Below are 72,089 nucleotides of genomic sequence, written 5' to 3'. Positions count from 1 at the left end.
GCTCAAGCAGAGGTTTGTTGCATATATTAAGTGGCTTTCCATTCCACATGAAACGTATAAGGTGCTTTCAGGAGGGACAGGATCCTTCCAGGAGAGAGGAGCCAGGCCCCCGGCCCAGCTTCTCACTCCCACCACAAGGTTGGCTTCAGCAGCTGGCTTCTTTCTGTTTTCCATATTGGATTTCTTCTGAATAGCTCTTTGAAGAAGGGATACTAAGTATTTTTTTAGGTGCTTGTAAATAATTGGGCTAAGCCCAACATGCCCCATCTGTATCTGGCTATAGATACTTCGGGGAGGAAAACAGCCATTCTAAGTGAGGAAGTGGTGGTTTTGATTATTAGGACTCCATTCTTTGTCATTATTTAAACCTGTGGTAGTCAACCTGGTCCCTACCGCCCAGTAGGGGGAGTTCCAGCTTTCATGGTGGGCGGTAGTGGAGCAACCAAAGTATAAATAAAAAGATAGATTTAACTATAGTAAGTTGTTTTATAAAGATTTATTCTGCCAAACTTAGCAAAAATCCGACAGAAAGTACTTGGTAAGTAATTATTATTATATGCTTTAACTTGCTGTAACTCTGCTTTATAAATTTTATAAAGTTACTTCCCTACTTTATAAATCACCATTACTGTGGAACTGGTGGGCGGTTAGAAAATTTTACTACTAACAGAGACACAAAAGTAGGTGGTAGGTATAAAAAGGTTTACTACCCCTGATTTAAACTAATAACTCCTACACTGCAAAGCTTTCCTTCAAATTATCTATAGATAGAGGAATGGGAAACCTAGAAAAATCCACTTACAAACACACCACCACTCCTCTCTAAATAATTTAGTGCCTGCCACACTTTCTAAAGCATTCCTACAGCCTTGTTTTCACCTAGTAGCTTGTCTACCTCTGGTCTGTCATGTTTCTAAGACAAAGTTTAGCTCAGATATTCACTTTAAATGCCAAAAGTGTCAGTTTCTTTTTGTTAACATATAGCTATTTTAGTTGCAGGTGTACAACAGAATGATGCGATATTTGTATATATTACAGAATGCTCAGCACAATAAGTCTAATTAACACCTATCGCCACACTTTACCAGGGAGGTATGTGAACACTTACTAGCAAGTATTCTACAGGGGAAGACACTGTGTCAAGCTTTATTTCTTTAGTTAGTTCTAATTGAGGTGAAATGTACAGAATAAAATGAACCATGTTAAAGTGAGCAGTTCAGCGACATTCTGTGCTTTCAGTGTTGTGTCACCATCACACTAGGTCATTCCCAAGCATTGCCAGCATGCCACAAGGTAACCCTGTGCACACTGAGCAGTCACTCTGCCTTCCCTCACCCGCCACCCCAGCCGCTGGCAACTACCAGCCTGCTTTCTGTCTCTACCGATTTACCTATTCAAGATACGTCATGCCAATGAAATCATGCAACAGGTGACCTTGAATGTCTGGTTCCTTTCATCTACTATAATGATTCTGGGTTTCATCTACTATCTGGTTCAGCACTGCATTTGAAGCTTTGGACAATAAAAACACTGAATGAAGATCAAAATGTATGCTCTCAGAAGTTTGCAACATAGTAGCCAGAGAAAGTCAAGAACAATAAATACACCATACAATAATTTGACATTTATAGTAGGTTAGGAGATGATGATTGATAGGTGGATACAAAAAAAGCATAGCCAGATAAGAGAGGGTGTGGTTGGTTGCAGGGGAGATAGTACAAAAGAAGTAACTGGCCACATCAGGGTATAAAGATCGTAGAATTCTACTAAAAAAAACCAACAACAACAAAACAATAGAAGTCCCTGGCCAGTTGGCTCAGTGGTAGAGCGTTGGCTGGGCATGTTGAAGTCCTAGGTTCGATTCCGGGTCAGGGCACACAGGAGAGTGCCCTTCTACTTCTCCACCCCTTCCCCTCTCACTTCTCTCTCTTTCTCCTTCTTTCTCTCTCTTCCCCTCCCGCAGCCAAGGAAGGTGAGGCTGTTGGTTAAGTGTGAGTGTTTGGGAGGAATATTAGATTCTAAAAAATTATGTTCAGGCAATGCTTTAGCTGGGAACACTCCCAGGGACGTCAAGAAATAGCAAGGAGGCTCCTAGGTGGCCGGCTCCCAGAGAGCTGGTGAGCAGGGTGCAGTTCCGGGCTTGTCGGTGGGGGAGGCGGCACAGACCACGGACAGGGGCCAGGCGTGCTCCAGCCAGGACCGTGCTTTTCACGCGGGTGGGAATGAAGGCTCATGGGAAGATTTTGACACGATCAATCTTATGTTCTCTTTATTAAAAATAGATTTGGGTGAGATGGTAGATTTGAAATCCAAAGAGGAGACGACAAGGTTGCCCAAGGATGAGGAGGAGGGCGTGCATTTTCAAGGAACGTTCACAGGGTTTGCTGACAAATCGGATGTAGTGGGATGTGACTGAAAAACGAGTCTGGTCTTTCTGGGCTGCGCGACTGAGAAATGGAAGTTATGAAGAGAGGCTGGATCTCCGATCACCGGAGATGGAACTGGGATGAGCACTCAGCCTCCTGGGGAGACTCGTGGTGGGAGCGCTTAGGTGACGCTCTGGACCCTGAGGAATGAGTGAGAGGTCTCCCAGGCCGACTGTTAGGTGGGGACCGCTCCTGGGCCCTGAGGTTGGGGCCCGCGTTAGCCAGGCTTCCCAGGGAAACTGTCAGCTGCCAGCTCAGGCCCCGGCTCAGCGCGGGAGGAAATGCACACTCTTGTAGATTTGGAGTTGACTTCTGTCCCCCGGGGGGGGGGGGATTAGTCCCTCTCAGAGTCCCCACAGGGCAGAGGATTCTGAGGGTGTGGGAGCAAGACACTGGGCAGGCATCCCCAGCTCTTGGTACTGAAGGGGACCCGTGTTTTACCTCCCCAAAACTGTGCCTTCGGGCATATTGACTGTCAGCTGGTTCTTAGGATACAAAGGCCGGAAAGAACATGGGACCTTCCCTGAGTCTGCCTCGGAGATTCCGAAGGAAAGTCCCGGTCCAGGAAGGGAACCGGAACTCCTTCCCTTTCATGTGGGTGGTGGGAAGGCTTCAAGCAGGGCCTGTGGACCAGACAGTCCCCTAGATCCTTGCAAATCGCCACCCCAGTCGCCCTTTTTTTTCCTTTGTCCACATGCCCTGTATACCTTAAATGCCCAACGTGTTTCGGGTCTGTTATCTTATGACACCCACAGAAAGTATATCTGTAATAATCTCTGTGCATCTTCTCTGGTTAACCTGCCTGCCAATCGGAATATTAGCCCAGCGAGAGGAGCTTACAAGGTGGGACGAAGACTGTCTTTTTAGCCCCTACGGAACTCTCGGTCCTCAAACAGCAGTTAGTAAATTATGGTCAGTCTTCCTTGTGTGTCTGTCATGACATTTGATTGTGACACAGTTACATGCATTCGTGTACATGTTGCCTGTGACTACTGTAGTGGTGCCGTGGCAGAACTCAGTAACTACAACAGAGACGGGGTGTGCAAAACATAGAATATTTACTACCTGGCCCTTGACAGAAAATGTTTGCTGACTACTACCTCTGACTATGTTTGATGGATAAAAACATCAGTTCATCCTCTTAAATAGATGCTATACATAACCAAGTGTTAATGCTTATATTTTCATTTTTTTTTTGTTTTTATTATTTTTTTGTATTTTTCTAAAGTGAGTAGCAGGGAGGCAGAGAGACAGACTCTCGCATATGCCTCACCAGGATCCACCCGGCATGCCCACCAGGGGGCGATGCTCTGCCCATCTGGGGCATTGCTCCATTGCTGCCGGAGCCTTTCTAGCACCTGAGGCTGAGTCCATGTAGCCGTCCTCAGTGCCCAGGGCCAACTTTGCTCCAAAGGAGTTTTGGATGCAGGAGGGGAAGAAAGAGAAAGAGAGGAAGGAGAAGGAGAAGGTGGAGAAGCAGGTGGGCACTTCTCCTGTGTGCCTTGACCGGGAATCGAACCCAGGACTTCCACATGCCGGGTTGACACTCTACTGCTGAGTCAACTGGCCAGGGCCTTTTTTCCCTTTTTTTTTTTGAACTCCTTGTCTTATGAACACTTGCCAAACAAATCCAAGATACAGTTTATTTCAAAAACCAGTGCCAGTAACACTTACACAAATAGCAGTTGTAACCAAGCTCATAGATTATGGAGCTCCACGAATAACTCATAATCTATTATTAAAACAATAATCTATGTCAAGGTATTCCAGGCTCACAGATTAGTCTGATACTATCTTTTGTAAATGGAGTGGTTGTATGAAGTGATGCTTTTTGGTCATTTGCTTCACACCCCTTTATCTTCAGATGTGAAATGGACATTTTAACATGAGCATCTGCCTCACATTATAACTCGTGACACTGATAGCAACTTTTAAACAAATAAGAGGGCAATATATTGGAGTCACCTACAGCTATTGCTTTATTTCTCTTAGCTGTTCAGGCAATATGTTGTATAGAAAAATTTGAGCTTTACAAAAAGAGGAATATTTCAGAAATCAGGAAACAGGTAGAAACTCTTAAAAACATATCAAAGTATTAGACCTACAAAACGTTAGACAAAGGCAAAAGACATGTTCTAATTACTGCATCCTAGAATTGTAAATGTCCTCACACAGAAGGTATTGACCAGCTGTTCTTCATCTCTGCAGAGAGGAAAGCAACACTAATAGTGTTAGCAGTAAGGAGGTACTGCAGAAAAACAATAGTGAAACCATTATAGGGTGTATTAAGAAACCTTCTATGGAGATCTCTCGGACATGGATGGATTCTCATTTGTCTAATATGATAAACATGGGGCCCAGGAAAATATTGGAGAGAAAACTCAATGTATTTTCCTGCCACTGAAGTTCTGGAGGAGAATTTAACATTGACAATGCATTTCTTCACACTTGCAACATATAGCAGCTCCTTCATGTAAGACATTTCATAAATCATGAGTTTTAATTCAGAATGAAAAGGTACTTTCTGCTCTTCAGTAGTGACAGGGAAATTGAAAATATTTTAAAGGCACATTAGCAGATAGCTTCAAAATGCATTGTATGTAGTTTCTATTAAAGTAAAACTACACAGTGGTGAATAGGTATTGAAGGCAGCTTTCATGTTTGCAATTATTTGAGAAAATGGATTAAAATATTTTTAAGTTCCATTAAAAACTTTTTAAAAAATCTTAGTAAGAAAACTGAAATGTATGTCATTTTCTAGACATTATGTGCATGTGTGTGTGTGTGTGTGTATGGCACAAATTTTAAGAATAGTATAAAAATATTTGACTACCTGTGGAATAAAAGTTTAATTAGATAGGCTATTTGGATGAGCTACTTAAATAGGGTCCCAAATAAGAAAATAACTAAATACATTATGAAGGTTAAAGTAAAATATCAAAAGAAATACTTTCAAAATAGTTAACAAGATAGTTAACAAAAATTGTTCTGAGCCTCTAAAGTTTCATAGTATAATTATAAGAGTTAAAATAATCCTGGAGGGGTAGTTCCGTTAGTTAGAGCATTATTTCCATTTGCCAAGGTTACCAGTTCCATTCTTGGTCAGAGAGCTATCAAAAATCAGCCAATAAGCCTGACCAGGAGGTGGCACAGTGGATAGAGGTCGGATTGAGATGCAGAGGACTCAGGTTTGAAACCCCGAGGTCACCAGCTTGAGTGCTGGCTCATCTGGTTTGAGCAAGGCTCACAAGCTTGAGCCCAAGGTTGCTGGCTTGAGCAAGGGGTCACTCACTCTGCTGTAGCCCCCTGGTCAAGGCACATGTGAAAAAGCAATCAATGAACAACTAAGGTGCCGCAGTGAAGAATTGATGCTTCTCATCTCTCTCCCTTCCTGTCTGTCTGTCCCCATCTGTCCCTCTCTATCTCTCTCTTTCTCTCTCTCTCTGTCTTTCTCTGTCTCTGTCAGAAAAATAAAATAAAATAAATTCATCCATGAATGCATGAATAAGTGGAACAACAAATCAATGTTTATCTCTCTTTCTCTCTGCCTCTCTCTCTCTGTAAAATCAATTACAATCAAAACAGTTACTAAATATAAAGCACTTAGAATCGTGCTCATCACATAGAGAACACTCAGTAAATGTGGGCTGTTCAAAGTGTGAGTATAAGCACTAGTAGGTGATACTGGTAGTAGGTATAAGAGTAGTGTCAATAGCAGTAAGAGTAGTGTATTTTATTTATAATACAATATAGTAATATATGTAGCTCTATGTAATTGACTATGATTACTATTTTTAAAACTAAATAATAAATGAAATAGTACACCAAACATCATATAGTACATATCTGAGACAATAAAATGACAAACAATGGTGAATAAAAATATGAATCAGGAATGGCTAGATTACAGTGTTAATAGCAGGACTTTTCAGGATATGACCAGCATCTGTTATGACTAATACAATTATTGAGGAATTTCATTTTAATGTTCTATTTATCCACAAAAGCTAAAATAAAATGAAGCTAAAGATCACTTAAGGAATTTAAAAACATTATAATGGCATTTAGAACCTACTTTGTAAAGCAAAACAAAACAAAAGGCAGAAAATTACATGCCGATTATAATAAAAGCTTTTATATAATTAAAATGATCTAGTTAATTCTAGCCACCTAGTTAAGTGGTAGAGCCTGAATTTGGACCACAATAGTATAACTTCATAATACATATTATTACTTACTAAACTACAGTGGAAGACTACCACCTACACGTGCCGAAGAGTGGAACGGCATCGTTTCGGAAAAGTGATTTCTATGTCCTAAGACAGTGGAACACTACATGTACAAGAAGGCAAAACAGATTGCAGAATTTATATAAACTGCAATCGAGTTGTCTTGTAAATGCCTTTATTTTACATTAATATTAAAGTCAATGATTCTATTTTTATAAAGTAAAAATATACAGAGTGAGGCAAATATAGTTTTACAGTTGTGAGTATGCAAAAACATTGTTTATTCTTGTATTATTATTTATTAATTATTGTATTATTTTCCACATAAACAACTGCAAAACTACCTTTTCCTTAATCTGTATATATGAGTTCATTTATTCCTTACAAACTGAAACTGAAAAAAAAAATTATTTAATTAGATTATTGATCAAAGGAGTATGACTTGAGAACATGTTAGCATGATAAGGTCATCGTAATTTTCTTCAAAAATAGCATCATTAAATTTGCCATAAAATAAATAAATCTGAAATAGTGATAGATACATAATTATGAGAGAAATAGTCTTTGTGGCTTAGACGCCTGTGTTCTGTAATCAAATTTCCCTCCTGAGATCTGAAAAACTACCACATTAGTACCTGCAGCAGCAACTTACTCAGTGGTAGAGAAAACAAGTTCGAGAAATGCTGTAACTTGAGTCCACATTAATTTATTTTTAGCCCCTTTCTTTGTTTTTGTTTGTTTGTTTTTTTCCTTGACGATAGCTCTAAGTTACTGATTCACCCTGTGTTTCATTATGATTCTAGTTTCCAATTATTATTCCAACTTCACTGCAGAAATCAATGTGGTATTTTTCCTACTGTATGATGAGGATTTTCTTCATATTATTTTAAATCTGCCAAATGCTGAGCCATTGGACTTTCTCTAGTTTAAACTCTCACACATTCTGCCTGTAGTTTACTTGCTTTTCTTGATGATTCAGTTACTGAAATCAATTCTTATTCTAAGCTATCTGATGACTGGGTAATAATCACATTACCAACACAGGCGGAGGTTCAAGGTCCGCATCACTGCCAATCAGTCACAGAGATGGATGGGAGTGGTATAAGGTTGTCTTTTATTCAGATTGCCAGTGAAATGAGAGAGCAGGGGGTTTTGAAATGCATCATATGTGGCCCTAACACTCTCCTGGGACTGATTGTTTTTATGGGGTTCAGAGGCTGTTAGTAATGGTTCAAGGGACAAAGTCCAGGCAGTTATTCACATGACAATAAGCAGGTGGTCGGGGTTCGGTTGGCAGGAATGTCCCCAATGCTAGGTCTTCTGATGGTGAAACAGGCCTAATTATCATGGTCTTATTTGGTGTCCTTGGTAATTCCTCAAGACACCGAGGATTAGGTGACTTCCCAGAACAGCCGGGGACCTGGCACCTCTGAGACCATCTGCCTCTGGGAACCGTCTGTGAAAGAGACTTCCTATTCTGTTAGGAGACAAAGTAAAGATTGAAGACTGGTGAACTAAGTTCCTATTTAATTTATAGGGCCTTAACTTTTCACAGGAAATCCTGTGGCTAGGCTTTTACAAACAACTAGTGTGACTTAAACTCCCCTAATGGTCAGGTCCTTCCCCCATCTCAGCCTCTAAGGGGCTTCTCGGACCCTCCTGTGGAGGTGAACTCCTTCCTGCATTCCACAGGGGAAAGCCAGGAAGCCATTAAGAGAGAATAGCGAGATTAGTTCCTAACCCTTGTACAATCTCCTATTGATTACAACGAAAAGAGTCTTTTACTGAAGCCAAATTTCTAACTTTTGGGTTCTCGTATAAACCATAATTTATATGGTAAAAGCATTATAAACTGACTTCAAATAATTAATTTATTTTTACCTAAATCTTCAGGTAAACAAACAAACAAAACAAAACAGAAAGAAAACAGAAAGACACATGACCTTCCAGGTTGATAAGTCGCCTGGTCCACTCTACTTGCCCTTTTCGATCCAACAATTCTTTTCAAGTTCCCACTGTGACACCAGTGTTCATTAAAAAAAAATCATAGGCCCTGGCCGGTTGGCTCAGCGGTAGAGCGTCGGCCTAGCGTGCGGAGGACCCAGGTTCGATTCCCGGCCAGGGCACACAGGAGAAGCGCCCATTTGCTTCTCCACCCCTCCGCGCCTTCCTCTCTGTCTCTCTCTTCCCCTCCCACAGCCAAGGCTCCATTGGAGCAAAGATGGCCCTGGCGCTGGGGATGGCTCTGTGGCCTCTGCCTCAGGTGCTAGAGTGACTCTGGTCGCAACATGGAGACGCCCAGGATGGGCAGAGCATCGCCCCCTGGTGGGCAGAGCGTTGCCCCATAGTGGGCATGCCGGGTGGATCCCGGTCGGGCGCATACGGGAGTCTGTCTGACTGTCTCTCCCTGTTTCCAGCTTCAGAAAAATGCAAAAAAAAATATATATATATATATATATATATATATATATCATAATGTAAAGAAAGATTTCTCACTTGTGTCATGTCATTGAAACAATTCAAAATATTCTAGGATCTAAAATGACTGTCTTCCACGCACAGTCTTCACCTTGCCTTTTAGAAATCAGACAAGGGGGGCTCAGAGAAGGCGTCAAGTCTGACATAGCGTCCTGTGTTCTGCAGTTGCTTGTTGCAGAGGTCTACACATAATGTAGCAGTTGAAGTAAGTAATTTTCTTACGAATATATTTCCATATATACTTGGGCTTACAGATATGGGTGAGTGGGATTTTGTGATTGGGCAGCGATGTGTGAATATTTTATCGGTCTCTGAATTATCGCTGGACAGCTACAAGCAGCCACACCAGGGCCAGTGTTATTGTACAACCCGCAGATGTTTATGGAAGAGTCAGCCCGCGGGGCTGTGCAGCCCGTGAGCCCCTCAGCCCACCCTGCCTGCAGCAACTCCTCCGGCCATTTCAGACCCGGCAGTGATGGCTTTCTGCGGGAGCGACATCCACGTGCCCTTGGGCAAAAACACCTCAGCCGGTCTCGGATGTAAAGGCGGAGTGCTTTAAAGGCGAAACCTAAGATCTTCTAAAAAAAACCCACCGGTTTTCAAGTTTTTTCTTCCCCAAACTATTCATATAAAAATTGAGACAACTTTCCTTTAATCTGTACTGCATGTATTATCATGAAAGACATTTTTAATCTTGACTTTATTAATTCTCTAGCTAATAAGCACCTGATGTCAAAGTGAACTTTCTGAAGGTGTAATAGAGAATACATTACTCGACATTTCCCTTTCTCTTCCGTTGACTCCCATTTTCTAAAGAAGTCAGTAATACTACTATACTCCTTGTCCCCAGACTTGATGTTCACCCTTGAACATGCCACTGGGACCCATGTGCAATGTAAATTTATACTGAAAATTTTCTTAACCTGTGTGACACTTGTAGCTCTAGGAATTCAATCTTGAATACTTTCCATGAAATTTTGCTTATGAAAAAAATCTTTTTCATTCATGAAGAGAAAATACAAATAGTTAAATAAAGCTCAACTTCACTATATATATATATATATATGATATATATCATATATATATATAATATTAAAGATAAACAAAAGTAGTGATAGGTTATTTTCTATTAGTTTAGATGTAAAACATTCTATTCTGGCCAGGCATAGCCATTGGCATTTATTATGTATGTGAATATAATTTATCAAATCATTTTCAGAGACCATTTAGGAATTACAACCAAAATTGCAAAGTATTCTAAAATCCAACAGTTCTCCCTCAAATGAATAATTGCACTGGCTGTGAGTATTGTTCATTTAAACCTCTCTTATAATAAAAAACATAATAAATTTTTATAATTTTTGAAAAAATTCAAATGATCATATTTAGGGAAGTAAAAAAGAAACTATACTACTTCTATGCAGTAAACTACTCAGCATATATTTTTAAAGGACATGCTGTCTATATAGTCAGCATGAAAATCACCAATGAAAATTGCATAGTATTATTGTTATAATTATGATTATTACATATTTTACCCACACACTTTTATGATATTCTCAAATGTATACAGATAATATATTGAGGTAGAGAAAAGAAATTCTCATTTTTCATTTTTTCTGTTTTTGTAATTGTAAATTTTAATAATTATATGTCATTGTTCTAATCGAAGAAATATATGATATATAAATTTTTACAAAATAGTGATGATATGTTACAAGACAGCATTTTAATATTTTAAATACTCTGAATCTTGAGTAAATCATTTTAAAAGTAAATTTTTCAATTAACCATAAGACTGACCACATATTCTAACAGTCTAGGATTTCCTTATAAAAAGAAACACTATAAGTCAGATTCCATCCTAGATTTCTTGCATTGTCTATTTCATTTCTCAAAATAAACAGTGCAATATCTACATCTTTAATCCATTTTAAGTTTATTCTTGTGTATGGTGTAAGAAGGTACCCTAGCTTTATTTTTTTTTTGCACATACCAGTCCAATTTTCCCAACACATTTATTAAATAGACTTCCTTTCCCACATTGTGTGTTCATATCTCCGTTATCAAATATTAATTAGTGATATAGGAATGGGTTAATTTCTGGGTCTCTATTCTGTTTTATTGATCTATATATCTGTTTTTATGCCAATACCATGCTATTTTGATTACTATGGCCTTATATATATATATATATATTTATATATCATGTAGTATATAATACCTCTAACTCTATTCTTCTTTCTCAAGATTACTATGGCTGTTTAGGGTCTTTTGTGGTTCCATATAAATTTTTGAAATATTTGTTCCAGTTTTATGGAAAATACCATTGGTATCTTTTTTTTTTTTTTTTTTTTGTATTTTTCTGAAGCTGGAAACGGGGAGAGACAGTCAGACAGACTCCCGCATGCGCCCGACCGGGATCCACCCGGCACGCCCACCAGGGGTGACGCTCTGCCCACCAGGGAGCGATGCTCTGCCCATCCGGGGCGTCGCTCTGCCGTGACCAGAGCCACTCTAGCACCTGGGGCAGAGGCCAAGGAGCCATCCCCAGCACCCAGGCCATCTTTGCTCCAATGGAGCCTTGGCTGTGGGAGGGGAAGAGAGAGACAGAGAGGAAGGAGGGAGGGTGGAGAAGCAAATGGGCGCTTCTCCTATGTGCCCTGGCCGGGAATCAAACCTGGGTCCCTCACACGCCAGGCCGACGCTCTACCGCTGAGCCAACCGGCCAGGGTCAGTATCTTAATATTAATTATATTGAGTCTATTGTTTGTTTTGGGTTATATTGGACATTTTAATTTTGGTAATTTTTCTATTCATAAACATATTATATATGCTTCCACTTATTTATACATTTTTAAATTTCTTTCTTCACTGCCTTATAATTTTCCAAATGCAAGTCTTTTACATCCTTGTTAAACTTATTCCTATTTTATTCTTTTGGAAGCAACTATGAATGGTATTGCTTTTTTTAGTTTCCTTTTTGATAGCTCATTATTGGTATATAAAAGTGCAACTGATTTCTAGATATAGATATTTTGTATCCTGATACTTTATGAACTGCATATATCAGTCTAGCAGTTTTTTTGGTGGAATATTTAGGGTTCTTTATATAGTATCATGTCATCTGCAAATAATGACAGTTGTACTTATTTTCCAACGTGGATGATTTCTATTTTCTCTTTTTTTTTCTTTTTTTTCTTTTCTTTTTTTTTGTTAAGAACACATAGGCAGTAAAATCTCAGACATTTCTTATAGTAATATATTTTTATTCTGATATACTTCCTCAGGTAAGGGAAACAAAAGAAAAAAAATAAACAAATGAGATTACATCAAACTAAAAAGGTTTTGCCCAGTAAAGGAAATCATTAACAAAAAGAAAAAAACAACCCTCTGAATGGAAGAACATATTTGCCAATAGTATAGCTGGTAAGATGTTAATATCCAAAATTCATAAAGAACTTATAAAACTGAAAATAATCCAAATAAAAAATAAAAATGAGCAAAGAATCTGAATAGGCACTTTTCTAAAAAGGACATACTGATGGCCAATAAACATGAAAAGATGCTCAACATTACTAGTAATTAAAATTAAAACCAGTATGAGATATCACCTCACACCTGTAAAAATGACTACGATCAATAAATCAACAAACTAGTGTTGGTGAGGGTATGGAGAACAAGAACCCCTTGTGCATTGTTGGAAGGAATGCAGACTGGTGCAACCCCTGTGGAAAGCTGTATGGAATTACCTCAAAAAATTAAAAATGAAACTGTCTGATGACCCAATGACTCTACTTCTTAGAATTTATCCAAAGAAACCCAAAACTCTAATTCTAAAGACTATATGCAACCCTGTGTTCACTGCAGCATCATTTACAATAGATAAGATCTTAAAACCATTTGTGTTGCTCAGTAGGTGAATGGACAAAACAGTTGCAGCACATTTACACCATGGAATACTATGCAGCCATAAAAAAGAAGGAAATCTTACTTTTTGCAACAGCATGGATCAATCTGGAGAGCATTATGCTAAGTGAAATAAGCCAGTCAGAGACAGACAAGTACTACATGATTTTACTCGATTGTGGACTCTAATGAACAAAATGAACTAACAGGCAAAATAGAGGCAGACTCATAGAGAACAGGGTGACAGCTGTGAGAGTGGGAGGAGGGATTGGGAGAGTGAGGTGAAGAAATAGGGCAAAAAGGCTGAAAAAAGTAAAAAAAGAAAGCTCATGGACACCAACAACAGTGTGGTGATTGCCGCGAAGGGGGTAGGGGGTGGAGGTTATGGGGCATAAACAGTGATGGACAAAAACTTGATCGGAGGAAATGAAACACAGTACACTGTAGAGACGACGTGTTGTAGAATCGGGACCTGAAACCAGTGTAATTATGTTATCCAGTGTAACCCCAATAAATGAAATTCAGTTACATTGAAAGAAAAAAAAAACGCTAAGGCTCAAGATTGATTACACACAAGATTAAACAAGGAACCCCACATGATTAGCTCTAGTTGAATCTTGGCTTTTTGAATCCAAAGTTAGTTCCTTCTCACTTCAACTTCATGTTAGACATCATGCATCTCTATAAAGGTATGGGCAGAAAAAAACATTATTGTGTATTTTAATCCTACAATATTATGAAACTAAGTAATATAATGGAAGTAAGGTAGTAGTATTTTCTAACCTTTAGAAACGTATCCTCACATTGCTATGCAATCAAAAGTGGGCCCGGAAGGTGACTTGACAGGATCTAAGGACCTACATGATTGGCCAAAATGCAAGTTTGGAATAAAGATATTATATCTGCAGGAAGTTTTCAGCCCCTTCCCCAATTTAAAAAATAATTTTGAATATCTTTGTCTTATGCAAGTACATATAAGCCACTTGTAAGTGAATTGAGCATATATGAAACTCAGAGAAGATTATTTTGTCATATTTAATATTTACATAAAGGCAATGAGATAGTTTAAGCCACTAATCTGCCTGTCCAAACTAGGAATTAACTATATCATATTAGCTGTTATCTGCTCCTACTTAAAATGTAGCATGATGATAATTCATAAATATTTGGCAAATGAGGTAAAAATTCAATACTTAAATTATAAGTTTCTCTTCTTGACACTAAGGTTAAGAATTTTCTATGACAGTGTGTTTCTAGTTCACACAATATGTTTTAAAGTGTGATATACCCCCACATTCCTAAAATCTTTATAGCTCATTATATTTTGTTTAAAGTGTTCTTTGGTATATGGTATATGATTTCATTTTGTAAATACCTCCAGCTTTACACTGACTATCCACAGACTAAGGAATTTTACTAATTTGAAGTGAGATTCTTCACGAATCAAATAGTAGTCCTAAAATTTTAATCTGCATGTTCTTTGTGAATGTAGACTTATTTTATTCCATAGTAAGCATTTCTTTCTAGCTTGAAAATTTTTAATATTTCCTTTTCAACCTCTAGTCTCATAATACAGTTGATCTCAGAAACTCTGTTAACTTTATTTGAAACTAGCCGTACCTGGCCACGCCTTGCTGTCGCTCAGTCTGGTTAAATGGAAAAGAAAGAAAAGAGAAAGCGCAAGTTTCTAATATGTTTAATTTCACAATGCTTGTGGGTATACAATATTTTTTGTTTTTCCACTGTCTGTGCAGATATAGAGACTGTCTGGTTTGCTGACTCTAGAACACACAACATATAATTGTCCATGTGAGAAGCAATCCGTGTCTAGATCTAAACCACAGAATTCTAAAGCTTGGCCCTGAGCTTTGTTGATGGTGATTGCAAATGCCAATCGAATTGGGAACTGCAATCTCTTAAATGGAAATAGCATATTCGTTGGAATCATAAGAATGCGAGGAATGAGGATTTCCTTGACCTTCAACTTTGAAAGGTCCTGTCAAGATTGTTACTTCTATGACATTGCTCATTAATTTTTTTGCTGCAAGCCGTGTACCTTTGCAGAGCTTTGGCTGGTTGATATTTTGCAACATAATTGGCCCACTGATTTTTAATTGCAGTATGTGTGGTGGCATCCCTGGCAGATCGAGTGAATTCAAAAATTCTGTTGGATAATTAACCGCTTCATCTGCTTCCACAACAGTGTCCACGGACTTGTATGTGACTGCCTCGCTTTGAATGTTAGACTGAATAATATTGTTAAGTTCGTAGACGTCTTTGTTCTTGGCCGCAAGAATAGCTCGTTCACTCAGCCAGTCATGATTCTTATAATTGGTTTGAATATTGTGAAGTACTTTTTTAACCAATTCTTCTTTTGACATCACTAAATTGCAGAAGTTATAAGGCAATGAAATTCATCCTAGGTCAGATCAACCAGCACCTTTCCGTTCCCAATTTCCAGCAATTGATGTGAGAATATCTCAGCTGATTGATCGTTTTGCAGCTGGACATGCAAATTTTAGTTAATTTTAACGTCTATATGTGTCATCACAAAGTAGATTATTTCAGGCAAGCATTTATTTCATCCCCTGGTGTTGATCGAGGAATTACAGGTAATGTTTGCCTGAATCTCCTGCAAGCAATATTAATGCATTCCCAAATGGTCTGATGTTTCCACGCAAATCTTGCAAAGATCGATCAAGAGCCTCAAGCGATATTTTGTGCAGCATTGTGCATTCATCCCAAACAATAAGTTTGCATTTCTGCAATACTTTTCCCATGCTGGATGCTTTGGAAGTGTTGCATGTGGGAGTTTCAATGAATTGCATGTTCAATGGCAATTTTAAAACGAAATGAGCAGTTCTTCCACCTGGTAGCAATGTCGCAGATATTCTGGATGATGCAAGAGCTAAGGCTATGTCATTTTGGGATCGAATTGCTGCCAGAATCAATCTAATTAGGAATGGTTTACCAGTTTCTCCTGGCGCATTTAAGAAGATTTCTCCAACCTCCTTATTGACAGTTTGCATTATTTGATCATAAATGCCTTTTTGCTCAAGCGTTAGCTTAGGAATATTTGATTGCACATACGACAAAAGATCACCCGTGTTGTAATTTTGTTCACGATGCAATTCTACATCGAATGAAGCAGCAGATCGATTTGGTGATGGCATTTTCAATCGATTGAGAACTTTGTTTGTGATTTCTAAGCATAAATCGTCAATCACTATCAATGCTTTATTGTAGATTTCTGCTATGAAATCCATGTTCATATTTGAATTTTCCTTTCATATTCGACAAAAATATCTTCAGCCATGTGCAATTTATATTTTTCCCATAACATTGAAATGGAATCGTAAAATATTTAGTATAGCATGTTGCTATTACGTCCAACAGGTGGTGCTGTTTTTCAAAAAAAGCACGTTTTTACCTGTCACAGGTGTGACATTTATATAATAGTAGATAAATAAAAACATAAAAACACGTGCGTATTCCAATGCAACGTAGTGTCAAAATTTCAAAGCAATCAGTGAAGAACTTTCGGAGATTTAAGATTTTGAACAAATGAACATTTACAATTTTATTTATATAGATTATTTTAAGCCTGTAACATATTTCTTCAATGTCAAAAAACAAAACTGTCCCAAAAGAAGTCTCAGTATGTTAGTTAAGCATAACCTCCCACACTTTTGTATGATGGTTTATGCCACCAAGCAATGTGTTTGAGCTTGTGCAGTTACAGTCTAAATATGCCATGCATAAATAAGATTGAACAGATGGTTCTGGGAGATGATATAGAAAAATAGAAAACACCAATAAACTTAAAATAGAAGTACTTAACATTATACATTATATCCGGTGATGGGAAATAAACCACGATGATTATAAAAATAAATAAAGTCATGTTGGAGTTTTTCCTCAAGGAAAAATAAAAGCAATCATTTGGACGCTGTCACTGCATTGTGACCCTAAAAGCTGTATTCACAGGGAAGCCAGATCAAAACATTGAATGAAAGGAAGGTTTTATTGACAGATTCTACATTAAAGAATCACCAAAATATCTATAGAAGCATGAGGCTTAAATTACACAGAATTCTTTTGATTTTCTACTAGTATAAATTAAAGTAAAATGTGGAACTATTTGTTAAAAATATTTGTGAAGTATAAATTCAGTTGATAATCATGTAATATCTTTGCTTCATTTGAATAAATGAATAAAATTGATTCTGAAAATATACTTTCTCTTTAAAAATGTTTTTAAAAGGTCCATAATTATTGTGAATTACCATTATGAATATATTTGGAGCCAAGTGATAACAAAAGTACTCTGCTTTTTCCAGATTTTAAGAAGTTTAATATCTAGAGGGCAAAAGAGTACATACCTAAAAGGATATTGTGCATTAGTGGAGAAAGGGGTGTTTTCCAAAATCTACTCAGCCATTAGATATGAGTACCTTGTGCTTCAATGATAGACACAGCTAAGAAATGCATTAACAATAAAATAAAATGTAGAACCGTGTGAGTGGAACAGCATCTCTGGGGCAAAGAATGAATTCTGAAGAGCAGAAGATGGATTATTGAAGCATACCAATTTTTAATCAGTTTAGTAGTTGACAGGAGACCTAACAAGCACTAAAGTTGATAATAGTAATGAACCCAAGAAAAAGAGAAATTAAGAAAGAAAATAATAGCAAAGAGGAAGGAAAAGAGAAGAATGCCTTACTCTCTCCATTAGTCAACACTGCCAAGACCTGATGAAAGGCCATGTAATGAATAGGATAGGTTATTCAGAAATCACTCCTACAGGTTCTCAGCTATCTACCTAACTGGGTCTAAGAGACACCACCATGTACTTTTACCTGGAAAAGGATGGTTAGATCGCTACGAGTGAGTCACTGGCTCGGGCACGTAGTTTCTTTTTATCCAGCACATGTCCCTGATTTTGAAGATTTCAGCCAAGGTTTGCCTTAGAAACAGAATTGGGGAGGAAGAATAAAAGTGCAGGATGTGCCCGGCATAGGGCTGGCACCACCCAAAGCTGGAACCACAGTGTTAAAACAAATGATAAGGGTAAATAAGAAACACTGGGGACAATGAGGGCAGTTTTCTATCTTGAATTTGACACTAGATGGAGGAGAATATATCTACCCTAAGAATTTGTAAACCATAAGTTTGTCCTTCTGAAATGTTTGGTGCGAATTCATAGGACTAGTATGGCCCATTAAACCTCAATAAAATAATATTTTTCTAGGTTGGAAATGTTCCTGTGGAGAAATGCAATTATACTCTTTTTCTCAAAGATAAAATTGTGCAAAGAAGGCACTGTGATTAAAACAAACTCAGAAAATAAAATCTGCCTCAAATGTTTAACTCATTTAAAAAATGTCAGGGTTACATACATATGAAACTATAAAGACCAGTGTATATGAAAAAAAAAGAATGTTATAGAAAAAAAGAAAATTACCTTTAATACTGAAAACACAATGACATTTTAAACTGCAGATTAAATAGTGTGGAAAATAAAATTGTGGTAGTAAATGATTCCAAAAATATTGTCTGAATAGAGTAATTGGAAAATATTTTTGTAGAGCCAAATAGTATATATATATTTCAAAATTTGTAAGCCACATATTGTGTGTTCTTCTCTGTTTCTTTCCCTTCCCTCTTCCCTCCCTCCAACCTTTCTCTATCCCAATCTGTGCTTTTCTGTTTAAAGACCAAAAATAATGCACAAGAAATTCTCTGTAGCAGATATTAAGATATTTTATGTATATTAAACATATTTATGAGCAAACAAGATAGACAAGTTGATTAATTAAATACCACTTAGATTCTAAAAGCTCAACAGGTATTTGGGTCACTTGTTAGGTTAGACAAACTTTGCATTTCATGTGAATAGAAAAGGATGGACTGTTGGATAAATGTTTCTAGGAAAATATGTCATGCATAAGGGAAAAAAGTGAGGAGGCCTATCCTTCTCTCATCATATCATATATATGTCAGTGAATAGTGTATTTGACACTTATTTATTTTTTATTTTTTTGTATTTTTCTGAAGTGAGAAGCGAGGAGGCAGAGAGACAGGCTCCCTCATGCACCTGACCGGATCCACCCAGCAAGCCCACTAGGGGGTGATGCTCTGCCCATCTGGGGTGTTTCTCCATTGCAACCGGAGTCATTCTAGCACCTGAGGTGGAGGCCATGGAGCCATCCTCAGCGCCCAGGCCAACTTTGCTTCCATGGAGCCTTGGCTGTGGGAAGGGAAGAGAGAGATAGAGAGAAAGCGGATGAGGAAGAGTAGAGAAGCAGATGGGTGCTTCTCCTGTGTGCCCTGGCTGGGAATCGAACAAACTTTTAAATGTAAATACTTTAGTTCTTTTTACTTTAGTTCTTGGAGATCATTTCTGTTTTGTTGGCACAGTTATGGCTTTATAAAGTTTATTTATTTTTTACTTTATTTTGTCCATAAATTAATCATTTTGTTTGGGAAAGTCTTTTAATTATACTAGTTGCCATGCTTCTACAAATAGAGTGTGACTATTGGTTTTCACCTTTGTGTTGCCCAGGGGAAAGTATATAATAAACACAATAGAACCAACATATGAATGTCTGTGTGGAATCCTGTTTGTGGCTAATCCCATAATCCTTGTAATTCTTAAATCCCCTTAATTCTTAAATTGCGCCTGTGCTTGTGTGGGACACTCAAACATATGACAGAGAATACTACTAAGGATTCCGAGCCTCTGTCCACTTTCCCGTGGACATTCTGCAATGCCAGCCGGAGCTGAGTGACTCAGAGAGCTCTGAACAGCCCATACAACTGCTGTGGTAAGAGATGAAAAAATAATTATTTTGGGTTTCTCAAGCCTTTTCATTAGGAACTTCTCATCATTGAAGTAAGGAAGACTTCACTTAGACATGCTTCAAATAGGAAGGCGGATAGAATAATTTTCACAGCTGCTGACCCTGAAGCACAGTCTCTAGCATGGGCCTCTCATAAAAATACTGAATGTGGCCAGAAGTAGAAAGACAGTGAGTTCAGGCCCAGGGTGGTCTTCCTTCCTTCTCCAACCTTAAGTCAACGCAAATGAATGCCCGGTGAACTTTGTTAGCTCTCAAATATGAAGTCACGGCGGGCTTTCCTCTTTTTCTCTTGAATAATTGAGATATTTCTAAGTGGATTATGGAGCACATCTGGAATATGAAATATTATGCTTGTTGTGAAAAACTTAGTGTCCCATATTGAGTATTTTCTGTTTCAATTTTCCGTGCGGATAAAAAATTTTGTTCAGAGTATGTGGCGAAGGAAACCAGTGCACCTTTGGCCGCTCGAGATAACTTTTAAAAAGTTAAATAAAAGAGAGCTTCTGGCCTGAGGCTAAATAATGGCAAATTTCCAGATGAAAGGTGAAATTCTTGGTTCTGAGAACATGGAAATAGAGACATAAAAGACCTTTTTGCAGCTGTAACTACACCTGTCACTGCTCATGACAGATATAACGAGTGTGGTTCCCTTGCGTCCCCGGGAAAATGAAACAGGAACCTCAGGAGAGCCTATCATTCACAGGAAACTTAAAAGGCTGACAGGCATTTGTGCTGGATGTGGGTACCTTTTGTATTGCTCCACTATGATTTTCCATTCAGCATTGTTATCACTAATAATGGCTTTCACTGTAAACAAATGCTCCAGGGCACTGTATCCCTTAGAATTATTATGTGAACTACACAAATAAGCCAGATATGTCATTTTAAATGTTCTAGTAGCCAAATTAAAAAAATTGCAAAGAAACAGAAAAAAATTAATTTTACGAATATATACGTATATTATTTAATTTCCTATACATGTTGATTGTTTAGCTAATATCAGTACAGATTTTTTTTGCTATTTCTTTTTAAAGAAGGAGGAACCATTAAGAAAATAGACTCTTTAATACTACCACAGGTAAAGAAATTAAAAAATAATGCTTCTGAATCACACTCATCAATTTATAGCACCTGGGAAAATATCTAATTTATAAATTAGATAAATAAATAAGCATTCACCTAAAAGATGAAACAGTTGTCTATGTGAAGGTGTGAAGGTTGCATTTTTAATTATCTTGAATAACTTGATTATTATTTCCATACAAAATGATAATGTCTAATCATCCATCAATTCATTTTCAAAATGAGGTTATGTAACCATTGGATTTCATTGTCTCAGAAAAAGAAGCTGTGTTTCAAATGTATTAGGATAGGTCAGTTTGAGGAAGTCTGGGGATGACATTGATTTTATTTGCCTTATTTCTCCACTTTACTAGAAATCTTATCTTTGATATAGTTTTAATTTCACTACACTTTAAGGGTTTATACATTCAGGTTATTCCATGTTGGTTGCCAATTATGAGGAATGCAGATTACTGCTGTGTGTGTTTTTTTTTTTAAATATGAGTTTTGGTGTCTATAACTGAGATTTTTCCAAAATTTAATGCTTTGTCCAAATAACCTTGTAAAGGGAATAAATCACATCCTTCTGAACACAAGTAAAATTAACCAAACTTTTATACAAAGATGAAAGATTTGGAGTCATCTCTTTTGCAGGATTAAAAGTACAGTTGCAGACAGGGAAGAGTTGAAACACATTCTGCCCAGACAGGCATGATAGAAACCGGAAACCACTCACGGGGGAGCCCCGAGGACAAGCTTGAAGAAATCAGTAAACCTTCCCTCCTCGAAATCTTAACCATTATTGATCATACACCTGCCCTTCAATTAAAGCATTCGAGACTCTGTGCCAAAACATATCATTCAATGGTTAAAAGAAACTTTATCAATTTGAACAAGAAGCCTGTGCCACCACTTTTGTATTTAAAAGAAAAAAAAAATTTAGGGCAAAATTTCAAAGTTTTGATAAACACAGTGGAGACTGATTATTCTTGTCTCCATTAAATGTATTACAAATCAAGACCAGATGTGCCTTGGGAAGCTGCTCATTATTAGAGCCTTTATTTGTTTTTCTCTTTGGGAAGCAGTAGGATTGTCAGTGCAGGAACAGAACAAGGGATGCCTGTTTTCAGGGAGGAAGGGAAAGCTAAGGTTTAGATTTAACGCATAAAACACTTAGAAAACTCAATATAGTCATCATTTTTAATTAATACATCTAAATAAAATCATTTTAGGACAATTAATATAAGAAGAACACTACTTTTAAATGCCAAATAAACTACAAAAAGTCCAAACCTTTGATGATATATTTAAAATACACATATGTTTCCAATGAAATAACATTTTTAAAGTGTTGTTGAAAAACATGTTTATGAAATTGGGAAACACATAGTTAGGGAAAATAAAAATGTAGTACTTTGGGGGCCTCAAACAGATACATTCTTGAGTTTAAAATATGGAAAGCTCAATACATTTAACTTTCTCTCAAGAATTTCTTTTAAAAAAAGTCCTGAACTTTCTAATAGTATAATTTATATTGGCTGAGTTAAATAGTATTTAGAAAAATTATATGCTTATATGCTATTGTCCTGTCTGAATTAATTCATTTGATTCAATATATCAGTGCTTAACTCTGCCTTTCAGTTTTTATTGTGAGAATTAAACTGTAATATATGACCATTTTCCTATAGAATAGTTTGATCTATTTGGTTTTTATGAACTATGTTATGGAGTATTGAAGAACATTAAAAGTATTTTATCCTTTTATATATTTAAGGTCTAGAACTATTACTTAATATTTTTAGCTCATATACTGGAAAACTACCTTACAAGATTTATAATACATAATTAGATTTAGTTCTGTTGGAATCCATGGGAGTCCGAAAAGACCAGAGTAACAGGCTTTATTGAAAGGAAGAAAGGAACCCTGCCGGGCACTTCTCCAGGGAGAAGGGCACCGGTTACAGACTAGGGGCAATTTTTATAGTGTTTTGGAGAGCCTGAGGGAGTACCGAGTCAAAAGTTCTGGTATGTTCCCTTTTACAGTTTTTCGGTTTCTGCTTCCTGGAACGCTTCTCCCTGAGAGGTTGATCAGCTTTTCTGGAACTCTTCTGCCTCAGGGGCGACTGTCCAGTAAGTAAGGGTGAGGTCAGGCAGCCAGGTGGGACAGAATAAGGACAGTTGGAATTTCTAGTAAATTCATATATCTATCAAGTTTGTTTTATACATAAATCGATGTGATAATAATTACTACATTTGAATCAAGTAATGATGGTCTTGTTTTTTTCTGTTACAAATGTGTTGCTCCAGACATCTCTGACCACATTCAGTAGTGTCCCCACCATTTTTTCTCTCATGTTTCTTATGTCTGTTTTATTGTGCTTCCGCACAGCTACTGCTAACTACCCAAATCTCAGAAGCAGGAATGATGTAAAAATGGAGAATATTGAGCTTACCGTATTGATTATCATTGCACTCAATACCAATTTGCTGAAGCCTAGCCATAGCGTTCTGGAACGTATCAGGGAATGAAATTAATGTCAGGGATCCAGGGGCCTCCCAGGCTCACAGAGGAATTCTCTCCTTTATCACATATGTTCTTGTTATCATAATCTAATAAAAGAGTTGATGGAAATCTATACGTGATACTTAACCATACTTTATTTAGGCTAAAATCCTATTATTTCCCCAGACTGTCTTGTAAAGGTGACCTGTGATCTCCACATCGCTAAATACACTGGTCAGTTCCGAGTTGTCATCCCGCTTGGCGTGCCGCCAACATTCCGCAGTGCCTCCGTCCTCCTCAAAGTGCCTCCCACACGGGCTGGTGCCCACCCCCTCCTGATTCTCCTTGTAATTGATTACTTTTCTTTCCTGGTTTCGCCTTTTAGGTCCAAGGCTTAGTTCCACACACTCCTCTCTTCTCTGTCTACACGGATTCTTTTGGGAAACTGTCTAAGTTGTATAGATTCTAATACAATCTCCCAAATGTGGACAAATGTAATACAACTCCTAAATGTATCACTCCAAGGTGCATCGGTTTCCCAAATTCTCATCTCATCTATCCAATGGTAGCCTTGATATTGCCACTTGGTAGTCTGAAATCGAGTGAAACACCGGAGAATTTCCTGAGTGAACTTGCATTTATCTTTCCCAAACTTCTCCCAGTCTTGCTAAAAGTCAGTTGATGACAGCTCGTGTTCAGCGGCTCAGGCGATGGTCACGTGGAGCCCTCCTGGCCAGCTCCGAGCCCACGTGCTGGTGCCCGGGCTGCCTTCTGTAACCTCCGGACCCCAACCTCTGTTCCCCTGCGCTGTGCTCATACCGAAAATTAATTAAAATCACCTGACATTTAAAAAAAAAATTCTTCACTTACATTCATTTCAGGCATGTATTTATTTATTTAAAAGTGAGCGGAGGGGAGATACTGAAACAGGCCCTCACTTTTGCCTGTTAAGGATCCACCTGGTCACTGCTGTCTGGGGCTGATGTTCTGCCCATCTGGGGCTGTGTTTGGAACCCAGCTGTTTTTAGTGCCTGATGTGTAGGTTCCACGGAGCCATCCTCAGCGACCCAGCCGATGCACTTGAATCAATGGAGTCATGGCTGCGGGAGGGGAAGAGAGAAAAGGTGAAGGGGGAGGGGTAGAGAAGCAGATGGCTATTTCTCTTGCGTGCCCTACTAGGGAATTGAACCCAGGATTTCCACACACAGGGCGATGCTTTCCTGCTGAGCCAACTGGCCAAGGCCACAAGCATATTTTATTGAATCCTGTTTATACTCAAGGACAGAAGGCATTAGTGGGGTCCTCAGAGAACAGACACAATAGGACGTTTGCATGTATCTGGAAAGAGATTTAATGGGAGAATTGGCTCACATGGTTTTCAGGGCTGAGAAGCCCAGGAGCGGCAGTCAGCAAGGGGAACACCCAGAAGCCCTGACACTGTAGGTCCATTCTGGGTCCTATGGCCTGAGCACGGGAGCCCCGGGGGAGCGGATGCTCCAATTCGAGTCTGAAGGCTGGGGAAAAAGAAGTTCTATCTTGAAGGCAGTCAGCCAGACGGAAGAAACGCTCTCTTCCTCCGCTTTTTTCTTCCACGCAGGCCTTCAACTGACCGGATGAGGCCTGTTCACATCAGGGAATGCAACCCATCTCATCTATCCACTGATCCAAATCATTATCTAACCCAAAACTTCCTTCCTGAGCCACTCAGAATCATATTGGACCGACGTCTGGGCACCCCAGGCGTCAGTCCCGTTGACACATATAATTAATCATGGCACGGGAAACGAACATATTTCTCAGAAATATTTTTGGAATGTTTAAAAAATTTTTTTCTGTAAGGAATCAGGAGAACATGGAAACTTAAGGTTATGAAACAACCCACCTAATATCATAAATATATAATGATGTGAAACATCTTAAGTTTCTTGGTGCGTATGCACTCGACTCTCGCGGAACGTATGTGCTGTGAATGAAGCTATGGAGACAGGCAGTCAATCAAGTGATCAATCGCATATATTGAGTAGTTATCACTGCAGACTAGTACTTAGATGCTATGAAAGCTTACAAATAAAGTCCAAGATTTTGCCCTTTCTCAAGGAATTTAAAAATGAATAAGAATGGTAAGACAAGAACAATTGAAAAAAGAATGGACTGTAATAAATAATCAAATTGCAAGAGTATGAATTTTATACACATTCCTCACTACACTTTCCTAGAAATGGAAGTATTTATGTTCAAGATGTGGAGTATAATTATATTCACTAAACATGTATTATTTACTAGCTACAAGGCCTGGGTAAGGAGGTGAGGGCCCTTAATTAATGCAATGCAATTCTTACCTAAGCTAGTGAAGGGAACAGGCATATAAATATCTCATTGTAATTCTTTTTCACCATCAGCCTTTTTTTTTTTTTTTTCAATCAAACATATGCAGGACACTCTGCTTCTATACATTGGAGATGTAAAAATGTATGAGGTGGTTTTTGCCCCCAGTGGATTTGTAATCTAGTTATAGAAACAGATCGCACGCGTGTACTACCTGGGGACACGCGAAGGGATCCGTTGGTTGTATACGGGAGTGACTGTAAGCACTGAGGCGGAAGCAAGTCCACGTTCTCCTCATCCGCAGGCCCTCACGTGGCTGAGGCCAGTGGTAGCCTGAGTGCAATGTGGGCCTCCGTGCTGCACTCAGTGAAGGGAGACGCCGTGCCCCCTGCGGGTGTCGGAAGCGTGGAGAACGATCCAGAACCATTCGTAGGGTGAGAGTTCGGACACTAGTTCATTCTGAAAAAGCATTTGCTGAATTAAGGGTGGGCAGAGGGAAAGTTTCATCATAATTGCAAGGAAATCTGCGAGTGTCCTGAGGTAGTGGCCGGTGACCCATAGGCAAGCAGGGCCTGACCTTCACTTCACGTTCGGCTGTCCCTCTGAATTATTTCATGAGGTTTGGTCAGCTCCTGTCGTGTTTGTCATTCCATGCACGTGTCACTCTGGTCAGCTGAGATACTCAGAAAGCAAATCTCTTCCAGTGGATATTCTTAAAATGCTTATCAAAGAAGATAATGGATACCCAACTGTAAAAATGTGTATTTAAGTATATATTTGGTACCTTCCTGGATTATATTCTATTTAAAAAAAAATTATGACTATGAGGCATACCAAGAAAATTGTTTTAAATTAATTAAATCTCTCATTCCCATTTAGAGCTTAAGGTCACACCCTATTGTCTTCTGTGTGTTAACCAAGGCCACCTGCTCAAGGATTCAGAGAAAAGGGACGGTTGATGAGACATTGACGTTTTCTAATTCAAAATCAAAAGAGAAAAAAAAAATCACAAGCTATAGATTCACACTTAATAAGAAGGATTTTTTTTTGTTCTTTCTTAATTCTTTTTTTCTTTCTTTTTTTTTTTCTCTTTTTTCCAATTGAGGGATTTATCTACTTTGATGGAAAGGATCAATGATGTTTTTTCACCTGAGGAATTCTTGTGGAAATCTGAATAGACATGGAATCCTATCTTGGAGTCGTTTCAATGGTGTGTGAATGGCCAAGGTAGGTTGTGACTCCGGTCCGCAGCACCCCCGGGCCTGTCTCGCTGTGGGAGAGCATGGGAGTGGGACCGAGCCCTCTAGTGGTGGGGCTGAAGTCACCTGCAGGCGTTTCATTCCTCTCCGGCGCTGGAGATGGGAGGGCTGGGCACATCATCACTAGACAGGCTGCGCGACAGGAGCACGTGGGCTTCTCCACAGCACGGTGGTCGGGGGTTTGGACTTCTCTCATGGCAGCTGGCTTCACCGCCAGCAGGCTTTCCAAGAGACCCAGGTGCCTGCTGCCTTGGTAGTCTCAGAACGGCAATTTACCAATAATGAGCATCACAATGTTATTAAAAAAATCAGTTAATTTTATGAGCGCCTCAGTGACATCGTTGACATCAGTATTGTGTCTTTCTGTAAGCCAGTGCATTTCCTTGTTTCTCAATTCTTTATCTCTTTTGTTTCACAAAGAGCAATTTCATAATTTATTCTATTTCTCAGATAAAACATAATTTGGAAGTTTCTAATGTCTCTATTTTGATTTATTCAGCCAATAAATAGGTCAAACATTTGCTTTAGTCAATTTTCTTTCTATGTTCTTCTCTTCAGTATAAGGTTAATAAAAGTAGTGTCAGAAATGAAAATGATTTCACAAGTGAGAAATGGAGATGAGACATTTCAGTGAGATGTGAGTTTAAGGGAAGTCATGAAGAATAATTATATGTGCACAACATTTTAACTATTTTCCAATTAATGGAATAAAAGATAATAGGAAATTTCATACCGCATTTAATATAAATAAAATAACCACAATTTTTCAAACTCTCTGAATTCTTTTAAACAGAAATTAATTGGTTCATGAAGATTAATTTTTCACATAGTCCAAGGAAAGACATATTTAGCACTATCAGTTTATGGTTCTTTGTAAACTTAACCCCTGGAATCAGTATTCTCAAATGGGAAATCCTCAAACTATTTAATGATGAATTATATATGGGAGAAGGAGTAGGCTGGAAATGACCACCCAGAGAATCAGGTCCTAATCCCTGGAACTTGTAAATGTTACCTTAAAAAGTCTTTGCGATATGATCAAGGTTAGGATCTTAACATATGGGGGTTATTTAGGGTCATCCACAGAGCCCTTAAATCCATCACAAGTGTCCTTATAAGAGCAAAGCAGAAGAGCTGAACTCTGACACATCAACACACATAAGTGAAGGTCAAGAGTGAAGATGGAGGCAGAGATGGTTGTGATGCAGCCACCAGAGGCGTCAGGAGACAGAGACAGTCACCAGGAGATAAGATCGCCACCTTCTGTTTTCAGCCAGGAAGTTTGTGATAATTTGGTACAGCAACCACAGTAATCTAACACAGGAATAAAATAAGCTAACATGGAATAAATTAAAGTAGAAGAAAACTTTAAATTTCTGGATATGGAAGAGTATGATGAGACTTCACATCCCACAAAATCCTGCTAAAATTCTGAGCCATGTTTTCTTAATCCCTTTTGGCCCATCTGTAACCACCCTCCTAAAGTAGCCTTTAATTTATACAATGAACATTTAGCAAGAGCAAACACAGGGCTAGAATCTGGGGAACATAAACTGTCCATGGAGTTTATATTCTACAAGAGCACATAGACGTGAAGTGACAATCTGACTTAATTATTGATTGAATGGAATTGTTTTAAGGGCTGTGAAGAATCATAAGATGGTACGTAATTGGGATGGTGAACAACTTAAAGTCACTGAACTTCTGCTTTGTTTTGACTTGCTTGGCAAGGTTTGTAAGACATGTAAATGAGTTATTGTGTCTGGCACATGGTAACTTATTAAAAACAAGCAAGCAAACAAACAGAAGCCTCCCCTTACAGGGGTCCCCAAACTTTTTACACAGGGGACCAGTTCACTGTCCCTCAGACCATTGGAGGGCTGCCACATACAGTGCTCCTCTCACTGACCACCAATGAAAGAGGTGCCCCTTCTGGAAGTGTGGTGGGGGGGCCGGATAAATGGCCTCAGGGGGCCGCATGTGGCCCGTGGGCCGTAGTTTGGGGAAGCCTGGTAGACTAATTTTTCCCCTAACAAGATAGAATAGAATCAGGATTTTAGAATTCTTACCCCTTTCACAAGTGTGCTTGTTTTGTATCGTTAACCAATGATGGTTGGTTGTTTGTGCCAATTGAGAGCCAACAGGAACCCTTGATTTGGGATGCGGTGAGGAAAGAAACTTTATTCAACACAAAATATCTCAACTGTGAGGCAGAAGGACTGTGAAAACAGCTTGTCTGTGAGGTAGCCCTGAGTCCAGGCTCTTCTCCAGCTAGATCGCTCTACTTGATTGCTTGCTGGCCTGCTTTACCCTGCTCTGGTCTGCTTTGTGCTGTGCTGGCCTGCCCCACTCAGCTCCCACCAGATATGTTTGCTGTTTCAGCTCAGCCTGGGAAACACAGTCACCACTCCTCAGTGGCAAAGGAAAATATTCTCTCTGGGCCAGAGGGGAGCTGGTATATATAGCTAGAAATCCCCACCCCTGGTCCCTGATTGGCCCATCCTCATGCAAATGCCAGAGGGGAGCTGGTATATATAGCTAGAAATCCCCACCCCTGGTCCCTGATTGGCCCATCCTCATGCAAATGAGGACTCCAAATCTTCACAGTTTGATTGGCCCAAAAGGCACTACCCTGATTGGTCAGAATGGAGCCATTCTGTTTGGCCAGTGAAGATGCTGATGGGGGTTATAGCTGTGCAGCTCCAAATGAATGGGAAAAGCCTCAGTTCCATTGGTTGACACCACAGTCTAGGAGCTCCTTTATTAGAACTGCTCAGATGGCAGGAACTCCTGCAGGCTGGCTGTTCAGTGCAGGCTTTTCCCTGAAGTGCAGTTTGTGTGGGATGTCCTCAAGGAGAAATGGCTGCTAACTCTGTTTATTAAAATTTGAGCACAGTTAGCCATCAGAAATCCTTCTTAGTTGCTATTTTCTTTCTCAGCGTTCGCAGTATTATCCTTAATTCATAACTTTACCAAAAGAATGTAGTTATCGTTTATAATATATTTTTCTCTATCAGATCCCTTAGTGTCTAGTCTTCCTGAACTATAAATTGTGTGACAGTACATTATAGGCACTCTATAAACTATCAAAAAAAGTAATCTGTCTGGTGTGGCTGCTAACCAGAGTTCCCTGGTCAGGAGTAATATCCTGGAAATAGGTATTATTTTTAATTTTCATGTTTATTTAAAGCTGTCAGCAAAACCTAAATTTGACTCTGAAGTATACAGTGAACCACAATTGAACAATGTTTATTCCACAAAATCTAAGGAAAAGAGATTTCTCAATCTGGAGATTTACCAAAGAGGAAGCATTTTAAAAGTGGCTAAGATAAATCAACATAGTGGAGAACAAAGCAATTGTTAAAATATTGGTTTTGAATTAAGATTCAAATTGTACTCTACTTCCAAGTAAAGAACACATATAAAATTAACATTTCATCATTGTTTAACAACATCCATCCATGTGAATCTAAAGCCCAACCTGGTCAAAGTCATCATATTCTTGAAAATAATATTGCAAATTTTTGATTAACATGTCCTATTTTAACTGTTTTTAACTGGATTATTATGTTGGTTTATGTAGATTGAACAGATTTAGTATATCCATAGATTTATTAGGAACCCATTTGCTTTGATATTCACTACTGTTATATTATCAGTTCCGAATACTTGCAAGCTCCTTCTCTGTGGCTTATCTGCACTATTTCTAGGGCTGCTTTTGGTGCTAAAATAGTCAATTGTGCCACCAATAAAATTCAATGCATATCTGTCAGTATAAAATTAAGTAATATCTATTTCCTAAAGAACTTACATAAGTAAAAAGTAAATGTTTTTATTTGAGGGTTAAACAAGAATTACCTTAAATGTTTAGCTACCATCATTGAAAAAAAAAAAAGATGATTATAGCTTGCAAAAATCTATATATGTGAAATAAATAAAGACCATAACATATTTTTTGCTTTCGATTAGAGAACTGAAGAAATGAAAAGTAGAAACATTTCAAATAAAGAGAGAGAAGGCTCAATGTGACTGTCATCTAAATAACAATAGATTTGATTTCTTTTTTGCAGTAGAACACAATTATCCAACACCATTATCATTAAAGGCAAACTATTAGAAATGAACAAAAATTAGTTCAACTTCTCAGAAATATCATAGAGAATGCTATTATTTGCAATGTCTATATATACCCTACTTATTAACATAACCTGAAAAGGATTTTAACACACCATTTCAGTGGTCTGTCCTCATATAATAAGTAATTGAAGCTACTCATCTTCAAAGGTGTACCAAAATGGTATTTTGGTCTTCCCGTCAGCTAGAGGGTCAGCATATTAGAGTTACTCTATAGTTCGTATTTCTTCTGAACTGAAGTAATATGAATGCTAATGCATTCTTAGGGGGATAAAAACGGCATGAAATAAGAAACATTCCATTTGGCTGTAGCCCTACATTGCTTTCCTCTCTACAGCATATCAATGAGTTTAAGAAAGAAAAATAGAGTCTTGACTTCCAGAACTCTAATAGCGTCTGTGATAAACAGTGTTTATGGCAAAACGCAAATAAGCATTAAGTTGGTTAGGGGAAAGGTAAATTATTTTTCCAACTCCTTAGAAAAATGAACGTCGAGTTCCTAAGACAACCCTTTTCTCATTTCCCTGATTGCTGGTTGGGTAGTTCAGAACAGATCCTCTCTCCCTGCTCTTTTCTGCGAAGCACAACTGTATAGGCTGGAAATAAGGCGGACCCAGCCAAAGGACAAGTCAGAGAGAGAAAACATGGAGGCAAGCTGGTTAGAGACCCCAGGGCTGGGGGAAGAAGAGAGTGGCAGGACTCCTAAAGATCCCCCCCCCAACTAACAGCAGAAAGCTACCCAGATCCCAGGGTTCCTAACCCCCAAACTAGTGACAATAGGCAGCACAGTTTATAATTTGGTGGAAAGGAGGCTGATTATTTATATAAGAGTGTAAGATATTGTGTGTACGTTGTGGAAGAGTAATAATTTAGACAGTAAATTATAAGAATAGGAGCTGTTGTAGTTAAGGAAGGATCTAACAAGGATGGTACCGGAGATTATTAGGGTGATATGGATTCTAAACAAGGAAGCGATGTATTTTAGTTTCATATTTAAAACCATAGCTCTCATTCTTACTGACAATGAATCTGAAGGGGAAAAGAAGTATCGTGTATTGTGTTATTATTCAGTGTTCTTTAGAGAAAAGGAATCAATAGGAGAGAGAGAGAGAGAGATTTTTTTAATTGGCTCCAGCAATTCCAGAGGCTGGAAAATTCAAAAATCTGTAAGATCAGCCAGCAGGCTGGAGATCCAGGAGAACAGAGGCCACAGTTCAATTCCAAAGGCTGTCTGTGGGGTGAATTCCCTCCTGCATGGGGGAGGTCAGTCTTTCATTTATTCATGCCTTAACTGACTGAATGAGTCCCCTTCACCTTATAGGGGGCTATCTGCTTTCTCAGACTCCACTGACGAATGAAAGTTCATCTTACCCAGGATGCCTTGACAGAAGCATCCAGGATCACATCTGAGTGCACTCGTGGCTCTATGGTCCAGCCAAGGCGATGCGTTCCATTCCAATCACAATCCTTCCTGCCGGGAGATGGTGCCATGTCTACAAAACAGGTTATGCACGCACTCAGGGTCAAAAAAGGGGAGGGAGTGGTTTTAAAGGATATTTTTTCAGATCCGGAATTTTTCTGTTTACTCTTTCTTAAAAAAAATCTGTCTGAGAAGAGAGTTTGGGATCTGCCTCTTCTCCTTTCAACCTTTTCTTTATTTAATAGCATTTACTCTACTTTACAAAATACATTTCAGCCTCCGTTCCCCAAAATCACCATGGAGCACTGCCCCAGGATATAATATCTCTGGTGTTCTAAAATCACACATGCCAAGAGAGCGAACCTCTTAGCAGCAAAGAAAAGATAGTTTCTTTTTAAAATACTACTGGATAGTGTTGTATTTATCTTTCATATCATCTTTATTTTATGTTTAAAAATGAGAGAGATTAATAGACTGCTTGTTTAAGTCAATAAATGAAATCAGGCTGTTTCTGACAGAGCATAAAGTTGACTAATTTGTTTGACTATAAAGACTGACTTCAGCGATTAATTTATGAGGTGGGCAGTTTCCATAAATTGAATGAATTAATATGAAAAAACAAGTTTGGCAAAAACATATGGAATGGACCTATTGAATAGGTAATTGTTAGAAATTACAAGATTTTTACCTACTAATATTATTTTTAAATTTCTCTCACACCTTAAACATTAATATAAAAGATTTTAGATGTCAAATTTTAAGGGCTGTGAGCCAAAAATACAGAGATTATTGATAGCTTTGATGTGAGTGTTTACTGTGATGTTTCCATTTGGGCTGCCTGAAAAAATATATATAAATATATTTGAGAGAGATGTGTATTCATTTGAAATAATTTTGTTAGGAAATTTAAATTTATGGTGATTTATTGAAATAAAATATGCCTGAAATATTAATTTTAGAACAATAGGTAAAAATACAAATAAATGAACAAATAATGGCAGGTTGTAGCTGTTTCAGACTCTTCAAGCATAGAAAAAAAATGTCGATAATACAAGGGATGTCAGACCACTATACCTAAAATGATACTTTTTTGAACATAAGGAAATTATCTTTGCAACAGAATACACTGAATAAATATTCTTGAGGTGTAACAGTGATTGTTTTTCAAGACATCTCCCAGAGACAATATGCCTAGAACTCCACTAAAATTGGTTATGTCCCTGTGCATTTCATAGTTTGTTTTCTTATGTGGGAATCAGTCATTTTTATAAAATTTAGGAGCAAAACTTATTTTTCCATAGAATGAAGAGTTAGAAAATTATGAGTATGTGTCTTTTCAACTTTCTCAAGTATAGTCTTCTGAAAGAGGTGAAAAAGAAAAAAAAATTATTCTACTCATAGAAGTAAACAAGGTATTAATCATACAATGTATTGTTAACTTTGCCTAACAAAGTAAAGAGTATAGCTTATTTTGTGGGGTCACAGCCCATCAATTTAATTTTTTAATTTAAGTAATGCTGGATGACAGAGTAGTCTCTGACTTCCTATTGGCCAATCTGAGGGGATTCTGTACCATGTGTAGACCTCATAAACCTGAATAAATAACACAATTGATAGAGATATTTCTTATCTGTGGTTACAAAAAGGAAACCTGGCTAAAGGTTATGTACTTTAAAAAACAAACAAACAACAAACGAATGTATGTAATGCAAAGAAAAGAAAGAGTTAGGGAGTCATCACCACTTGTTTTTTTGTTTGTATCTTTGTTTTTAAATCAAGCCAGAACAATCTTATAATACAGTAGTACCTTGAAATATGAGTTTAATTATTTCTGTAACCGAGCTCATAAGTCAGTCAACTCGTATATCAAACAAATTTCTCCCATTTAAAAGAACTGAAATAGATTTAATTCATTTCAGCCCTGTGAAACATCCCCAAAACATTCTAAATTACAAAAAAAGACATGTTTTTAATTAAGAAACACACATGCATACTTTACCAATGCATAACAAAATATACAAAATAAAAGAAAAAGGTGTTATTTAGCACTCTATTCTTACCTTGGAGGCAGACGAGTGCGGCTAACGGAGGTGAATGGCAGAGGAGGAGGGAAGGAGGAAGGGATGCAGGCACTGTAGACACGTAAACTAAAACTACACTTTCTTAACACTAAATGTAAACTAAAACTGCACTTTATTTACTTTAAACAAAACAAAAACTGCACTTTCTTTACTTAAAATGAAACCACTAAAACTTAATTGTAAAAAAATGCACTTTCTTAACTTTAAACTTAACCTAAGCTTAACATTACATATTTTTCATTTAATCACCACCTGTTACTGCCTTTTTGGCTGCACTTTCAGCACTTTCACTTGCAGGACATTTGAATAAAAATCTATCCAAAGAGGATTGCTTTTGCCTGCCTTTTAAAATGTTACAGAAATGTGACTAACAAGTGTCATTAAAAAGTGCTGAACCACGACCAGTTGAAACTTTTTCTGGGTGTTTCTTTTCAATGAGACTTGAAAGCTTTTCCCACATTGCCAGCATGTCTTTAATTTCACTTGTAGGAATCACTTCCTCCGACTCTACCTCCTCCTCACTACTAATCTCTTGGAGAAGCTCCATACGTTGCATCATCTGTAGCTCCTTCAACTCCTCAGTTGAGAGTTCCTCCTCATGTTCCTTGACAAGCTCATTTATGTCACCCTCATCTACCAGCAGACTCATTGACTTTCTGAGGGACACAATCTTCTCCAACGCCTCTACCTCGGTCTCGGTCTCTGGTTCAAATTCTCCCTGTCTTCAACAACATCAGGCCATAACTTTTTCTATGCCGAGTTCAAGGTTCTTGTAACCTCTTGCCATGTCAAGTCAATAATGCGTAAACATATTACGATGTTGTAGTGATCTTTCCAAAACTCTGGAAGGGTTAGATTTGTATTCTCCATCACCTCAAAGCAGCGGTGGAACAAGTACTTTGGGTAAAGCTTTTTAAAGTTGGAAATGACCTGCTGATACATAGGTTGCAATATTGAAGTCGTGTTGGGTGGGAGGTAGAGGACTTTCATGAATTTAAACTCATCGAGAATGTCATCTTCAAGACCAGGTGGGTGGGCTGGAGCATTTTCAAGGGTTAGTAATGCTTTCATAGGGAGTTTATTTTCTTGAAGACATTTCTTCACTGCAGGACCAAAGACGAGATTTACCCATTCAATAAAAAACTGCAGTGTAACCCATGCCCTATCATTGCTGTGCCACATAACCTGCAGGTTTTCTTTAAGAATCTTGTGAGTCTCAAAGGCTCGAGGATTTTCGAATGATATACTAGCAGTGACTTTACTTTATAGTCTCCACTAGCATTTGCACACAGTGCAATGGTCAGACGGTTCTTCATGGGTTTATGGCCTGGTAGCTTCTTCTCCTGGGCGGTGATGAAAGTCCTCTGGGGCATTTTTTTCCAAAACAATCCTGTTTCATCACAGTTGAACATTTGTTGGGGAATGTAGCTTTCCTTTGTGATAAGCGCAGCAAAACGTGTGATGTACTCCTCATCTTCTTAACATCAGCACTTGCAGCTTCACCATGCCTCACCACCAAGTAGATGCCAGATCTCTTCTTGAAATTTTCAAACCAGCCGTGACTTGCCTTAAACATATCTTCTGCTGCCACTTTTGAGGTTGATGGTTCTTTCTTCTGCAAGTTGTCGTAAATAATACATGCCTTTTGGCATATTACAGTCTGTCACTGTATCTCCTGCCAGCTCTTTCTCTATTTCACCCACACCAGCAGAAGCTTCTCCATTTCTTCATGGATATTTGTCCTTCATTGGGACAGAGTTTTAGTTCCTTTCACTGGATTTGTGCTTTAAAGGCATCCTTTTATTTAAGGATGGTACAAATTGTAGATATATTGTGATCATACAGCCTTGCCAGTTCAATCACTCATACACCACACTCATGTTTTTCTATTATTTCTTGCTTTACTTCTATTGACATCATTTTCTTCTTCTCACCACTGTCCTTTACATGCACATTCTTTGGCCCCATGATAGCACACAAAAAAGATTAGTAAAAAATGCAAAAATGATGCAGAATGAGTACAGCGCACTAGATTCCACTTGATTCTGCAGGTAACATGTGAGAAAAAACGAGACGCTGGCATTGTACTGCCGATATTGGACCCATGTGCCAACACGCCAAGTAGCAGCAGCTTTCCAAATCATGACTCATATCTCGGACTTTCGCTTGGATCTCAAACAAAAATACAGACCGAGTTGCAGCTCATATGTTGGTCTGCTCGTATCTCAAGGTACCACTGTAGTTTGTTATCCTTGCCTGTGTCACATTCATTTTATATGTTATTCAGAGCTTTATGCTTTTGTGCAGACATTACCCCTATGTGATTTAATAAATCATCCAAGGAAAAACCAGCATGCAATTGTGCTGATTGATGCTTAGACTAAAAATCAGATCTTCTCAAAAAAAAAACACCTCTATTTTCTGGTAGAATCAGCAAAACTGTTGAGGCTCAGCATATACCTTGGTAATATCTCCTAGGAAGGGGTCCCCAAACTTTTTACACAGGGGGCCAGTTCACTGTACCTCAGACCATTGGAGGGCTGCCACATACAGTGCTCCGCTCACTGACCACCAATGAAAGAGGTGCCCCTTCCAGAAGTGTGGTGGGGGCCAGATAAATGGCCTCAGGGGGCCGCATGCGGCCCTTGGGCCGTAGTTTGGGGATGCCTGCAGAGCTTTGACTAAGAAGGACAAAGGTGGACCGGGGATGAAAATCTTCTAATGTGCCTGGAAAGGACTGATTGTTTCCGGCTATAGTAACGTGGAACCACCAGAACTGCATGGAGGCAGTTTTCAATGATCCCTGAAGGTCAGGCCTCAGGAGTTGGGCTTCTGAGAGCCAGCCAATTCATTACCACCTTATGCTTCTGAAAGTCAGCCAATCCATAGAGATACACTCCCGTCTACACACTTTTGAAATCTTTAAGTTTTATAGCCTGTCCTCTTTGTTTTCAGTGGTAGTCAACCTGGTCCCTACCACCCACTAGTGGATGTTTCTGCTTTCAGGGTGGGTGGTAGCGGAGCAACCAAAGTATAAATAAAAAGATAGATTGAACTATATAAGTTGTTTTAAAAGATTTATTCTGCCAAACTTAGTGAAAATCTGACATAAATACTTGTTAAGTAATTATTATTATATGCTTTCACTTGCTGTAACTCTGCTTTATAAATTTTATAAAGTAAAGTTACTTCCATACTTTATAAGTCACCATGACTGTGGAACCGGTAGGTGGTTAGAAAATTTTACTACTAACAGAGATATAAAAGTGGGTGGTAGGTGTAAAAAGGTTGACTACCCCTGGTTTAGACAAACAGTGCCTTATTCGTAGGCCTTATGGCTCTCCCTCATTGTTGATGAATAAATTCAGCTTTCTTTCTATTTTTCCTTCCTTCTTTTTCTTTCAATTGAAGTTTGGCCTCTTTATTGTTTGTATTTAACAATGCAACTTAAGTTTGTTTCAGGTTATACCCCCCCCAAACACTGGTGAAAGATACATTATGTATTCCTTTATTTTATATATTTATACACACATAGATATTCTGGATATTTATGTAAGTGATAAAAAATTTCAGTAGTTATGCCATATAATTCATCTATGATATTTCATTCTGTTTTTATAATTCAATAAGTACACATTGTATTTCTGTTCAAAAAAAGAGTTGTCAATCAGCAGTCACGTGAATGTAAAGAGAGTCAGCAGAGCAGAGAGAACAAAAGAAAGCTTGTGTTTTATTTTGTCAATATCGACTACTGAAAATTAGGGAAAATATTCGAGAGGACAGAAAAAATTCATCACGGCCTTGACCTATTTTAACATCACATTGACACTTTATTAAGATCTATTTCTTCCCTGTCAGGGTTTTCTCAGAGAATTTATTTATTTTTCTCCTTAAATATGAATATTCAGCATAAAAATGAAGAGCTATGGTAAGGTGGCCAATCATCCTCCTTTAGGGAGGACAGTCCTTCTTTTGTAAGTTCCATCCTCCCTTGAAAAATGTCCTCTTACATGTCCTCATTTTTGATATTGGAAGAGTCATCTGTAAATGTCCGTATTCGATCAATGCAGAGTCGATCCATAGCATATGTGATGTATTTATATTTGTATCTAAATGAGTACTTTTTTCTTACAATTATTATTAAAAATTAATAGGCATGTAAGCATAATTACAATATAAAATATTACAAATGTTTTCATTATGCCTTTATCATATTATAGTGTATTATTGTTGCAATGAATAAATTGTTTCTTTTATTTACGATATTGTTCTCTTCAATTTATTTGTCCTTCTTTTCATTGTAAAAATGTTGGTCACCTTAACTATGGATAAAATGTGTGGAAGCAGAGGACTACGTCAGGGAACAGGTATGGTTTGGGAGGGTAGGGAACTTGTTCATGTAGTACGTTTGTCAGTGTGAACCTGTCAAAGGGAGTGGAATCTCATGATCTCATTCTAGAGAGAGGACACCTACTGGGGAGGAAACCTCTTCAGGGCTTTAGTAAAACTTACAGCATAGGTCCGTTCAATGCAAATTGTAAAATACAAAGGTTGATTGTAAACCACTTTGCTTGCTTGGAGAGAAGCCTTAAGCCTTTCAAAATTCAGAGATACTGATATATTTAGAGCTAGTTAAAATCCTATTGAACCAAAGAGGGATTATATAGATTATTAAAAAAGGGTGTTTATTTTTGTTTGTTTTGAAAGAATATCCTCTGAACTGTTCTTGATTATCCAGGATTCTGTTTGAGTTCATCTCTGAAATTACTATGCATATGACCCTTATAAAATGGATGGGCGAGACAGATAGTCAATACCTTCTTTTGTGAAAAGATTTGACCAGAAATGAGGCCATTATAACATATTTTGCTTATAGTTGTATATGAAGAATATATTAAAATTAAAAATAACATGTAGAAATAGCTGCACTAAGAGATGCACTTGAGTACTTTATTTCCATGTAAGATGGAACATTTTACCAGGATTTACATTTTCTGTTTAGTTGCTATAGTATCTTTTGTTCTGTTTTTGCTTTTTCAGTTTTTTATTTTTTTTGCCAATAAATAAATGTTTCTAAATAAGCTCTTATTTTTGCATAAACTTTAAATATTAATATATAAATGACACATTGGTACTTTTTTTAAATTTTTTTTTATTTATTCATTTTTAGAGAGGACAGAGAGAGGGAGAGAGAGAGACAGAGAGAGAGAGAGAAGGGGGGAGGAGCTGGAAGCATCAACTCCCATATGTGCCTTGACCAGGCAAGCCCAGGGTTTCGAACCGGCAACCTCAGCATTTCCAGGTTGACGTTTTATCCACTGCGCCACCACAGGTCAGGCCTCATTGGTACTTCTTAAAGAAAATTTTAATTGTTCAAAAGCATTGTATGACTTGCTTTTTATGACAGGCTAAGTTATAAGGGCTAAAAAATCAGTATATATACAAGGTGAGACAAAAGTAGATTTACAGTTGTTCATATGAAAAATAAGACAATAATTAATAAATAATAATACAAGAATAAACTCTATTTTGCATACTCACAGCTGTAAATCTACTTTAGTCCCTTTCTTTCTTCTTTCTTTCTTTTGTTCTTTTCTTTCTTTTCTTTCTTTCTTTCTTTCTTTCTTTCTTTCTTTCTTTCTTTCTTTCTTTCTTTCTTTCTTTCTTCCTTTTTATCAAGTATGGGGCAAGGAGGCAGAGAGAGAGAGACTCCTGTATGCACCCTAATCGGGATCCACATGGCAACACTAATTTGGGGCTGATGTTCTGCCCATCAGAGGCACCTGCTCCGTTGCTCAACAATGTAGCTATTTTAATGCCTGTGGTGAGGCCATGGAGCCATCCCCAGTACCCAGGGCCAACTTGCTCATTCAAGCCATGGCTGCAGAAGGGGAGAATAGAGAGGAGAGGAAGTGGTGGAGAAGCAGATGGTCGTTTCTTTTGTGTGCCCTGATAAGAAATCGAACCCAGGACTTTCACACTCTGGGTTAATGCTCTACTGTTGAGCCAGCTGGCCAGGGCCAAACCCTTTATATATACATAAATTGATATAGATATATATTTTTTCACCATTTTACATAATATTTCTCTCAGACCAAAATGGGTAATTAAAATAAAAAACTAGTGTTTTTATTCTTATTAAGATGCAATATTAAGCCTGACTTGTGGTGGCACAGTGGATAAAGCATTGACCTGGAACACCAACGTCGCTGGCTTGAAACACTAGGCGTGCTGGGTCAAGGCACATATATAAATAGAAAACAACTACTATGAGTTGATGTGTCCTGTTTCTTGCCCCTCTTTTTCTCTCTCCCTCTTGTTCATTCTCTCTTTCTCCTGTCTCTAAAAATCAATAAATAAAATCTAAAAAAAAATAAACTCTTAAAAAAAGATACAATATTAAAAGTTGTAGTCTATTTATTAATTATTTTTATGAGTCTCTACTCTGTTTTAGTGATGGTGCTATGCACCATGAATTAATTTGAGCTTCATCCTTGAGCCTTCCCCTAAAGGAGGGGACTGATTATTAATTAATTAATTTATTACATAAATAGGATCTGAATATGCATAAAGAATAGAAGTGAAATGAGTAAATCAGAAAAAAACAAGAACTGCATGGTTCCATACATTGGTGGGACATAAAGACGAGACTAAGAGACATGGACAGGAGTGTGGTGGTTACGGTGGGGGGAGGTAAGGAGGGAGAGGAGAAGGGGGAGGGGGAGGGGCACAAAGAAAACTAGATAGAAGGTACCGGAGGACAATCTGGCTTTGGGTGATGGGTATGCAACATAATTGAATGACAAGATAACCTGGACATGTTTTCTGTGAATATATGTACCCAGATTTATTGATGTCACCCCATTAAAATTAATAAAAATTTATTTATAAAAAAAAGAATAGAAGTATAAGCAAGTGGAGGTAAGTATCCATACTAACATAGACACTTTTCTAGGGTAAAAAGTCAGAAAAGCATGAATCCACGCATAAAACCACAATATTTTGATACAATTAAATATTTAAATTAGTCAGTATTTAAAAGTAAATTAGGCTCATCTCTTAGTCCCATTCCTGAGAATATGATTAAAAGCTTATTTTACAAATATCTTCAGAAAAGACAATGTTATTATAAATATTATTTTAAAATTGCTATTTAGGGCAAGTGGAGGAAAATCCAAGATATGAGGACTGTTTTTGTACAACATTTGGCCTTAAATGAGCGCATGGACCTGCTCCTAAAAATGTATTACATATGTCAAAGGAACAGTAATTAAACTGCTCTCTCTAAGCCTTTTTGATGGGCATCTACAGAATGAATGGTTGAGGCTGAGAAAGTGGCCGTCGCATTCAAGGTCCCTACCTTTAGGATATTATTCTCCCGGATTTTTCTATTCAGCATGATTTCATTTTTTCACATTTATGCCAACGAAGAAAGAAGTTTTCTGCTCTTTTAGCAAAAGATGAGTTTAGAACCAAGTAGAAATTATAAGTGGCTCCTAAGGTGTATTTAATTAACTTAGCCATTGAATAGAATGAATAATGCTGAGGATGCATGCACATCTAAAGAAGGACGCCAGATTTCACAGGTTGTCTTAGTCAAAGGGCACATGTTGCAGTTTGGCATTGAATAATGAAATTTAATAAATACCACAGTCAGTGTTGCAAAATGGGGTAAGGTCCTGGTCGGATAGCTCAGTGGGTTAGATTACCATCCTAACATGCTGAGGTCTCACGTTGGGTCCCTGGTCAGGGCACATACAAGAAACAATCATTGATGGTATGAATAAATGGAACTATAAGTCCAACCAGTCGATGTTTCTATATCTCCAAAAAAATCAATAAACAAAATGATTTAAAATTATTGTCTGTGTAAAGTGTCTCGTGTGTATGGCATATATAAACACCATATAATCATACACACATATATAAGTGAACATATGTGTATGTATGTATATTATTTCTGATCACGACCTACATTTCTTTTTGAAGACCAAGTAATTCATGAACTAAATCCTTGCTAATCTTTAAAGGAACTGATAAAAGTTGAATTAGTCATTTATGTAAAAGTAATGGCTAATGACTTTCAAAATCTTGCTTATAAAAATTATATTTAATTGGTGTTTTCCATGTACTCTAAGTTTCTCTTCATTGTGTCTCAACATACATTATTTATGTAGCTAGTATGCATAAAATTTGCTCTACTAGAAGTAACAGTTTTGTAATATTTGTCATAGTTACTCTCTTATTTGCAAACCTATTAGCAGTGGATGATAAGCGGATAAAATTGGGTACTAGACTTCAAAAATTCAACCTATACAAAAATCTAATCACATCTCATTTTTTTAATATCCTGTTATTGTCTTAAGTTTTTATAATTTCTAATATGCCTTATATTGTGTTTCAGTTTCTGAAACTATTGTCAGTCTCTCTGTATAGTTTTTCCTCTTTATATTTACAAATTATAGAGTAAACTTAAAAGATAAGCTCATGAGAATATCGTTTAACTGACACACAGGGCTTCTTCTGTTCTTTTTCTTTTAATTTCCTTTCTTCAACTTATGTATTCATTTATTCACGTTTTCATTTTACAAATGTTTTTTAAGGACTTACTATGTGGCAATCATCTTGTTATTTCTTAGGGAAACAGATAAATGCCATCCTCTGTTTTCAAGGTACTAACAATCTGATGAGAGATGGAGAAACATAAGTGCATAAAAATATGAAACATGACAAATCAATGATGGTAGTAATGAAGTTATAAAAAAAAACCCAGCTCTTATGTCAGTAATGAAGAATAGGGAGTAAGTCAGGAAAACTTAGAGAAGTTTACATTCAAACTGAATCTTAATGGATAACTGGTGAGTGTCACTATAAAGGGAGTGGGTGAGACCAGTCATTTCCAGGCAGAGGAGAAATGAGTACTGGAAAGGAGGCCCCAAAAATATACAACATTCCATAAATATTTTAAAGGAAAATGAATTAATAATTGGAAATAAATCTTTTGGTAATACACACACACACACACACACACACCGCTTTCTGAACATAAACCATTAGTTGTTTGGTTAGTAGATATGAAATCCAAACAAATCTAACAGACTTCAGTTTGATAATCTTCAGATGCTACATCTAAATGCCTTCATTAAAAGAACTCCCCGGCAATGTTATATTATAAAATAATAAAATTTTAAAAGATAGATTAGATAAATTCTTATGTAATACAAACCCTATTTAAATGTATTTATATATACATCAGAGATGACCTTAGAATTATTATCCTTACTTGTCATTATTTTAATATAAGATCTTCAATAGATATGCCTACCTATTATGGATAAATAAATGAAAAGGCCACTTGGTTGTAGGGTATTTACTCACATGATTAGTTGACTATTATATCTCAAAAAATGAATAATTAAGATGTTACTAACTTGTAAAGCCAAGACTTAAAAGAAGACAATCTCAACCCTGGCCATCTTTTGTTACCCAAATCGCATTCACTTAGGCCTAGATGAGTAGGTTTTTAAACACTAATATGTTTGTAGGTGAGATGGAGGTAGCAGAAAGACAAGATTGCTGCAATGAACTCATATGCAGAATCTCAACCTATAAAACAGACAAAATTGGTACTTCTGCAGTTGAAACAGATTTTTAACCTGCCTTCCATGAATCATTACTTACTCTGAAGTCCATGGTGAAGAAATTAAATTTTACAATCAATTATGTGTTCTCACTAGATTAACTTTATACAAAATATTATCAACAAAAATGTGATATTTTAAGTTACTATTATTTTTTATAATTATCTGCTCGATAGTACAAGTAAAATAAAACAAAGTACAAGTAAAGTAAAAAAAGGATACCAATTTAAAAACTATTTTGATATAAAATAATGATTCATATTAGTGTGTTAATATTTAGCAGCTACAACTAATTTAATAAAAATGTCAATTATTAATACTTCATCTCATAAATAATTTTATCAAATTATGCTTGCTTTTTTTGTTTTTTGGGTTTTTTTTGCTATTGTAAGGCAATGATTTTATTTCTTTCCTTTATTGAAGGCTCACAACACTTGGAAAATTGGTTGATTATTTTTTTAGGGAATGTTTCCCAATATTTAGTCTTTAATTATCAATTGATGTTTGAATACTAGGGCAAAATTTTATTATTTGATCTTAGAGTTAATACCTTAAACATGAAAATATGTAGTTAAAATTTTCCCTAATAAGTTACAATATTTCAGTAGTGTTTATTTATTTTAATATGTTGTCAGATTTTTAAAAAACATATTTATTGATTTTAGAGTGAGAGGAAAGTAGAAAGAGAGAGACAGAAACTTTGATCTGCTCCTGTGTGTGCCCTGACCAGGGACTGAACCCACAACCTCTTCGCCTTGGACCAACACTCAACCAACCAAGCCATCTGACCAGGGGCCGTCAGATTTTGTGAAATATTCCGTAGTAGCCAGTAACTTTTATAACTATGTGTAGTAGAGAGTTGTTGTAGGAAGTTTAAAAAAGAGATTGAAGTTATAATTATTAATTTCCAGTGGTTTATAATGTAATTGAAGATGCCAAAAATAGAGTTTATTTAAAAATCACTATGTAAATTAATAGATATTCTTTAACAGAGCACTTGAAATGTCCATTTTCTCTTAATAAACTCGAGAGTTGCTACCCAATATTCCCTTGCATTAAAGTTTGTCTGTAAGCTGAAGTGCATTGTGCATAGTATCAATTAAGGTTCATTTCACAAGAGTGATTTTTCTGTTTGAGGTAATTTTTAAGAAACGAATTACTGAACAGTTAAACATGATTTTAATTCTATAAAAATCACATATTTAAGAAAAGACATTTAGGTGACAGTGTTAAAACTGATGAACCCATAAAGAGAATTTATTCTTCACTTACTGAACCTTAGTTAAAGTTGTACTTGTCCAGGCAACTTATGCACATTCTTTAATTAGAATGTCACCTTGTGATTTATATCAGGTAGTACATATTTGTTATAATGAAAAATTCAACTCAAATTTAGGCAGGAAAGAATAATTTATTATCTAGCCACTGGTATCTCATGACATCGAAAGGCAAAAATATACCTACACTTCCAAAATCCCCGGAGCTAGGAATTACAATGTCAGGGTGACTTGACTTCTTTCTCTCTCTCTCAATTTTCTTTTTCCGGCTCAGTGTTTGGTTCTTTCTTTTATCTCTCCTACTAACAACGGCTTTATCCATGTTACAAAAATATACCCATGGATATATTTTAAATAAAATAATGAATATGTATCTTAATACTACCTAAAAATCCTGAGCATTTTTAACATAATATATGATAAATATGGACTGTCAAATCAATAGGGGAAAATGGATTAGTCAAGACGTATTTTCAGATTGCTGACTCAACGTTTGCTCTAAAGTACAGTTGGATCCATATCTACCACATTATACTCAAATGCAACTAATTCCATTTGTGATTTATTTTGATGGATGGTATATAGCACAAAAGCATTTCAACATTTACCCAGGTGTTACCCGGTAAGTAATTTATCAAATAATGTTACTTTTTCTACACATGCCAACTCTGTGGAATATTAATTTCTTATGCAAACTAGGGTGTTTCCAGTTTTTCATTTTTTGTGCTAATGTGACAGATTTTTTTAAATCAAAAATTAGGAAATTCTTCGGAATCTGATAAAGTATTAAACTAACTTCAGTTTAAAATATGTTGTGGTTGTTTACACTTTTTCAAAACTCTTGATAATATACTATTAGGTTCCAAGTAAAGAGAATACCTTTATAAATTTTACTTCAAAAAATGTATATTTGTAAATTTCAACCAGGAAGTATGATCATCATCATATATTGTGCTTTTTGAATTACCGATTTGTCTGTTAAAGGATATTATCACATCACATTTAGATTTATTTTGCTTTTACTACATGTATACCTTATTTTTAGGAAGAATATTTCATGATATCCATTCAGTTTTTTAATGTTTCCATGGTTTCCTAGACAGCGATTCCTTTAAGGCAGAGCGTTTGTTTAACCCTAGTTTGTAATTCAGTGTCAGTGGAATAGAAAATACTTCACACTGAATAAACATTTATAAAACTAAATATACTTATACGCTCATCTATTTAAAAAATCAGTGATATATATATGTGTGCATGTAAATATATATATATATTTGTATAAATATATATGTATATTTTAATGGGTTGTAAATATACATTTACACACACACACACTGGCATATTACTTGACCATAAGAAAGGAAATCGTACCATTTGCAACAGCATGGATAAACCTAAGGGGCATTATGCTAAGGGAATAAGTCAGTCAGAGAAAGACAAATACAAAATGATTTGTTATTTGTGGGATCTAAAGAAGAAAATAAACAAACATACAAACAAAATTAAAATAGACGCGGAGAGCAGAGGGGTGGTTGCCAGAAGGGGAGGGGTTAGAGAACTGGGAGAAAGAGGTGAAGGGACTGAGAAGTACAAATGGGTGGTTACAAAATAGTCACAGGGATGTTAAGTACAGCATAGGCAATATAGTCAGTAGTATTGTAATAACTATTATGGTGCCAGTGGGTACTGGAAATATTGGGGGAAATGCCTTCTAAGGTATGAGACAACTGTCTAACCACTATGTTGCATACCTGAAACCAATACAAAATAATACTGAAAATAAAATGTAATTAAAAAGCTAAAATAAAAAAGCAAACTAAACATACTTAATCTAAAAGAGCAGGCATTTCTTTTCTACCTCTGTATTTCTTTTTTTTTTTTTTTTCAAGTAAAAGCCAGTAAACTACCCTAGCTGCCAGAGTAAATACCCATTGATTCCCCCAGTGGATATGAATTGCTCTGCAATCATTTATGACATGATGTTATCAGAATTGTATTCTTCACTTTGGTGCTTATATAGTGTCTATACGGATACAGAAGAAAAAAAAATGATTTGATGTCTCTCAAAGCAGTAAGAAAGGATAGGGTGTTTTCTTTCCCTCAATTAATTAAGCACTTAAAGCTCTTGGGCAGTGCCAAGCAATGTAACGACTGTACTGGATTCGTCCATTCATAACCTTCCCGCTTTTATTATTGAATTCCACTTGGATGTCTTACCTCCACTTTGCATCAGAGTTTTACTGGGTTGAAAATCTTGTTCTGCACCAGAAACCATTGTATGGTCATTGCAGATTTGTTCTTCTTCAAAAAATAAGATAGTTAGGAAAATAGTATTGTTGCTTGCTTTTTGTTTTCGATTTACTTTTTATTTTATTTTTCAACTTCACCTCTTCCAACACTGGTGTTGAAATATCTTTTCTTTAAATGCACTTAAGATGAGAGACAATTCATAGCAATAATGTTATTTACTATTAAGTTACTATTACTGCCTCACAAAAGCTTTATATCAGGGATCCCAAAACTACGGCCGGCGGGCCACATGCGGCTCCCTGAGGCCATTTATCCGGCCCCCGCCGCACTTCCGGAAGGGGCACCTCTTTCATTGGTTGTCAGTGAGAGGAGCATAGTTCCCATTGAAATACTGATCAGTTTGTTGATTTAAATTTACTTGTTCTTTATTTTAAATATTGTATTTGCTCCCCTTTTTTTTTTTTACTTTAAAATAAGATTTGTGCAGTGTGCATAGGGATTTGTTCATAGTTTTTTTTTTATAGTCCGGCCCTCCAACAGTCTGAGGGACAGTGAACTGGCCCCCTGTGTAAAAAGTTTGGGGACCCCTGCAAGTTTATATAAGTACAATTGGTATTGGATATTTAATTGGACAATACTATGTTCTTATTATGCTATAAACATGACTAGAATAAATTTTTTTCTTTTTCTTATTTGATCTACAAATATCAAGAATACGCAGTTAACATTTCCATCTAAATCCATGTTCTCATTAATTTATCCTTGTATCTTTAACAGTTCTATTTTGATACTGAGTTACTTAGTGCATAAAGGTTCATGACTGTTGCAGCTTCATTTGGCTTCATTTTATCTTGCAGTTTTACCTACTCTCTTTCGATTGGTGTTTGCTTTCTGTACTATCTTGGTTCTAAATCCTGACAGCTCTAGACTCAAGTCGGAACATGAAATAAGAAAAATGTGGAAATCTAAAATATACACCAAGCCAACCAAGCCAAGGCCAATTAAATTAGCGTCTTTGGGAAGGGGGCCAGGACCACATGTTTTCCCCCAAAGATTCACAGACACATCTAATTTAGTTTTGTGAGAATCACTGTCCAGATATATAGAAGCAGCAGCTTCTTCTTCTTCTTCTTCTTCTTCTTCTTCTTCTTCTTCTTCTACTTGTAGCTCATTTAGTTTAACTGTGTGTGTCTTAAGAAGAATAAAATTGTTTTCACAATTTATTGTAAGCTATTTTCTATTTGATTAGGGAGGTAAATGTAAATTTGGATTTAATAATTATACCTCCATTTAAAAAAAATTATAACTTACTGTTTTCTTCACTTTTTTTTGTATACTTTCATATTTTTCATATGTGGTCTTCAGTTATTGACACTAACCACGAAATAACTTGCCTTCACCTTTCTCTAGCCTATTATATTAAAAGTTATCAATGGGAATACAGGAACATATAGTTATTTCTATCATTAAGAACCTGAATATTTACATTATGAATGAAAATATACACTTTTTTTTTCCTTTTTGTTAATTTACATATTTATAATTCTGATATACTTGTGGTACTGCTTTTCATTTTTAAATTAAAATTTATTTAATCTCTCTCTGGAGAGCTTGACCAAGTGGTAGGATAGTGGGTAGTGCGTCGCCTGGGATGCTAAGAACCCAGGTTCAAAACCCCGAGTTTGAGGGCTGGAGTGCAGGCTCACCAGCTTGAGCGTGGGGTTGCTGCCTGGGTATGGAAATCATAGACATGACCCCTAGGGTTGCTAGCTTGAGCCCAAAGGTCACTGAATTGAGCAAGGGTTCACTGACTGATCTGGAGCCCCTCAGTCAAGGCACATATAAGAAAGCACTCAATGAACAACTAAGGTGCTGCAACAACGAGTAGATGCTTCTCATCTCTCTCTCTTCCTGTCGGTTGGTACCTGCCTGTCCCTGTCTCTCTCTCTATCCTCCTCATGCACATACATGCATGCTAAAAAAAAATGCTTTGGAGAATTGAGATTAGAAAAAGTATTTACACTGGCTGTCTGGCTGTTAATTTTGAAAAGAAGTTTTATTAGGTAGAGTCCTTGATGAAAGTGCACGCCAAGGATTATTGAATTTTATCTGCTAATTATGTCCAGTACAAACACAGTGTATTCAAGAAATGTTTCTCTTTATCTTTTTAAATGTGTGTGTGTATCATGCTTTACAGATGTTGTTGAATAATATTGTAACTGTAAGAAATAAAATTGAGCTATCTGAAAAAATGGAGAGAGTATAATTAATCACCACTAATATTGACATTAATCTCTGTAGTAGTTATTAATATGTGGAAGCCAAGTGTTACTATATAACTTAAAAGTTTTTTTTTTCTTTTGAGAAATAGGTTATAACAATCACAATGTTCTTGGTTTGGTTATAAAATATTTTAAAAACTGGTTAAATAAATGTCTGAAAAATCAGAAAACCCAGTAAAGTAATCCCTTTATTTTTCACACCAAATTACACTTTACTATAATAATATAAAATTTTTATAAGAAAATCGGATTCATAATTATGTATATTGAATAAGGAGAGACTTACTGTATTCTATATAGTAGTCATCATCCACGCTCTGTGAAATATATTTATATCTGGATTTAATTATATATTTGGCATAATGATAAAATGTGCAACAATACTGTGTTGGGAAATGAAGAAAATATGTTGCATTGAATCCATCAAGAGTCATAGGCTAAATTTAATAATACCAAAATTAATAGAAACAAAGTTAGATTATCCATCTTATGTCCAGAGAAAGCAAAATATTAGAAAAGTCAGAAGACAGGATGGAGTATGAAAATCAGAAAGAAAAAAAGTTAGAAAATACGTGAATATAAAGTTTAAAATCAGTTTTAAAAAAGACACTGCTACCATAAACATTATTTTAAAGTTAAACTGTGGTAGTAAGGATAGATTCAAGTCAAGTGTGAGGTGATGGCCTCCAGGGTGATAATGAAGATACACATAGAACTAACTGTCACCAGTCCCCTAGTTGGCAGGCCTGCTCAGCTCTTCTTGTCCTCGGGGTGATATCGATGGAATAGAGGTTGTTAAAAGGGGAGCATTCCCCTTGCACCAAGTTCAGCGTGGGAGTTCCAGGCTTCTCACATTCCTCATTTTATCTTTCCTGTGTTTTATGCCCAGTGCACAACCTCGTCAGAAGCAAGTCCTGTGTACTAGTCCGTGGCACTTAGCACGTTTCCCTGGGGGGTGGCCTTGACCATCTCGCCATCTTTACTCAGATATTCAAAAGCCAGATCACTGGGACACCATCGGTTCACTCACACACACACACACACACACACACACATTATTGGTGTTAGACAAGATTTTATGTTCTTTTTCTTTCTTTCCTTTTTTTATTGACACGGTTTGCCAAACCACACAGGTTTCAAGTGTATCACTGAATAGAACACCATACACACTGCATTGTGCATGCCCCCTCCCCTTCCCAAGCTAAGTCTCCTTCCTCCCTCATTGCCCCCCACGCCCCCTCCCCCATTACCTCTGGCTGTTGTCACCCTGTGGTCTGTGTCTGTGTGTCACACGTATATGTTTTGTGACTAATCCCTTCACCTCCTTCCATTCAGTCCCCTTACCCTCTTCTCTTCTGACAGCTGTCCATCTCCTCCACATGTCCATGCCTCTGTTTCTTTTTGGTTCATCTCATGAGCACAATCACTTATAAAATGTTTTTGAGAGAAAAAGAGAGACCGTCTTATGATCGTCCAGATGAAACAGTATCCCCAGTGTCCAGTACTTGCTGTCTACTCCATGACTATCATTCTGATAGCGGCCGCTAGACCGAGAAAAAGGATGGTGATTGCAGCTGGTCCCCTGTCCTCTGTCCTTTTAGTGTTGGCCATCTTTATTTCACAAATTGATCTAAATGTGTTCATGGTACACTGATTTCTGCCAAAACTTGACCATTATTACATCAATGATTTAATGTGAAATTTGGAGAGCTTGGCATTCAGAATTCTCACTTGAAGCAAGAACTGAAACTGAAATGCTGTGCTTCACCGAGGTGTTCATCCGTGTAAAAATCTGTAATTCTAGCGGTTCATCCCATTCCATCAGTGATGTGGTTACTCCACGCACTTCTCTCTCTCTCTCTTGCCCTCCTGCCGCCATCCCCTGTCCCTTCTGTCCCCTGTCCTGCTGAGATTTAAATAGCCGGAAGCAGAGCTCAGAGGCGTCACTCCCTCGGTGGCCTTGTGCACCGGGACAACACCGTTTGCTCACCATTTGCACATGCTGACTCTCCCACTCGGGTAGAGCCCCATCAGCGCCCACACCTCAGAGCTTCTCCAGGCTGCGCTGTGCTCAGCCCCACCTTACCCTCATGCCATGTCACGCACAACAGCCGCTGAGTCAGGCTCTACGGTGCGGCCACCGCCATCTGCATAATCTTACGGGGCCACCGAAAATTCCGCATCATCAGTTACTCCAGGAAATACCAGGAAGGCACTGTGCTCACACCACCTGGCCTATTACCGACGTGCCTGCAACCATCGTCCCTAGAGTTCAGCAGTTGGTATCGGCACCTGGCGTGGGTCACTCAGCTACCTCTCCCTCAGGCTCCCTGCCCTCACTGGACAGAATCACAGGGGGTAGTAGGGACTCCACGTAGTGGAGCTCCGAGTCCCCACCTCTGGGCCTGAGGCCGGCCTGCCTCCCATCCCCGGTCCTGGGATTCTCCTTTTCTTTCCTCTGAAAGGGAGCTAGACACACGTATTTACTTTTCCCACTTTTCCCCCAAATGCCCGTGAACCGCTCTCCCCATAACTGCCCCCTTACTTCTTCCAGCATCTGCAACCATGTCGGCTTCCCTGTGACTTCTCCCAGGGACGTCCCAGAGACAATGGTCGTCACAGCCCACTCCTTATCCCCGTTCTCAGTGACACTTTTCTACGTCACACTTATAATATAAAACGTACTTATTTTGCTTATTGTTTGTCTCCCCGCCATGGGCTTGGTACCCAGTCCTCATTATTTGCAAGAGTCAGGCACAGAGTCGAGTTCAACGGTTGGTCAATAAATTGAATTCAAAGTAACAGCTTCGTAGCACCTCCACTTTGGTTCTGCTCCGCCCCATGCTGATGCCAACATGCTATTGGTATCAGTCAGCAAACAATACTGATGTTCTCAGATTCAAAGGTTGGCAAGAGTGATGACTCCTTTGTTGTGCCACTTTCATTATTGTGGCACTAAGAGGATTTCTAAATGATTAATAAAGATGTATTCTATTATAGATTATGTGATATGCCTGGAACAGGTTGAACTGAAGATGAATGAGCCTCTGAGCATCATTCATGAGCACAACTGGAGTTCAACAGTCAAGGTGTGGGAAGGGCTGGCCGGAGGAGTTGCCGTCTTTTGTATAAGTCAGTGGCTGCATTCAAAGTAACTTACTCCTGAGTTCTGTTATGACACAGTTAAATATCTCAGTATTCTGCTTATACCTGTATCACTGGACCAGCAACGGTGTAGATGGTGGCCTACTACACTACCTATTGGAAAATTATTGGCCAGCCACATATTCTATGCTGTGCTGATATTAAGGCAAATTAAAAGTTAAATGACAACCAAATCATACCAATGCAAATATAGACAGATTGTTCTGCTAAACAAAGAGTTATGAACAGACCCTTGTTGTAATCATTGAGAACATGACAATCATCGTACAAAATCAGCAGGACGAAGCAGGCAAATTGATGTCGTTTGGCAGATAGGTAGTTAACTAACTGGAAAAACAGCGATTAAAATTTTTACTTCATGACCATATGTAAAATGAAAACAAGATAAAAAAAAAGAGTTAAAGGTCAAAACATTAAGTACTAAATGGATATATAAGTGAATATTAAAAACTCTGTTTAGGGAAGATTTTAAAATATAAAATTTCAGAAAGACACAGTGTTCTATTCCTGGTCAGGCCTAAAGTACTTTTATTGTAACACTATGCCCAAGAGAATAATAATAAAATCTGGATTGTATACCTAAAACAAAAAAAAAGTAAACAAAAATATTTTTAGAAATAAACATGTCAATATTTTAGTGTGAATCATGTTTGCCGCAGAATTGGTGGTGTACCCTATGCTGATATTTCTCTTTAGGCATTAATGATTTTTTTGAACAATGAGATCAAGAGTCCAAGCAAAAATAAGAGATTGAAAGAAGCTGAAAGATTAGAATTTATGACTAAAAGGTCAGTGAGGATGTGAGAGATTGAAATCCTATAGGAGATACTACTGAATTTCATGGTGTTATAGTAATAAAGACAGTATGGTATTGTGAAACCATAGACAAATAGATTAATGGAAAAGAATGGAGCCCCAACATGGACCCCCATAGATATAGTCAGCTGATCTTTGACAAAGGAACAAAGGTAAAGTTTTCAACCAGTGGTGCTGGAACCACTGGGCAATGTCAAGCAAAAGAATGAATCTAGACACAAGCCTTCCATTAGACCTTCACAGAAATTAATGTATAGTTTTCACTATAAATTTCAATATATTTTACTTAGGATGATATGTGAATCTAAACCTGTGTAAAACACAAAATCAATAATTGCTGAGACTGCCAGACGAAGGCAAACTGGCCTCTAGCCTGAACTTCCGGGGACCCTTCTTGGACTTTTCTCTAAACATGACATTTCTTCAGTTAAGTGAAGGCTCCAGTGGGACAAAACAAAACTTTATTGAACCTTATACCATTGAATGATGCTATTATTAATCAAAAGAGATAAAACAGCCTACACTCTTTCGAAGATTTTATGTGTAGGACAAATCTATAAAGCAAAGCAAAAGTAACCACCAGCCAACCCAGGATCGCTGTTACTCTGGGAGGGACGGAGTGAGTGTGATCAAGGCACGGAGAGGTTCTCGGACCTGTATTTAGTATTCTATACAGTGTGTGTGTTTTATATCATCCTTAGAGTGTGTGATATATTTCACAACAAGACAGGCATAAAAGAAGAAAGAGAAGTTTGAAAATAAGTATGTAGATTACAAGGAACAAAGAGGAAACTAACAAAAAACTATGAAAATATTTGAGTTCAGTAAAAAGAAGTTCTGAATTAAATAAAGGACACTGTAATTCTGAGAAATTAAAATGTGAGGTATTTTTCAAATAAACAACCAGTAAAGTAATGTGGGATTGATTCCTCTCGGTGTTAGAGCTTTTTAAATTGAGGAGCAAAATGAAAAGTATTCTATGTATCCTTTCTCAGGTTCTGAAAAGTTGCTTAGGTGCTCTATTTGTTTAATTTTGCATTACGTCTAAGAAGCTTTGCCAAACTTTTAATGGCATCAATACCTGTGTCAGGAAAGCTTATACCAGCTGCACTGAACTTTTTATCTGATTTCCTCAAATCCCTATTTTGGAAATATTAACAGCTTTTGAATGCAGAAAAGACACTATGCTTGGGGTAGACAAGAATTCTGCCTAAATCACTTCTTATGAACTTGACTGGTCATTGCCATATACATACTTCTCTAGACTATTGGCTACTGCTGACTAGTGGTGTTGCCCAGCAGTGTCGCGCCTGTCGCTGGATTGTAAATTTTATTTTCAGGTAAGCATACACATAAGTTTATTTAAGGCATGATTTGGCTAAATAAGAAATATATTTTATCCTGCAACATAGTGTTTAAAATATTATATATCTCTTAATATTTTCTAAAAAAAATTTTGCTAAGAAGAAATTTGAGACTCCACCCCATAAACGTACTATGGGATGGGTTATTTTTATTTTATAACTATCAATTATTATAACTATTTTTAGTGTGAAATATATTTGACAAACGAAGTAGAATAAAATTGTGATAGTGAGGATACCTTGCACCTATAGTTGGCCAAATACACACACAAACACACATACACACACACACACACACGCATGCACGAGGGATCATAACACTAGGCAATTCAGCAATTATGAAAATATAATGGCTTCATATCATCTAAAGTTCTATGAAAACAAAATTAGATAAATACTTTTATTTAGTCTCTATACAATTTAATGTGATTTTCACATAACTTCATTGAGGAATGCATTTTAAAATATATTTCATCACATGACTAATTTACCATATTTTGAAATTTTGCCACTCAAGCTATTCAAATTTATCAAGATTGATTGCAAATTAAATCATGCAGATTATTTCACCTATGATCAGCTGAATAAACAGTATTTGATGCCTGAAGAATCATTCAATTATTTCTTTCTCTTCATAAATTTCAATATGATGGAAACCACATTTGTGTCTTTCTTAAATCTTACCTTTTTATTTAACTTAAGATTGTGGCTAATGTCCAGAATTTTGTCATGCATTTTAACTTTTTATGTTCATTGATAAACTGAATTTCTTTATTGACAGAAAGACTTATTATAAAATAAAAAATATAAATATGTAAAAATATATTTACTGTGTGCTACAGCAAGCAGTAATTCTATTACCTTTTTACCTTTATAGCCTATGTTCTTTGGTTAGCTTTCTTCCCCCAGATAGAATATAATGTGCTTAAAAATATAGCAATCCCAAGCTTGAGTAACTTCAACATGAGAAATAATACCGTGGAACTCCATTAGAGGGAACGCTATTGATAAACAGGTTATTTACTGGGAAAGAGATGGGTATACAATGCAATAATGAGATCACACAGTAAACTTATTCTAATATTAATTAACCCAAGTGGATAAACTTTCATCAATAAAGTTTAAATTGGAGTTGCTGAAGAAATACTGATAAAGAAAGCTGTAATTAAATTGTCTTCTGAATTAAGTACTTCTGCCAGAGAGAAGTGACAGAGAATGGTAGGTCAATGTCATAGAGCCCACGTAGCAGGTAGAGGTCAGAAAGACTGCTTATCAATCTTGCCACTAATATTTCTGATCTTCAGTTTTTTTACCACTCAAGTGATGATTAGCTAAACTAGTTGGTTTCTAATTCTTCTGTCAGCTCAGTAAAAGAAAGAAAGATGACCTTATGGTTCACTAAACCACATTTTTCTCTGTATTCACATTTTACTTCAAAGACTTATTTTTCTGTATTATTCCCATCTCTGATCTCATAGCCTATACAGATCTCATTGATCCCTTCTTCCTAGAAGGTAAAGCTGTTTACTAATGCACTGAACTTGTTTATTAACAGAAGAATCCGTAAACTTATTCTTCATGCACTGCTGCAACTTTCCTGGATACAGTGTGGATATAATTGTTAGGAGAAATTACAAAAGGATCTCTTGGCATATCACAGGTTGAATTTTTTAAACCAAGTTTAGAATAAAGAAGGTTATGAAGGAGTAGCTTATGACTGACAATGTGCTTTAAACACACTTCAAACTGTTTTGTACTTCTCCCTTCTACAGTCATTGACACAGTCATTATCTAAAAAATAGTCTATTTAAAAAAGCTGGATGGGAACATGACTTTTATACGAGCTCTTAAGCACCATCGATTTTAAAAGTCTATTTTTTTCCTTTTTATTGAATTTATTGAGGTGACACTGGTTAAGAAATTATACAGGTTTTTGGTGCACAATTCTGCAATAGATCAACTGTTCACTGCATCCTGTGTTCGCCGCCCCAAGTCAAGTCTGTGCTCATCACCATTTATCCTCCTGTGCCTTTCTGCATTCCCTTCCCCTCACCAATCACCACACTGTTGCCTTCCTCCCTGAGTTCTCCCTCTCTCTCTCTCTCTCTCTCTCTCTCTCTCTCTCTCTGTGCAATCCCTCCCAACCCTACCACCCCCACAGCTGCCAGCCTGCCCTCTCTCTATAAGTCTGTCTCTGTTTTGCTTGTTAGTTCATTTTGTTCATTAGACTCTATGTAGGAGTGAAATCATATGGTCCTTGTCTTTCTCTGACTGGTTTATTTCACTTAACATAATGCTCTGCAGGTTCATCCATTCTGTGGCAAAGGGTAAGATTTCCTTCTTTTCTGAAGTGGAGTAGTATTGTGCGTTGTTGATATAAGGGAAATTTAGGAGAATGCAACTCTTCTTCCTTTTGAGTATACATTGGGCTGTCTCTGAAAATTAATGTTAGTCTTTGGGACAAATATGATTGCATATCTGAATCAATGGCTAATTATCAGTAGTTGTTAGCCAAACTCATTACAAAGAAAGAATAACTTCAATTCATTTCGCTCAGTGGCCTGGAAAGCTACCTGAATTTCAAGTCCCCGATTTACCTAGGATTGCTCAGTCGATTTTTGAGTGACAGGTCTTTCTCATCATCTCACACCTTGTTGCCCTGCAGGTCTTTAACTATCAAAAGCCACTGTAGAATAACTTACTGTTCTACCAAAACACTGCTTACAAATGGGTAAAGCACCTTTATTTACATAAACTTCTGGTAAAAGTGTGTAAACATCAACTGATTAGCATAAGTGTTGTCAAAATATGGATAAGAATGCTAAAAGTAGTGGTTAATTTGGGAGGTATTTGGAGACAAATGGGGTCTCAGAGGAATGTAAGTATATGAAGCATTTATATTAATTTAAAGCAATTTTTAATAAAAAAGTTTACTTTCAAATTGAAATTATTACTTCATTTTTGTTTTTGTTACACTTCCTAGTTTTGTAAATTCTCTGTCAAAATAACTTTTCTCCATAGTCTTTATAACAGGGGTCCCCAAACTTTTTACACAGGGGGCCAGTTTACTGTCCCTCAGACCGTTGGAGGGCCGGACTATAAAAAAACTATGAACAAATCCCTTCGTACACTGCACATATTTTATTTTAAAGTAAAAAAACAAAACGGGAACAAATACAATATTTAAAATAAAGAACAAGTAAATTTAAATCAACAAACTGACCAGTATTTCAATGGGAAGTATGCTCCTCTCACTGACCACCAATGAAAGAGGTGCCCTTTCCAGAAGTGCGGTGGGGGCCGGATAAATGGCCTCGGGGGGCCGCGTGTGGCCCGAGGGCTATAGTTTGGGGACCTCTGCTTTATTACATATTGTTTAGTTATTGATCATTTCAGTCATTTAAAAAGATGTCTTTCTAGATGTTACTCAATTTGTATATCATTTTTTTCAAGTTTTCATGAAAGGTTTTATTTTCTCTCTACATACCATTTCACGAGTAACACTCACTAAATATGAAAATGTTTTGCACTTACATCAAGTTTATAAGCTAACTTATGGCACAGGTATCATTAAGCAGTTTGTGGGGAAAAAATTGTGAAAATTGTTCAGGAAGTAGTATAATATTTTACATCAGTTCAAATTCCAAAAGAATTTATATAAAGGTGGCTAGAACTCTCTTTCAATCTTTCTGGAAAAAAAACAAACAAACACTGAAAATACTCTAAAGTTTACAATATCTACAAAAAAGTCCTCTCTAATGTGGTTTTCTTTTTAGTCTGATTACATTTATTCTCAGTCCTTGACATTCTTTCATGTTCAAAGTTGAGCAGCTGCTGAGCTTTAGTAAGTATTTAAATTTATAAATTTTTATTTTGTTAGAAACATATGAACAACTTTTTCCTGAATTCAATGTAACCATGTGCAAAAATATTATCTGGTATTTAATCAAACTGTTTTGGCTTTAATATTTTTCCCTTATATAACAATACATCATTTAAAAAACAATTCATAATATTTCTTTAATTCACTTAAACTAAAATATTTCATTAGCCATCTCATGAGTAGATTATCACTATTTTTATTAATGTAATAGTGACTCTATGACTAAGAGTAATTCTATGACTAAACCTTTTTAGACAGGTTGGGTGATACTTATATTAAGAGGCCTCCTTTCTGCCTTAGCCCATCGTTCTAGGAAACAGAGCCCCAAAATTATATTATATGAGGTCTGGAATGAGTACACTGGTTCTTGATCGTGTTAACCAAATATTGATACTTCTCACTTTCTTTTATGACGTGTAGAAAGTGAACTTGTAAAAACATTTTAAACTCTTTGGTCCATTTAAGGAAATACTAATAAAATACAATTTATCAACATTTCAATAAAGCATAGGTAAAACAAATAAAAAGTGAAAATCTAGAAACTTTCATCATTTATCTTTACATTTTTATGTTCAAATGCAAGACTTTAAATACCAGTTTACAAATATCACAGATGAATTCCTCTGATTTGTCGCAAAGAAAGGCTTCCCATCTAGTTTATATCCGTGAAATACATGTAGTTTAGAGCAGACAAAATTCACATTGCTGTTTGAGATAACACTTGAGTGTAATCCCATCTCAGTTATTTTTCAATGGTCAATCCAATAAATCAATGCAACAAGGTGACCAATAATCAAAAGTGTACCCACTTTTATTGGAAAAGTGATGATGGCCCCTCTGGTCACTGCAACAGGGAAGCATTCACTGAGTTGAGGTTTGACCAAGTTGATCGAAAAGGCAAACATTTTGCCTGGGTAACCAATTTATTTTGTATTAAGCAAAAACAGCGTACTTTCCTAAGTTTTTAACCTATAGAAGCACAAAATGTAGCCACTTAAAACAGGTATAAAACTTTCTCAAGGCCCATTTTATCACGCAGATGCGTAGCAGGAGAGACAGGCGGGGGTGTAAGGAAAGAAACCTGCAACCCAAGCCTTGGCCTCTAGTTTTCAAGCAGGGAGTCAACACAAGGAAGATTTTATATTTTCAATGTGTTAGTCATCATTACCTTTCTAATCGTACCCTCTTATCATAATTTTCAAGTACTCTGACTCACTTTATAAATGTCTTTTACCACAGACATATCTTTAATGAGTGTCACGCTTCATTTTGGCTTCCTCACTCCCTCTTCACTGCGCTGTGCCCAACCACTACTGTCAACCTCCTGTTCCTTACCTATTCTGACCTACCTGTATGTATGTATACTCACGTGTATTCTCATATACTCCCTCTTCGCTGCTCTGTGCCCAACCAGTACTGTCAACCTGCTGGGTGTTCCTCCTGTTCTTTATCTATTCTGACCTGCCCGTATGTATGTATACTCACGTGTATTCTCATATATGCCCATATGTGGTTTTCACTGTCACTTTATTCTCATACAAACATAATTATATTGCATATATTTCTCTACACTCAGCCTTTCTCACTCTTTATATAAATATATCATTATAAACACGTGTATACATATTTAGATCATCAAATATGTCTCTGTTTTTACGTACTTATCTTACTAGTTTTTATTTCTACTACTTTCCCTCTGAACGTGCTGTGTAGTGCCTGGCCTCAGCTTATTTTGCTCACGTTACCAGCAATGCCCATTCCTCTTTCCAAGAACCATTTCAAATACCATCTCTTATTTATCAATATGTCTCACCATTCCCTTACAGAAAAACTGATAAATCATCAGTTATGCAAGGTGCCGTCTCATAGTATTATACCCACCACTCTTGTGTATGTTATTAGCAAATACTCTTAAACCACTGATTATGTTTGATAGATAATTACTTGATCTTATAAGTTAGTGGTTTCTTTAATGGTAAGAATTATGTGCTATTCTAATTTTATCTCTAATGTCTTGCTTAGTGAAGTTTTTTGGTTCATGGTGGAAACCTCCACTTACACATTGGGTATTTGAAACTTAATGACATTATGATAGGACACCAGAACATGGAAAAGGGGAAAATAAAAGTGAATTAAGAATATCACAAAATCACAAAACCAGTAAGAGAAAAATTACAGATTGTGTTTTCTTTCACACTGTTTTGATTATTATGATAAATTATATATATTTTAGAAATAAATATTATATTTTTAAATGAAGTAGATAGATATGAATAATCATAGCACATAGGGAATATCAATAACAAATTTACATATTTTCACCTATTATTAGTTTAGTTTATTCAACAAACAGAAAACAATTCTTGCATGTGCAGTTTTTTTCCCAATAAAAAAATTCTTATATTGCAAATTATGGATACAAAATAAATTATTTGGCTATTACACTTTTTTTTGATACAGATACTTATTTTAAATTTATATGATAAATAATAATGTTATTAAATTATCAGATCAAATTTTATTTAATATTTTTAGATTTTAAAATATGGACTATATGTGAATTGAACTCTCTGATTTGTGGAATTGCAATTAATTTTTATAACCATAATTTTTTAGAAAAAAAATGTTTTGTCCCATTCTAAAATGATGGGCATTAATCAAAAGCATATTCATTTAGCAGAACATATTATAATAAATGAATTAGACATAGTACATGCATTAAATAAATGATTGACTTCACTTAATAATGGCAGACTTTCTATTATTTATTTGCAGAATATTTTAGTAATAATAATCTTCTTTAATCTCAGTTATGAGAGTCATTTAGCTTTAATGTCATTTTAGTTAGTTCTCTAAGTGATTCCCAAAACTTTTGATCACAGAGAAAAAGAAATCCCAGATAACTATTCTTGGATATAAACCAGTTTTATTCTCAGACAAAATTTGATGGTAAAATCCAAAGCATAGAAATAAGGGAGGCTAGGGTCGGGAAGAAAAGGTAAAGGAAAGAATAAAGACTACTAATCATGTTATGGATTTTCCAGTCTTCATCCAACCTAATTCAAATAATTGGCAAGTGCCTGGTAACACTGTGACTCAGCTAGGACACAATACCATTAATTTTGCCTGGCAATCCTGCCTTGAGTCCATTTCCCAGCACATATTTATCACAAAACAGACCTGCATCACCAGCCATGAGCTTTTCAAATTAAAGACCTGCCTCTTCCATACTTTTACTACTTGCAATATCGGATAAAGGACTTGAGCTGTTCTGAGTATTTAGTTAACATATTCTTCTGCAGTAATTGCCCTCACACTGGACTTGGGGGGTCAATAAAAGTTATATGTTGCTAATAGCCTATAATAATAATAGAGTTAGTTGCCTTTCAGATAAAATTAATATTTTTTAAAATCAACAAAATTATAAAAGAAAACAGGTACTTCTCCAAAGAGGCTCTTAGAGGTTAATAACAAATGTTAAGCTGGTCCAAATCTTTCCTTGTAGGCGAAATGTAAATTGAAACTCAAATGAGATCTTCTCCCTTTCTGGTGATGACAGCCAAAGGATAGGTAGTACCCAGTGCTGGTAAGGCTGCAGAACGAAGACAAGTTTTATACATTACCGATGAGTGTTTAAATCAATGCGAACACTTCTATACTGTTTGTTTTCATTTACTGAAAAGTTAAGAACAGACAGAACTACTTCATGTTTCCTCCAAGGAGTGTTCAGGATCTGAGAAAATAATCCTCCAGTTTGTTTTTTTTTTAACCAGCCCATGTTCTCTCAGTTTCAAGATGAGATAGAGGTGGTGTTAGACCCATATAGAGTTTGGCCAATTGCTTTGAAGTCTGTCTTAGGTTTTATTTTGTTTAAGTTGGAACATGAAATTGTACCACTTAAAATGATACTATTTCTTGCTTGCCTTTTTGGTTATTTTAGTTTTTTTTTGTTGTTGTTATTTTATTTATTGACTTTGTGGTCAGATATTAGAAAAAGGAAAATTTCTATGACTTGATTTCATTTCTTCATCTTTACCTAAAATCTGGTAGGTATTTTACAACTTTCTTAAGTAACTATATAATGCAACCAATGTTTGCTGAAACAATATTAGTTAATAATCTATGACAGAAAGCAGAATAATGATAGCCCAAAGGAGGTGTATCGTCTACACTTTGCTACAACTTAGTTGTCCCAATAGACAATATAATTAACAAATAACTTCTAAAATGTTTGCTCTTTGGAGAAATCTTGTAAAAACCAATAGGTAAAGTGGACAAAGATATAGTAAGAAGGCATAATGACTGCAACTTTATCAGCAAAATAAAATAAACTTTTATTTTAATTTTATGAACTTCAGTTTAGGTACGTGTGCGCATTTATCAGTTCAAGCTCTAGAAAACCCTCACTTCTTCTTCAAAATAATATTTCAGTATTATCTAAAGTAATATAGCATTTCTTAGAACCTCAACATATTATTTTCTATTAAAAAATTGTGTTTCACTACTTGGGATTTTGTTGTCATTCTATACTACAAAGCTTTATTTACGTAGTTCTTCAGAATATGTGTCAGTTGACCGCCCAGTGTTTTAAGTGTGAAATGATATCAGATAGATTAGATTTATAAAAAAAACATAGGAGAAAAAACAAGTCTACAATTTTGTATATACAGTGCCAGTTGTGGTGATTATTTCCACTTTTCTTTTAAGGATAATCCACTGACTTATGTTGTCAATGCAATTTCATTGTGAAGTCATTCCTAAGAGTAGATTTCTTCAGAATCAACAGCTGGATAACACTCCAATTGATGGAATGCTAAAGCTAATGGATTTTGGAATTGCAAACCAGATACAGCAGGTATTGTTAAAGACTCTCAGCTTGGTGCAGTTAATTATATGGCACCAAAAGCAATCAAAGATATGTCTTCCTCAAGAGAGAATGAGAATTCCAAATCAAGGATATAAGCCCTCAAAGTGATGTGTGATCCTTAGGTTCCATTCTGTATGCTATGAATTATGGGAACCATTTCAGCATGTAAAAAAATCAGATTTCTAAATCACATGCCATCATTGACCCACACCTCAAATTGAATTTCCTGATATTCCAGGGAAAGATCTTCAAGATGTGTTCAAGTATTGTTTAATAAGGACCCTAAAATGGAGGAAGCCAATTGCTGAGCTTCTGGTAAATGGACATATTCAAATTCAAACCCACCAGGTAACTATGGGGAACCTCTGGAGAAACAAAATATGTTCTGGGCCAATCTGTTGGTCTGAATTTCCCTAATGTCTATATATTTGAAAGCTTTGAAAACTGTATATGGGCACTATACTAGTGATGAAGGTCATGATTTTTCATCATCACCCAAAGCTTTTGGGGGAAAAAAAAAAATGGTCAAAAAATGCTTTGCAGCTACTCAGAAACTGTCAAATGTCACTGGTAAAAAGTATATACTGGGTTTTGGCCCTGGCCAGTTGGCTCAGTGGTAGAGCATCGGCCTGGCGTGCAGGAGTCCCTGGTTCGATTCCCGGCCAGGGCACACAGGAGAAGCGCCCATGGGGTTCTCCACCCCTCCCCCTCTCCTTCCTCTCTGTCTCTCTCTTCCCCTCCTGCAGCCGAGGCTCCACTGGAGCAAAGATGGCCCGGGCGCTGGGGATGGCTCCTCGGCCTCTGCCCCAGGCACTAGAGTGGCTCTGGTCGCGGCAGAGCGACGCCCCGGAGGGGCAGAGCCTCTTCCCCTGGTGGGCAGAGCGTCGCCCCCTGGTGGGCGTGCCGGGTGGATCCCGGTCGGGCGCATGCGGGAGTCTGTTTGACTGTTTCTCCCCGTTTCCGGCTTCAGAAAAATACAGAAAAAATAAAAATATATACTGGGTTCTGTTTTCAAGACTCTTATTTTCTTAATTTTGTGTTTTTAGAAAATTTCTGGTTATATCAAGAGAGACTATATCAACGGGGTTCATTTTCCCTGCCTTTCAATAGCAACATACTGTTTAACATTCAAAATAATATTAATTTAGGAAATAAAACAGAAACAGTAGAAAACATCAGTTTAGAAGTCTTATATGTAAATCTCAGCTCCGTGAGGTGAGAAGGCTGCATGAGAAGAATCCTAGATACTGCCTATAGAATTGTGTTCAGATTTACAGGTCTGTTTTGTTTGTCTGTGTTTCTGTTGTGCTTACTTTTGGATGCAGAGCAACACATTCTCATCATCTTTAATCCAAGAGCTTAAACCACGTAGTCTATTTTCTTGAATACAAACCTAGCTCTTGTCTGATTCAATGGTAGGGGTGATTTCTTATTAGAGTTTCATTTTATATTTCTCCTACAAATGCTATGCAGAGAGGCAGGAGCCTGTCTTACCCGAGCTTCTTGTTCTGTGATTCCGACCATGGGGTGAAGTCAGTGTTACTGGGTGAAGGGGAACCTGGGAAGGAAATGCCGTAACAGGAGAGAATGCTACCAAGTTCACTGTGAGCAGCGGTGAATGATAAAAAAAATTTATAGTTTTATATATATTTTTTCTTTTTGCTATTTGCTTATTACATTACACATTTGATTTGTGTTTTTCTTAAGAAACCCAATCCAATGAGATAAAGTGATTTTTTAAAATATCAATATTTTTATAGGGTTTTTCATTTCTTACCATATGGTCAATAAGTTTAGACTTTAAATATTTGTAAAGTTGATTTTTTTTTTGTTTTACTTTCCACCTTTAATGTTTCTCAGTTTCCTCGGCACTTAATCTTATTTCTTTTTCATGAGTAAGTGACATTGTCATGAGCCCTCAGTTTTGAAGATGACAGTTAATATCTCAACATTGTTCCTTACACTTTCACGCAGCCTTGATCCTTCCAAGTGTGTTAAAATCATGAGCCTTTTTCTCAACTTGCTTTTCATAATTATTAAGCCCTTTTAATTGTCTGATGACTGCAGTATATAGTATTTGCTAGTTCAGCAAATCTATTCTTCTTGGCTCTGTTCACTGCCCAGCTGTGCTACACAAACTTGACACCCAATGCTTTTCTGAACAAGTCTCCACACAAGCTGGGTGAACAATGGGCTGGATGTCTTTAAATCTAAAACTGAGTTGAATGCTACTGTCACATTTTTCTCTGAAATCACTGCAAACTTTGAAGGTGATGTGTCTGCTATTCATGTTTCTAAAAAGATTGTATGCTGTATAATCACATGGTTACATTATGTAAAATACGTTTTTATTAAAAAGGAAGTGATCATGTATATAAGGATTAAAATAGATAAGTTAAAAGTCTCAGATATTTTTAAAAGTCTAAAAGGTTAGCTATTGTACAAGTTTCAGGCACCAGATTCTACAGCTCATCTCTGTGTACGTAATTGTGTGTTTACCCCTGCCGAGGCAAGGGATAAATGGGGATAGACAAAGCTATTGCTTTTTGTATATTAACTGGGTATTCTGTACCTTGCTAAAATTGTTTATTAGTTCCAGTTTTCCATCAATTCTTTCAGATTTTTTTGATAAATAGCCACATATTTATCAATACCACCACCTTCTCTCCATTTTGATCTTTCTCTCTCTTTCTTCCCTAACTCCTTCTCTCTCCCTCTCCTTATCTCCTAGCCTCCTTCTCTCTCTCAGCCTCATCCACACAAATAAATAATACAACCAGCATAAAGATTTGCATAGAACTAAACTCCTTAATATGCCTACAACTCTACCTACTCTACCACAAAATTACTATTTTAAAAAACAAATGGATTCTCTGGGAGAGAGGGGAAACTTACTAGCTGTAACTTGAGAACAATGATGAGTATTATTAACAGCAATTAATGTCTACAGTTTGCTTGTCTTCAACTGTAACTCATTTGTAAAAAAATAAATAAATAAGTGGTAATCTGTGTATTGTCTGATTCCAAAGGTCAGTCACGGACACCATCCTAAATACGTACAAGAAGTCATTCAGAAAGTAGGCTTGACAATGGGAAATACGCACGGCTTTTTGGTTTAAAAAAAATTAGCAAAAACACAAAAGAGAAACCAAACCCAATGTTCTAAAGGAAAAAATTAAAACCATCAACAAGAGCTAACACTTTCTCAAACTTCTTCTTTTCCAGTGTCAGTGAAAAATATTAGTGCTAATGTGTATGATAGTTCCAGGAATTATTGCTATTTGCAAGACAAATTGTAGAGTTTGAACTTGATGTGAGCTAGTGCTATCTCTCTTTCTCTCGCTCTCTCTCTCTTTCTTTCCCTCTCTCCCCCTCTTTCTGTCCACTTGCCAGTCTCCCATATCTCTCCACTACAATGTACTTCTCCATCCTGCTTTTTACTTGTCTCTTGTGTAACATTTCGGTGTATACAGCAAAAGTTGAGAATAGAACTCACTGCAGTATCTATCCTAGGATTTTGATGCTTTCAACAAAATTGAGAAATGCTTCTAAATAAATCACTTCCTAATAACAGAAAATAGGGATTAAATTTGTCACCCAAAAATATTGCTAAGATTTAAAAAAACAAACAAACTTTGCTTTGTCCCCAGAAGATCTGTTAATTGGTTATAAGTAAAACATACCACTTCAATGGATAACACCATTTTGTTCATGTTGATTTAAAAATGGAAAACAGTATTTGGTGATAAAATCACTCACTTCCTATGAGAATACTGTCTTACATGGAATCCTCCTCCTTGTTTAGTTTAAATAATAAATAATCACGTTTGTATTTGTTTTTACCACGATTCTTACTCAAAGTTTTTTATTTATTTTTTGCACAGCGGAGAAAATGATTGCACAAGGACCTAGGGTAAAATATGCCATAATAGAAAACAATCTATTGTAGGTATGTATTTTTCTTAAAGACCCATGTCTGTCTGGAAATTCTCTGTGCAAGTATGTGCTACTTCTACCAGTCATTTCTGTTTATCACTGAGCTCTGGGACACCTTTGGCAATTTAGAAAAGATGAATGCTCTATGGGTTAGAGACCAACAACAGGAGATTCTCCCATAAAGACAAATGTTCTAAGGATTTATCTGTTTACCTACATAATTTTTTCCTGTTTAAGATACCTAGGGATTTGTGTGCATCGTTTGGCACTGATTTGTGAGGTACTGTTGTCAGGGAGGGGAAATAAAAGAATGTTAAGTTTCTTTCAATGAAAATAGCTCATTTTGTAGACATTGAAGGGGTAATAGAACCTATTTTAAAAATATATATTTGTGAATTTCAAAACTAAAACACCAAAAACTAAACCACGTTGAAAACCAAAATATATAAATGACTTCTGAATTTTCTATGTGAGAAAACATCATGCTTGATAAAAATTGCAGTGTTCATTCAAAATTTTAAAACATAGTTCACTCTTTATAGTTGCAAAAGCTACAACCCATTTTGAAGACATACTTTATAAAAGTAATATTTTTGAAAATTAAATCTCTAAATTGACATGACATACACCAAACCTATTAAAGATTAGCATGTTATAAATAATCGGCACTCAATTATAAATATGTCACACAACTGTTTTTGAAAGAATTACATAATTATCAAATATTGTTTAATAGTTTCTGTCAGTTACAGGCACTAAGTCATGCTGTAACATCAATTCTTGTATTTCAATAAAATTAAAAATACTAATACTGACATTGATAGTAGCTGAGTTTAACATTGAAATAGTGGTTAGTGACTTCTTTACTTTTCAGAGAAGTGATGTGAAAAACATCCTTTCCTATACAAATGCCACAGAGAAGGCTTAGACATGAAAAAATTGGGTTTGTAGTTAATGTAGTCAATTAAAAATAATAGTATAAAAACCAACCACTCAATAGCGCCCTTCTTATGTGGATTTAGAGCACAGTCTTCCGCATAAACATGGTGAATTTTCAGCCAATTGAATGTTACCTCTGTGCCAAAGAGTGATGGATTTGATTGTTCTTAGATGGAAGGTACACCAGAGAACGAAGGAAAAGTCTCCCTGCAGACCCTGTTTCGCTCTTGGCTATCTTCAGTCTCATGCTCTGAGGATTTTATTATAGAGGACATGATCCCTCCACAGTAGAGTGGCATTCTCAGCCAGTGGAAAGTTGTTTACATGCCCACATTCCCAGCTCTGATGGCACCTGTGAGGAGTTTATGCCCCATGGAAGCAAGGCGTGCTGTGCACTGAAGGTAGCATCACCGTTAGTACACCCAGGGTGCTTGTTGAAGGATCTATCTTTAAACAATAACTACAAGGCCCGTTTAAAACTCACTTTAGCTTTGAACACACTTGTAATTTAGCTTGAGAACCCTCAAATCACCAGTGTACTATTTAGTAGGATGTAGTTCTGATTTAATCTGCACAGATCAGTATTGACACCTAAAAATAGTTCAAAGAGATGTAATATTGGGTCTGTGTGGAAGGTTAAATGCATCAAAAGAGATTACCTTCAAATTAAGAGTCAAGCACTATGATTCAGTAAAGTCCTAAAAAATAAGGAAAATATAGGTTAAACCGTTTGTCTTGTACACTCAAGCTACAACAATTTTAAACAGATGAAAATATTTTCTTTCAGTCTTTTCTTTCTTTTTTTTATGACAGATACAGAGAGAGAGGGACAAACAGGAAGGGAGAGAGAAGAGAAGCATCAATTCTTCGTTGCGGCTCCTTAATTGTTCATTGATTGCTTTCTCATATGTGTCTTGACCAAGGGGCTACAGCAGACCGAGTGACCCATTTCTCAAGCCAGTGACCTTGGGCTTCAAGCCAGAAACCTTTGGGCTTAAGCCAGTGACCATGCGGTCATGTCTATTATCCCACGCTCAAGTTGGTAAGCCCGTGCTCAAGCCGGTGACCATAGCGTTTTGAACCTGGGTCCTCCACGTCCCAGTCCAATGCCCTATCCACTGCGCCACTGCCTGGTCAGGCCTTTTTAGTCGTAAATTAGGTTTTCAAGTAGGAACCCATCACTGAAAGTCAGGAAGTTCGTGAACTATCCCAAATAATAGCAAAACATAATGGATGTGGCTGTGCGCCTTTTTGTTTCTTTTATTTTTCGCTGGAGAAGAATCTCAAAGTGATCATGAGCTCTGACATGTTTGCTTTCATGGATATGAGTGGAATTTTTTCCTCATGGTGATTGTTACTATTTCTAAAAAACACTAGAAAATTAAATCCCAAGAAATATCCAATTTGAAAATATTTTCACTTCCCTAGATTACTAAAATTTAAAGCAAATGCTTTTCCAACCACAACTTAGAAACATTAAATTTCTATGTGAGAAGGGGCCCTAAGATAGCTCGGTTGGTTAAGGCATGGTACCGAAGCACAGCGGTTGTGTCCCAGTAGGGACACATGTGAGAAGAAATTGATGCTTCTCTCTCTCTCTCTCTCTCTCTCTCTCTCTTTCCCTTTCTATCTCTCTAAAATAAAAAAATTTAAAAAAATGTCCGGCCTGTAGAGCATCGTCCCTATATGCCAAGGCTGCAGGTTTCGATCCCAAGTCAGGGCACATACAAAAATCCAATGAATGCATAAATAAGTGGAACAATAAACCGATGTTTCCCTCTCTCTGTAACATCAATAAAAAAAGTTTCAACTGTTAAACAATGAAAAAAAAAAAGGGAACCCATATATTTAATGATCTTTGTGTGGATTTTCACAGCTCAGCTTATGTCTTCCTTTCTTTATGATTTGTACTAATTTTGGTTTTTTGTTACTCTCTGTACCTTCTTACTAGAACATCCTGTACAGCATATATTCCCTGTCTAGTGTGTGTCAGGTACCAGGAACACAGCTATGAACTGGAAACATGGTTCCTGAGCAGATAGCCTGAGAAGACAAATATGTACCTCATACTTGCACAAATAATGTCAGATGAAATTATAACTAGTAATAGAAAATAGAAACACAATTTTATGTGACTTAGAGAATAAATCCTAACTAACTGAGGGGCAGAATGATCTCAGAATACGAGAATGAGTTCAGATGGGAAAGTGCTTGGTGTAATGGATGTTATATTTAAGCTAAAGTGGCTTGAAAAATTGCTCGAATTCTCAGTTCTGAATGTAAAATGTACTTGTATTCATACAATCTCTGTTTCAAATTATTCTTCAATATTACATTCTTATTGAGTGAGTCTTTTTCATAATAAATTCATCGGTGTATTCTTTTGTTGTTTTTCATTTCTATAACATTAGAACATATTACTGGCCTTTGATAACCTCTTCCAATATTAATCTGTAAAAAATACTTATCCCTTTCATTTTTCCTTTTGAAAATGATTTAGTAACACTATGTACTATCACTGAGAGTCTAGTCAGAGTACATATTGCATTAATAATTTTTATGTGCCTGAAATCTCTTTATGTGCTTTGACCAACTAGCCCTGAATACAAAGTGAAGCAGTAATATCTAGAAATGTAAAGTATGTCATTCCATGTTTTTAAATGTTTAGATTTAGTATTTTCTGTTGCTGCTCAGTGTTGAGAAGCTGATGAGGATTTTACTGTCTTTATAAAGGTGAACTGCATTGCAATAAAAGGCTACAGAATAGTATTACTTATCCCCAAAGACTCTCACTCTGGTTTCACTTAAAGGAATGCACTGGCCCGAACTTCTCTGAAAGCCCAGAGCCTGTGGTGCAGTTTCCCTTGGTATCGTGTGTCTGTTACTGCTTTGAAACTCATGAATGAAATAGACAAGGGGAGTTTTTATTTTTCCGACATGCCGTTTGCCAAGTAACTTAGGTTAAGCATTTGAAAGAAAT

Source organism: Saccopteryx bilineata, chromosome 6, assembly GCF_036850765.1.
Source record: "Saccopteryx bilineata isolate mSacBil1 chromosome 6, mSacBil1_pri_phased_curated, whole genome shotgun sequence".
Lineage (NCBI taxonomy): Eukaryota > Metazoa > Chordata > Mammalia > Chiroptera > Emballonuridae > Saccopteryx > Saccopteryx bilineata.
This window is presented reverse-complemented; position numbering follows the sequence as displayed.